The following is a 72,089-nucleotide window of genomic DNA, read 5'->3' as shown; positions in this document are numbered from 1 at the left end:
AAATAAATATAAATAAATATACAGTAAATACAATAGACTGCCATAAGATGTTATGTATAGAGAGTGGGAGATGACTGTCAAGGATAGGGGATTAATAGTTGTAGTCTGCACCGTCTGGCGTGCAATATGGAATAAAACAATGTAAATTTAATTAATAAATTATAAATTGATCCTGGGACTATGATTACAGAGAATATGGAAATAAACACTGATGGATTTTAGTATTTCAGGGTAAGTGGGGGGAGGGGGGGGGAGATATGTACATATATAAATGTGTGAGGGGGAGATGCACATGCACATATATAAAAAAAAAAAAAAAAAAGGGGGGGTAAAAAAAAAAAAAAAAAGGGGGGGGGTAAAAAGAGGGGGAAAAAAAAAAGGGGGGGTAAAAAAATATCTATATCTCCCTATATCTCCAGCCCATTGTTAAACAATTACCGTCCTATATCAGAGATGGTTCACACTTGTTGGAACTACTTACATCTTACAAGTGGGAACCATCTTACCTCTGGTTATCTCTGGACGTCACATCACTTTACACTTCAATCCCACACTCTTTTGGTTTACTTGCGCTAGAATTTTTTCTCGCACAAGATCCCTTTATCAACCCCAGACAAGCTGCATTCATCTTGGAGGCAACCAATTTTTGCCTCACCCATAACTATTTCGATTTCAATGGCGACTTCTACCTACAAACTAAGGGAACTGCGATGGGAGCGAATTTCGCTCCCTCCTACGCCAACCTGGCGATGGGTTATTGGGAAAAGAATTTCATTATACAAAACAACCCCCACTGTGCCAATATTGTATTTTTTGGCCGCTACATTGATGACATAATCATCATTTGGGATGGCCCTGTCAACCTAGTTTCCCTTTTTGTCCAACATTGCAATTCCAATCCATACGGCTTGTCTTTCACTCACGTTGTCGATCCTACTAATCTGGCCTTCTTAGATTTAGATCTGGGTCATTTAGACAACATGATTATCGCAAAAAACTACATCAAACCTACCGCTGGCAACTCCTATTTGCACTATAGGAGCTGCCACTATCCAAAATGGACACAAAACATACCCAAAGGTCAGTTCTGCCGCCTACGACAGAACTGCACCCTAGACAGCGACTATGACACCATGAGTATACAACTTAAAAAGAAGTTCGCCGACAAGGACTATCCTAAAGATTTAGTTGATCAAGCATGCAACTATTACGCTAAAGGCAAACCTGCCAAAAAAGATAAAGAGATAACAGATCATTCCACTAGGTTTATCACTACCTTCAATTTTCAGTACAAAAAAATGGAAAATATACTAAAGAAACACTGGTCCATTTTGCTACAGGATCCACTTCTGAAAACCTCCCTTCCGCTTATACCCAGAATCACGTACCGAAAGGCTCCGAGTCTCAAAAATAGGATTGCCCCAAGTAAATTGCCCATCGACAAGCCCATTTCCAACCCCACCACCCTCATACCACTAGTCGGCATGTATCAGTGTAAGAAAGCCCGCTGCAAGACTTGTATGTTTGTGGAACATGGCAAAAAATCTTTTCTATCTAAAGGCAGAATTTATACATTGGAACAATTCTATAACTGCTTGTCTAATTTTGTAGTGTATGGCCTCACGTGCCCTTGTGGGTTAATCTATGTTGGGCGAACTATCTGCCCACTCAGGCAGCGGTTCGGCCAGCATCGACGACTCATTGAGGGTGGTAAGGACAAACACAGTGTCCCTCGGCACTTTGCCGAGTGTCACAACAAATCTACCACCGGTCTGTCTGTTTGGGTTATTGAACAAATCCCTAAACACATGTCAGAAGCTGAACGGTTCAAAAAGCTTTGCGCCAGAGAGACTTTCTGGATATACTGCTTAGATGTACTCTCCCCTGGCGGCCTCAATGAAGGAATAGAGATATCCACAGTCCTATAACAACCTTTCCTCTTACCACTTTACAGCTACCATGAAATTTTGTCTCAGTTGTAGTTTTTTTTTTTTTTTCCCTTTTTTTTACCCCCCCTTTTTTTTTTACCCCCTTTTTTACCCCCCCCTTTTTTCCCCTCTTTTTACCCCCTTTTTTTTTTTACCCCCCTTTTTTTTTTTTTTTTTTATATGTGCATGTGCATCTCCCCCTCACACATTTAAAAAATATGTACATATCTCCCCTCCCCCCCTCCCCCCACGTACCCTGAAATACTAAAATCCATCAGTGTTTATTTCCATATTCTCTGTAATCATAGTCCCAGGATCAATTTATAATTTATTAATTAAATTTACATTGTTTTATTCCATATTGCACGCCAGACGGTGCAGACTACAGCTATTAATCCCCTATCCTTGACAGTCATCTCCCACTCTCTATACATAACATCTTATGGCAGTCTATTGTATTTACTGTATATTTATTTATATTTATTTGATCTATTTTATTGCACTGTACCTTATGATTTATTTCCTCATGATGTTTTAAATGCTTGTTCCTGAATTTATCTTACCTTATCTGGTTTTATTCACAATGTTTTGTCTTAATTGGAGCCCTGTTGTAAAATTATATACATATATTCTCCCTTTTATTTTTTCTGCACTATGTCATTGTAAGGTCCTTTTGTTTTTATCCCCCCTGCCATCTAATGCCGCCCATTACCTATTTTTTATGCAAATCACGGACTTTCCGGCCCCGCCCCCCCCCCCCTCTTTTCAGCTTATATAAGCCCACTGTGTCCTCCTCTCCCTATGCTTGACAAAGGAATGCGGCCATTCATCCACCAATGGCAAGCCTATTCTGAAACGCGTCGCATGCGTGTGACGTCATCACCGGGCGCCACGATGTACTTGCTCTCCAAGCCTCGTTTGAGATCTTCGGCTCGGCCGGCCTTTTCCCTTCCTAGAGGCTTCACACCATTCTATCAGTGAGCAGCAGCACGGCTGAACGGATGCTCTGGCGTCCTACACATCTCTCCCTTCCTTCCCTGGAACCCCTATCTGTGCTTCTGGGACATAACCTGGCTCCCAACCCAGCAGGATTTGTGTTGGACTGTTCGCTGCAAGAGACTGAACCTGGCTGCAAGAACTAATCCTCTTTGGACCTGGCATGCCCTGCAGGAACCGCTGTGACCTGTAGTTCCACCGCATCTCTCCAGCCCAGCCAACCGACCCTAATGCAACTTCTCCAACTTCCATGTGAGTGGATATTGTTGTTTTAATAAAATGTATTTATGATTTATACTCAGAGGCGCCCCTCTCCTTGTTGTTATTCGGAAAGGGGTACCACTTGTACGTGGACAATTATTACACGAGCGTGCCACTCATGTGCTATACAGAGCTTCAGGACAGACTGGATCCTTCCTTAAATTCCAGGAAGAGATAGTCAGAGCCCTTCTGTATCCAGACGGTGCTCCACCTCACCATCCCCAACCAAATGCAGTAAGCCGGCTGCATGAGAGGCATTTTCTTTATGCCTTCCCAAGTACCCCTACCCAGCGAACCCCCCAAAAAAGATGTCGTGTCTGCAGCAAGCGCGGATTTAGGCGTGACACCCGGTATTATTGTCCCCTCTGTCCTGGCAATCCTGGTCTTTGCATTGGTGAATGTTTTGAACGCTACCATACACTAGTGGAGTATTAGCGTAGGGTACAGCACTGCACAGACAAGGACACACTTTCACAGGGTCTCCCAAGATGCTGTCGCATTTTGAGAGACCCAAACCTGGTACCAGTTAAAAAAGTTAAAGTTACAAAAAAAAGTAAAAAAAAAGAAAAAAACACAAAAAATATATAAAATAAAAAAAACAAAAATAGTTGTTGTTTTATTGTTCTCTCTCTATTCTCTCTCTATTGTTCTGCATTCTATACTGCAATGTTTTATTGTTATGTTTTTATCATGTTTGCTTTATAGGTATGCAATTTTTTTATACTTTGTTTTTTTATTGTTAACCACTTTTTTGTTTTCAGGTACGCCATTCAGCTGCAGAGTACATAAAGCCGTGACTCCAGAGCTGTCGGAGGTGATTTCACCACCACAGTTACATACTTCAGCATATATGCCGAAGCGTGGGGGCAGCAGTGGGTGGAGGAGCGATTTGCTCCTGCCTTTTGCGGGAGGATGCCCCCATGCTTCGGCATATATATATTTTAGGTAGGCACAGGTTGCGTTAAATGTTTTATTTTTTACTATGTTTTTTTTGTATTTGCTTTGCAGGTATGGTAAGTATTACTGTTATACTGTAATGTTACTTTGTTTTTTTGTTAACCATCATTTGCTTAGCAGGTACGCCATTCAGTTGCAGCACGGATTTATTTATCTTGACAGCAACAGCATTTGCTCCCACGATACATAAAGCCGTGACTCCAGCGCTGTCGGAGGTGATTTCACCACCACAGTTACATACTTCAGCATATATGCCGAAGCGTGGGGGCAGCAGAGGACGGAGGAGCGATTTGCTCCTAACTTTTGCGGGAGGATGCCCCCATGCTTCGGCATATATATACGGTGCATGTATGCCCATCATTAGAAGTGGGTGGATGAAGGGAGGTATTCTAATGGTGGGCATACCCACCGATCAATATCTTTTTTTCGTTCAGCCCACAGGCTGCATGAAAAAAAAGTTTACAATGTATGCCCAACAAGGACCAGCAACGTAGTGGTATGTTGCTGGACTTTGAGTGGTTATACCAGAATGATGCCTGCAGGTTTAGATATCATCTTGGTATCATTCTTTTCAGCCAGCGGTCGGCTTTCATGTAAAAGCAATCCTAGCGGCTAATTAGCCTCTAGACTGCTTTTACAAGCAGTGGGAGGGAATGCCCCCCCCCCACCGTCTTCCATGTTTTTCTCTGGCTCTCCTGTCCCAACAGGGAACCTGAGAATGCAGCCGGTGATTCAGCCAGATGACCATAGAGCTAATCAGAGACCAGAATGGCTCCAAACATCTCTATGGCCTAAGAAACCGGAAGCTACGAGCATTTCATGACTTAGATGTCGCCGGATGTAAACAGCGCCATTGGGAAATTGGGAAAGCATTTTATCACACCGATCTTGGTGTGGTCAGATGCTTTGAGGGCAGAGGAGAGATCTAGGGTCTAATAGACCCCAATTTTTTCAAAAAAGAGTACCTGTCACTACCTATTGCTATCATAGGGGATATTTACATTCCCTGAGATAACAATAAAAATGATTAAAAAAAAAATAAAAATGAAAGGAACAGTTTAAAAATAAGATAAAAAAGCAAAAAAATAATAAAGAAAAAAAAAAAAAAAAAAAAAGCACCCCTGTCCCCCCCTGCTCTCGTACAAAGGCGAACGCAAGCGTCGGTCTGGCGTCAAATGTAAACAGCAATTGCACCATGCATGTGAGGTATGACCGCGAAGGTCAGATCGAGGGCAGTAATTTTAGCAGTAGACCTCCTCTGTAAATCTAAAGTGGTAACCTGTAAAGGCTTTTTTTTTTTTTTAACAACAAGGTTGGTCTTTATTGAAAAAATGGATCGCAATACATTACAAGGCATGAAATATTGCAGTGGATACAACAATGAAAAAAACAATACATTGGCAGTGCACGGTATATAGCATAGAGAATGGAAGACCTCAGGCCAAACCACCACTAGATCTTAGGCAGTATCTATTTATCCCGCATCCAATAACGCAAGAGGGAGGGGGGGGGGGGGGCCCAAAAGCACAAAGCCTAGACATCCTTAATGTATAGGGAACAGATAGGCAGGTATACCAACAGGATAGTACAATTTACAAAGGATCAGACCATGGCTTCCAGACCTTCTCAAATTTCTGGGGACAACCTCTATTCATATATGTTAACTTATACATTGGTAAAACGGCATTAACTGAGTTCATCCATGACCCCACAGTAGGTGGGAGGGGGGAGGTCCACTTTAGCAGTATCTCTTTTTTTGCATAAAAGAGTAATAAGGAAAGCAGGAGCTTAGTATACCTAGGTCTTTGGTCATCATCCTGTATGCCCAGTAGGGCCAACTCTGCCGTCCTGGGCAGCTGCAGCTGGAGACGTATATCCAGAAATTCAAAAATAGCAGACCAATATCGGGAGAGTCTAGGACATGTCCAAAACATATGCATATAGGTGCTGTCCATGGAATGGCATCTCGGGCAATTTGGGGATCTCTGTGGGTAAATTCTTTGCAGTCTCTGAGGCGTGAAATAAATCCTATGTAGGAATTTGGTTTGAGTCAATTTGTCTCTGGATGATATCACTAGTTGGTAACTATTCTCAAAACATTCCTCCCAAGTCTCCCTATCTAGGGATGGGATACCAGCCTTCCATTTATCCCACAAAACATCCAGTTTTTTAGAGTCTGTTCGCAGCAGCGTCAAGTATAATACCGAGAGGGGTTTATCAAGGGTTTCCTGTGCTAATAGGCCTTCCACCGCATCCGCCTCAAGGATAAGCGGTGTCGGGAACTGAGCACGGAAAGCATGTCTCAATTGATAGTAGCGAAACAGCATCCTCATAGGAAGGTCATGCCTCCTCACCAAGTCTTGAAAAGAAAGCAGGACCCCGGAGGAGACAATATCCCTCAGCACCCTAACCCCATAGCGGGCCCATAATTGTGGGTCAGGAATTGTCCTGAAATGCAGGAGGCCTGGATTGCCCCATAGTGGACAGTAGGGAAACCATCTATCTGGAGCTAAAAAGCGTTTCCTAGCCACCCCCCATACTCGTAAAGTGACCTTAGTGGGACCTAAAAGGGCAGGATTAGAGGAGGCACCCCGATACACCAAATTACCAAGCTCCTTGAGGGAGCCCACCACAGCCGCCTCCAGGCAAACCGCAGCATTGGCCTTAGATTGTTCAAACCACCATCTGACCGTTACCAACATGGCCGCCCAATAGTACACTAGGAAATTAGGTAGGGCCAAGCCTCCACAACTAACAGGGAATTGAAGGGTCGATCTAGCTATCCGAGGGGAGGATCCTCTCCATAGGAAGGACCCTATGCAGCCGTCTATCTCCCTAAAGAAGGACTGAGGTATCCATATAGGGCAGTTTCGAAAGAAATAATTGAGCTTGGGTAGATAAATCATCTTTAAAACGTTTATGCGCCCTAGCAAGTTAAGGGGAAGATTGGCCCACTTGGCACAGTGGTCTCTTAGGCGTGCGAGTATAGGTTGGAGATTAAGCCTTTGATAGGAATGAAGGTCGCGCGTTATTTTGATGCCTAAGTATGTAAATTCCTCCACCCACTTCAATACAGGTTGTGCCCTTGAGTCCCTGGCTTGCGCGTCCAGGGAGAAGAGTACAGACTTCGACCAATTGATACGGATCCCTGAAAAGCGCCCAAACTCATCGAAAATTTCAAGGGCCGCCTGCAGTGAAGAATTGGCATCTTGTAAATATAGGAGGGCGTCATCAGCATAAAGGGATATCTTCTCCTCCAGAGGGCCAACCCGGAGTCCCCCAATTCGGTGAGACTCACGAACCAGTGTCGCCAGTGGCTTAAGAGCTAGGGCAAACAAACTGGGGGACAATGGGCAACCTTGCCTGGTTCCCCTCCGGAGGAGAAAGGCATCCGAAAGAGAGTCATTTACCCTGATTCTAGCCCTAGGAGCCCTATACAACAAGCTTAGCCAGTGAAGAAATTTGGGGCCCATCCCAAATTTTCTCAACACCTCCCATAAATACTCCCACTCAACGGAGTCAAAAGCCTTCTCCGCATCGAGAGAGGCTATGACTCTTGTGCCTGCATTATCATGAGTGGCAGCTAAATTTAGGAATAGACGGCGTATGTTGATATCGGTATCCTTCCCCGGCATACACCCAGTTTGATCTACGTAAACAAGGTCCTCTATCACTTTTCCAATCCTCCTGGCCAGAATTTTGGCCAGTAGTTTGGCATCAGCGTTAATAAGAGAAATAGGCCGGTATGAGGCACATTCTTCAGGGTCCTTGCCGGGTTTGGGCACGAACACCACAACCGCCTCAGAGAATGAGTCAGGTAGAGCGTCTAAAGTAAGAGATTGCTGCATCAATGAAGTAAATCTAGGCGCTAGGAATTCTTGATATACAGAGTAGAATTCAATAGGAATTCCATCTGGCCCTGGGGCCTTCCCCTGTTGCATGGATCCGAGGGCTTCTTGGACCTCCTCCAAGGAAATATCCTGCTCTAATTCAGCGCTTTTTTCTGGTGCTAGAGAAGGAAGGGTCACTTGGTCCAAATATTGGGTCAATTGTGGGTGATCAAAGGCTGCTCTAGAGGAATACAGAGTCTTGTAGAATTCCAGAAGTCTCGCATTGATATCTGCTGGAGCTGTCAAAAGTCTGCCACTTAAATCTTTCAGTCTACCAATGCGAGTAGTGGTATGCTGTCCCCTGGCAAGCCAGGCCAACAACCTACCATTTTTATCTCCATATTCGAATACTCGTTGTGCGCTGTCTAACATAGATTTCTTGGTAATCTCAACCCTACAAAGAGACAGCTCCCTCAGAACATCCTGCCAATGAACATAATGAGACTGATCGGGAGAACGCACATACTCTGCCTCCTTCAACCTGGACTGTTCTTCTAATAGCCTCAGAGACTGCACAGGCCGTCTTTTTTTAGCAGATATGCGAACCATATATTCACCCCTCAGCCAAGCCTTAAAAGCATCCCACTGCACCATGGGTCCAGCGAATTCAGCGTTGTTTATCCAAAATCCACATAATGCCTTTGGAAGTTCTTCCTGGATCTCCAGTTCCGCAATCCAGAACTTAGATAGTCTCCATATCCGCTCACCCATCACTGGAGCAAGTCGGATAGTTACTGACACAGGGGCATGATCTGAGATACCTTGTGAGAGGATCTCTGCAGAGACCACCCTCCGCAGAAGTTCGGGGGAGGCAAAAGCCAGGTCAATGCGAGACATAGTTCGGTGCGTAGTGGAGAGGCAGGTGAACACCCTATCAGAGGGATGAAAATGTCTCCAGAGGTCTGTCATGTGGAAGGTAGATGCCCAACGGGCAAGGTCCTGTTGCTGGGGGCCAGTAGTATGCATCCTGTCTAATTCACTATTTAGAGTCATATTGAAGTCTCCTACAAATAAGACATTGTCAACACTGTACACCGTGGCTTGTTGCATCAGGGTATGAAGTAGACCTATGTCTGCCGGGGGGGGAAGATAAACTCCCACAATAACAATAGGGATCTCTTCAATCAGGGAGTGTAGGATAATATATCTACCTCCGGGGTCAAGGTGAACGTTTAGCAATTGGAATTGTAGGGTTCTGTGAACTAGCACACTAACTCCCCTGGCATAGTTTGAATATGGCGCATGATAGTGAGTGCCAACCCATGCCCTCTTTAAGCTAAGGGTGCGGGAACCAACAAGATGCGTCTCCTGCAAGATCACCACCTGTAGGTGGAGGTTATGTAAGTAGTTAAGCACTAGGGATCTTTTCACAGCAGAGTTTAGTCCCCGCACATTCCATGATACCACTAAGCAACCCGCCATAACACAGGTATAAGTAAAATAAAAAGAACAATAATAATACTGGAAAAAGCCCTCTCCAGTAAGGAAGCCCGGCTCCAGCGCCCCAGAGGGTAGAAAGGACCCCACTCGAGTTCACCGGAGACGCGCCCCCCAACATCATACAGAGCACCCCTGCATAAAAATTGTGTTTGTGCTGGATATTTTACATACCACAGTAGACCAACCAAAACCTGAAAATAAAGAAGAGTTAGAGCCACCAAACAACTCTTATTCTCCCAAAACAACCCCCCCCCCCCACCCCTCACCCCGCACCCCCCGGAACATTGAGGAGCACATGAGTCCCATAACCCCATAAACAGGTAACTGGTAACTTAGGTTGAGGTCGTGCAACCAGAGCAGAACATCACAACACCCTTCGAACCAGAGGAATAGGTGTGTGAGTGCGAGTTCTTGTCCCAGAGCTAGTGGAGTGATACTTAAAGGAGAACAATAGTAGAATCGTTCCGTTCTTTGCCTGACCAAGCAGGGGCACCTTCTTCATTGTCTGTTGCAATAGCATAAAAGAAGTGGAGCGTAAAAAAATAATAAAAGTAAAATGGAAAAAATATAATCAATAAGCAGCCCAGCAGAGGCACAAACGAGTGACTGCGACAGTGGACAGGCATCCCGCAGCACAGCAGTAAGGCAGATGGTGTCGATGCAGATACTGCTAGGCCATAAACTGAAATGCAAGCATGCAGTCTTATCAGGCAACACTTCCCTCTGTTAGAAATCCTTCACAGAACAGTCATGCATATAATCCAGGTAAGAAAATATGAGGAGGGTTAGTTCATCAAACCCCAAGGATAGCGATAGACAATAGGACAGATCAGGCTTCCGAAGTAAGAAAATTCAAGTTATATCAGGCAGACTTACGGTGGAAGGGTCTCCAGCCACACCGATGCATCTTTAGGAGAGGTGAAAAAACGGACCGTCTCCCCGTCAACCACCCGTAGCTTAGCAGGGAATAATATGCTGTATTTCATCCCTCTCCTTCTCAGTGCCGCCTTGATTGTATCAAAAGAACGGCGCTGCCGCTGAGTTTCTATGGTGTAGTCCGGAAACAGCAAGAGTCTGACATTTTTGTAAGGGAGCTCACCTGCGGCTCTGGAGGCCCTGAGTAGCTCATCCCTGTCCTGAAAGTTTAGCAACCGGAGAATGAAAGTACGCGGGGGTGAACCCTCAGGCCCCGGTCGGGGTGGTACACGATGGGCCCTCTCCACCACAAAGTATGGGGAGAGCTGAGCAGCTGGTAATAAGGATCGCAACAGTTCCTCTGCAAACAGGGCCGGGGAGCGCCCCTCCGCTCCTTCTGGAAGACCCACAATCCTAAGATTGTTCCTCCTGCTGCGGTTTTCTGTGTCTTCCGCACGATACTCTAGGGCTCTCACCTTCGTCTGAAGAGTGCGGATGGAGGCATCGTGATCCGCGATCGTGTCTTCTGCTTCCCCTATCCGCCGCTCAGTCTCCGAGACCCGCGATCGGATCTTATCCAAGTCCTGTCGTATTATGCCCACATTCAGCTGAACCTCCTCTATCTTAGAGGCTAGGGTAGTCTGGCAGGAGGCGACGGCTGATTGGCAGGAGTTTATAGCCTCCATGAGGTCTAACAGTCCCGTCGGAGTAACAGCAGGGTCTGCCTCGTGTTCTGTCTGCGACGCCATGTTGCTATGGCGCGCAGGGGAACTTGTAGAGCGGGATGCCAGGCTCTCCTCCTCTGGAATATTCGGGGGGAAATTCAATTTCTTACCCCTCTTTTGATAGCCTGGAGTCCTGGAAGGCATCCAGATAGCCCGGGGATGATCTAGCCAGCGTAATGAAGCAGTACGGATAGAATTAGCGGATCACACTCCAGGAGAGCTCAGAGTATACGTCTGCTCAGTCCGCCATCTTGGCCACGCCCCTCGTAAAGGCTTTTAAAGGCTTTTAAAAATGTATTTAGTTTGTCGCCACTGCACGTTTGTGCTCAATTTTAAAGCATGTCATGTTTGGTATCCATGTACTCGGCCTAAGATCATCTTTTTTATTTCATCAAACATTTGGGCAATATAGTGTGTTTTAGTGCATTAAAATTTTAAAAAGTGTGTTTTTTCCCAAAAAAATGCGTTTGAAAAATCGCTGCGCAAATACTGTGTGAAAAAAAAAAATGAAACACCCTCCATTTTAATCTGTAGGGCATTTGCTTTAAAAAAATATATAATGTTTGGGGGTTCAAAGTAATTTTCTTGCAAAAAAAATAATTTTTTCATGTAAACAAAAAGTGTCAGAAAGGGCTTTGTCTTCAAGTGGTTAGAAGAGTGGGCGATGTGTGACATAAGCTTCTAAATGTTGTGCATAAAATGCCAGGACAGTTCAAAACCCCCCAAATGACCCCATTTTGGAAAGTAGACACCCCAAGCTATTTTCTGAGAGGCATGTCGAGTCCATGGAATATTTTATATTGTGACACAAGTTGCGGGAAAAAGACAAATTGTTTTTTTTTTTTTTTTTGCACAAAGTTGTCACTAAATGATATATTGCTCAAACATGCCATGGGAATATGTGAAATGACACCCCAAAATACATTCTATTGCTTCTCCTAAATATGGGGATACCACATGTGTGAGACTTTTTGGGAGCCTAGCCGCGTACGGGACCCCGAAAACCAAGCACCGCCTTCAGGCTTTCTAAGGGCGTAAATTTTTGATTTCACTCTTCACTGCCTATCACAGTTTCGGAGGCCATGGAATGCCCAGATGGCACAAACCCCCCCCCAAATGACCCCATTTTGGAAAATAGACACCCAAAGCTATTTGCTGAGAGGTATAGTGAGTATTTTGCAGACCTCACTTTTTGTCACAAACTTTTGAAAATTGAAAAAAGAAAAAAAAAATATGTTTTTCTTGACTTTCTTCATTTTCAAAAACAAATGAGAGCTGCAAAATACTCACCATGCCTCTCAGCAAATAGCTTGGGGTGTCTACTTTCCAAAATGGGGTCATTTTGGGGGGGTTTGTGCTATCTTGGCATTTTATGGCCTTCGAAACTGTGATGGGTAGTGAGGAGTGAAATCAAAAATTTACGCCCTTAGAAATCCTGAAGGCGGTGATTGGATTTCGGGGCCCCGTATGAAGCTTGGCTCCCAAAAAGTGCCACTCATGTGGTATCCCCGTACTCAGGAGAAGCAGCAGAATGTATTTTGGGGTGTAATTCCACATATGCCCATGGCATGTTTGAGCAATATATCATTTAGTGACAACTTTGTGCAAAAAAAAAAAAAAAAAAATTGTCACTTTCCCGCAACTTGTGTCAAAATATAAAATATTCCATGGACTCAACATGCCTCTCAGCAAATAGCTTGGGGTGTCTACTTTCCAAAATGGGGTCATTTTGGGGGGTTTTGTGCCATCTTGGCATTTTATGGCCTTCAAAACTGTGATAGGTAGTGAGGAGTAAAATCAAAAATTTATGCCCTTAGAAATCCTGAAGGCGGTGCTTGGTTTTCGGGGCCCCGTACGCGGCTAGGCTCCCAAAAAGTCCCACACATGTGGTATCCCCGTACTCAGGAGAAGCAGCTGAATGTATTTTGGGGTGCAATTCCACATATGCCCATGGCCTGTGTGAGCAATATATCATTTAGTGACAACTTTTTGTAAATTTTATTTTTTTTTTGTCATTATTCAATCACTTGGGACAAAAAAAAAAATATTCAATGGGTTCAAAATGCCTCTCAGCAATTTCCTTGGGGTGTCTACTTTCCAAAATGGGGTCATTTGGGGGGGGTTTTGTACTGCCCTGCCATTTTAGCACCTCAAGAAATGACATAGGCAGTCATAAACTAAAAGCTGTGTAAATTCCAGAAAATGTACCCTAGTTTGTAGACGCTATAACTTTTGCGCAAACCAATAAATATACGCTTATTGACATTTTTTTTTACCAAAGACATGTGGCCGAATACATTTTGGCTTAAATGTATGACTAAAATTGAGTTTATTGGATTTTTTTATAACAAAAAGTAGAAAATATCATTTTTTTCAAAATTTTCGGTCTTTTTCCGTTTATAGCGCAGAAAATAAAAACGGCAGAGGTGATCAAATACCATCAATAGAAAGCTCTATTTTTGGGAAGAAAAGGACGCAAATTTCGTTTGGGTACAGCATTGCATGACCGCGCAATTAGCAGTTAAAGCGACGCAGTGCCAAATTGTAAAAAGTGCTCTGGTCAGATAGGGGGTAAATCCTTCCGGGGCTGAAGTGGTTAAACGCCGATAAATACGGTATAGCCAAATATCACGCTCGAGCTCATCTCTTCACCACACACAGTCACAAAGGCAAGAATATTCTTGTTGAGCAGTGTATTAGTGCTTGGACGAACACACTTAGACGGAATTTTAATGGTTCAAAGATGGCCAGGAAAAATGTTTGGCCCTCACGCACGTTCACTTCATCAAATCTGGCCCTCTTTAAAAAAGTTTGGACACCCCTGCCCTAACCATAGTCATGTCAAAACAAACTTGTAAAGTGTTAGCTTTTTTTATTTGGTACATTTTTACTGTTTGCTCCTCTGGCCTTATCATCTTCTGTTTGCACTTATATCTGTATATTACAATTTTTTATTTTTACGAATAGACTGTTAGATCAATATGTCCAGAACCTGTTTTTTTTTTACTATTGAAGCCCTCTTTTGGGGGTTATCACAAATGCATAGTTCCCAACTGTCCCTGATTTTGAGGGACTGTCCCTGACTTGGAGCAAAGTCCCTCTGTCCCTCTTTTCTCCTCATTTGTCCCTCATTTTTGTCTGATCTATATAGTTGTATATAAAATGCACTTTTTAATCTTGCAAAAAAGTTTCTCAGTGCTAAACCTTTCATCCAATTTCTAAATGACATTTTTACATTTGAAAAGCCAGTATAAAGGAATAGTAGTAGTAAAAAAAAAAATAACACTTGTGGGTTAAATTTTTTTTTTTTGCACAATTCTCCTTTAAGTGGGGCGTGGCAGGGGGGTGTCCTATGCCTACATACTTTTGCTACTAGGTGTCCCTCGTTCCCATCTCAAAAAGTTGGGAGGTATGCAAATGACCCTCTTTAAACAGGATATTGCACTAAACCTGTAGGTAAATACGAGAACCAGAGCCCTCACTAAGTGGATGAGTGGGTTTGATAATAAAGTTGGCAGTGCTTCCGCCCAGGACAGGGCCTCTGTGAACAGAGGGAGTTTCCTTCCTGGGAAAATAACTAGTAAGCTATTCAAAGTAATTGAGTGAATTGGAACTACTGCAGCCAGCATATAACATTAACCATAAGTATAAAGATACACACCTGTATGCCAATAATACAAGCTTTACATAATAAAGTAATTAAGAGAAATAATTTTGTGCTATGGAAAAGAGTATGAAATGGACGTGTATCGCTGTGTATCGCACTCAGTGCTAGCAATACAATGAATAAACAGATGCACCAGGTGAGTGTATGAATAAAGTTCTAGAGTGCATATAACTAAAAAATGCACAGTGCTAACAATGCAGAAAATAAAATAAATACAATAAGTATGCCGGGTGAACATGTGAAAAAAATGCTCTATAAAGTAAAGTGCCAAGTGCCTATGGCAATCACTAATGCAATCAGTTAGTAATGGATAAATAGTTCATAAGTTCATAAGTAAACTGCTATCTGTGTTCTGGTACTAGTGCATTCCAGAAAAAGCATGCGATGTACAGGTGTCTCCACTCATGCTCCCCCTCCAGGTCCGCACTCACCAGAAAGCTATCCCCGCCCAGGAGGTAAATAGCATCCACAGCCCACAAAACTGTGACTGGAACCCCAGTCCCGACATCATAAATCTTTCCTCCTCAGTTCGGTCCTCTTTATCAGCAGGCTCGTACATTAAGTAAATGGAAAGCGACAAACCCCGTAGTGTAATTACATCTAGTAATTTTTATTTAAAAAGGTTTGAAATTCACCTGGTAAAGGGTAATAACATGCGTGTAATAGGAAATGTCCGGCACGCGATGCGTTCCACTGACCGGAACCATGCACAAGACACGTGGACTCAAACTCTCTCCTCACTTCTTCTTTCTGGGGTTTCCAACCCAACAGCCCAGAGACAGGAAATACTATACATAATTATTCTGTGATTAAAAAAACAGCTATTTACAAATACAGATAGTAGAGGGCAGCAGACCTCTACTCTGTTTATGTGTCTACTTTGCTGCTATGCAGGTAAAACTGCTAAAAAGACAACTATAATAGCTTTCTGTTGCAATTTCTATAAATCCCAGCATGGTGTAGATGTAGAGCTAAAGGAGAAGCTGCAATCTATCTTTATGCACAGTAATTCTTTTGTGCCTACACACTGATCAAAGCCTCAACCTTTAGCTCTATGTCTACTATAAGGCTGGGTTCACAAAGTATTTATTGGAAGTTTTACATAAGCACAACCAATAGTACCAGAGTACTGTTTTCATCAATACAAATAAGCACACCATAAAAGATGAGTAACAGAGTGACACCAACAATCCCAATCACAAAATAAAAAAGTTAACAATCAGTCTTGTGGGGCAATGATCTTTTTCCTAGTGAACCAACCAGATAGGTACATACATATTAGAGACCACCCATCTATCAATAAGCCTTACTGAAAGAGCTCAGAACTAACGTATTCCTGGGTAGTCAAGCACACAGAAAAAAAGAAAAGCAACAAAGAAGAGAAAGGGGAAAGAAAGGAAGAGAGTAATAATGAGGAGAAGGTCTGATCCGGAGTCCAAATAGGTAAACCATACCACAAACCCAAAAGAAACAAATTAAAGCGGAGTTCTGCCGAAATTTTTTTTTTTAAAGTCAGCAGCTATAAATACTGCAGCTGCTGACTTTTATAATAAGGACACTTACCTGTCCAGGGCACCCGCGATGTCCTCACCCGAAGCCGACTCGTCCCTCGGATTCCCAGGTGGAGGCGCCAGCATCTTCAGTAAGGGAATCAGAAAGTGAAGCCTTGCAGCTTCACAGCCTGGTTCCCTACTGCGTATGCACGTCCTGACTGGTCCCTGCTGTCTTCTGGGACCTGGGTGTCTCCCAAAAGACAATGGGGGGGGGACGGAGGAGGGACCGGACATGGAGTAGAACGCCGCAGATTCTGGTATCTGGTAAATATCTGTATTAGGTATCTGCTCCCCCTCCCCCTGAAAGGTGCCAAATGTGACACTGGAGGGGGGACCGGATAAGCGGAAGTTCCATTTTTGGGTGGAATTCCACTTTAATGTACAAGTGAGACATGCATTAAAGCAGCCCACAGCTCCCAAGTCTGTTCAAATTTTTTGACCGTGTCCTTCAAAATGCTAACAATATTTTCATATAACATAATTCAGGTGACATTTTGCCTAGCCTGCGCCAAGGATACAGTAGGCTGCTTCCAGAATTTAGCAAGAGTCATCTTAGCCCCCAGTAAAATGAAAAATATCAGACGTTGCAAACAGATATACCAGATACTGAGGCGTTAATAAGCGCTATGTAGGGAGTCTGGGGGACAGACTGTCCTCTCACCTTACGAATCAGCAGAAAGAGGCCGTTCCAAAAACCACGTATCCTACGACATTTCTACCAGATATGGCACGTTGTCTCCAGCATTTGGCAGCCTCTGAACCATAGTGGGGACAAAGATGGGTAACCATGTTGGGACCAGGTACCAGCAAGTGAGCATCTTCAAATTTGCTTCTACTGTGGCTACATTCAGGATACCATTTGTGCCCTACCTCCAATTCTCTTTCTTCTGGCAAATCTGCATAGCCACTGAGTGAGAAAGGGTAGGTGCCAAAATGGGGGGCCTATGTAGGGAGTCTGGGGGACAGACTGTCCTCTCACCTTGCGAATCAGCGGAAAGACGCCGTTCCAAAAACTACGTATCCTACGACATTTCTACCAGATATGGCACGTTGTCTCCAGCATTAGCAGCCTCTGAAGCATAATGGGGACACAGATGGGTAACCATGTTGGGACTAGGTACCAGCGTGTGAGCATCTTCAAATTTGCTTCTACTGTGGCTACATTCAGGATACCATTTGTGCCCTACCTCCAATTCTCTTTATTCTGCCAAATCTGCATAGCCACCGAGTGAGAAAGGGTAGGTGCCAAAATGGGGGGCCGTTGCTTAGGAGAGCTCCACAGAAGATAGTCCAATGTATAGCATGGAGTGTTCATCCATTTTATGTATACCCAGTCTGGTTTGGTGTATCAAAAGTATACCACCAAGAGTTGTCAAATGAGCAGCCTGATAGTAACGGAAAAAAGATCAGGCAATCCTAGCTCTCCCTGAGTTTTATGGTAAAATAGAATTCTCCTCAAAAAACAGTGCCCTTTATTGCCCAGATATAGCATATCACTTTTGCTTTAAAAGGAGCCCGCACAGCTCTGAGAACAGGGATAGGCAGAGACCTAAAGAAATAGAGTATTCCAGGCAATAACATAATTTTGACTGTATGAACTCTACCCAATCATGATACATTATGTAAGGACCACTGTTGGAGGTTTGCCTCCAGTTTATAAAATGGGGAGGGGGGTTAATTAAATTTGTCTGCTGTATCCCCAATTAGGGAATAAGGGTAGGGCTCCAAATAAAAGGGAAAGGGTCCTTAAAGCGATCAACCAAGGCCAGGGGAACCGAGACATTCAATGCCTTATACTTGGTCATATTAACTTCCAACCCCGACACCTTGCCAAAGTCTCAAAGCAGATGGAGAACCTTGGGCATCGAGATCAGTGGAGTGGTTAAGAACAGCAGCGAATCATCCGCAAACAGCACACATTTATGTTCCTGCTGTCCGAAACGCACCCCCCCGGAACCCCCCCTTTTGTATTACATATTTGCCCAGTGATGGAGGCACATGATTTCACCAGACTTTGGCCTCATTTAAAGTCCCATCCATGTTTTTACATGTTTTTCTCTTTTATACCCGAATATCTGTGTCGGTCCGGATGGCAACTGCCAAAGTTTTGATTATGATTGCAAAAATTAAGGGAGAAAGAGGGCACTCCTGTTGCTTACCTTGCGCTATAGAAAAGGGGGTAGAGAGTTTGCCTTGCAGACGCACCTGAGCTTGCGGCGAGGAGTACAAGGCCTGCAAAATTTTACTCCTTCCTCTTCCCCCCTCTTCCCTTCTCCCTCCTTATATAGTTTAACTGTGACCAGTTCTACGTCTGATCCCAGCTTCTTATGAGGCAATGGAATGTTCTATTTTGGACTTGTGTTTGTTGAGAATATACTGTTTATCTCGCATAGCTGGTTTGTATATTGTGTATTCCATATAATGTTGTGTCATGTCATACAATTCATTACCATTATTATTGATACCATGGAATCTGCATTTCAAGTAAAATAAAATATTGGAAAAAAAATGGGGCCAAAACCCCCAGACTTTAGATATGTAGGGCCAATATCGAAAGCCTTTTGCAAATCTATGGATAGCAAAAATCTTTCCTGAGGGGGGCCCCCATCCCATCCGAACCAAAGCAGAGAGACCACATCAATAGCCCGACAAATCTGATTGGGGCCTTGCCGTCCAGAGATAAAGCCCACTTGGTCCTTATGAATATAAGAGGGTATAAAGAAGGCTAAATGGTTGGCTAGAATTTTAGTCAAGAGCTTGAGATCGTTCTTAATTAGGGATATGGGTCTGTAATTGCCTACCTCACCAGGATCTTTGCCAGGCTTAAGGATCACTGTAATATACGCCAAATTTAAGGCCAAGTCCAGGGATCCCCCTGCCCGCAGAGAACAAAAAAATGAGTGTAGCGCCTACCCCCATTTTCCGGGAGCATGATGGTGACTACCGGGGGTAGGGCTGACTGACATACCTTCTCAGGGTGCAGGTTTGTGGGCATGGTAGGTGATAAAAAAGAAAGAACATTGGGCGCCAGTCACTCTTATGCTTAAACAAAAGAGACGTTTATTTCTCAGAACAGGAAAAATGTGGGAGAGAGGGGAATTGGGCACATGGCACCCTTAATAATGGTAAGCAACAGGCAGATTGGCAGACTCCTTAGACAAAAATAGCTAAAGTAAGGTAGACAGCAGTACAGGAATAAGAGCCTTTGAGCTGAACCAGCACATCTTTGTAGGACAGGCTGTCTCCTCAAGTAACTGAACTTTACTCATGCACCTGATTTCCTTGGATGCGTTCTCTCTTGAAGTCCTCCCAGCCACTTCATAGCCTCTTGCTCGTGAAGGGTCCTCTCTCTGGTGCTTCCTTAGATCTCCATCCCTCTCAGAATCGTTCCGGATCTTTGGCAGGCTTTCCTCATCAGGAACTTGAACACCCGGATAGGCCTCAGACAGGCCTAGCAGCCGGAAGCCACCTGGATAGGCTTCAGGCTTCAGGCCTAGCAGCCAGGAACTTTACACACATCCACCCAGGCCAAAGCCCTGGGCAGGAACACTGACTGGGTGGGAACACTGACTTGGTCACCTGACTTTGTTACAATAAATAGCTTTTTCCAGCATGCAACGCAGAAAATATGATTGGCTGAGAAAAGTATGTTTATCCAGAACTTACAGATACTGTAGCTCATCATACTAATGTCAAAGGCAACAGTGCCACCTACTGACAAAAGGGAGAAAGCACCACTTAGAACAAAAGTCAATTCACCATTAAACACTACAAATTAGCCAGGCTGACTACCACCAAGCACAATTAAAAATTTACCTGCAGTCCTTCTCTAGGGACGAGGGCACTACACAAGTTATGTAGGGGGATAAAGTAGTGGCAAACTTCTTGTAATAGACAGCAGAGAAGCCATCTGGCCCCGGGGCAGAACCTGTCTTAGCTTGTTTGATAACCCCCATAACGTCACCCTCCAAAATAGGAGCCTCCAACTGCACGCAATGGGCCATAGTCAGCCTAGGCAAGGAGGGGTCCTGCAAAAAAGAGTCCACTTCCCTTGCAGCGTCTGGGGAGTCAGAACGATAGAGCTGAGAGTAGAAAGCCTGAAATTCTTCCATGATTTTTTGGGGATTTTGGGTATATCCTCTCTTTGCGGAGCACAGCTTAGGTAAAGCAAAGGAGCTAACCCTAGGAGTAAGCTTGGCAGCCAACATAGGGCCATTGGTAATAAAAATGGGAACTACTCCAACGCAAACTCTTCTCGGCCCTAGTGGTCAGGGCTAGGTTTAGCGCCAAGCTAGTGGACTCAATCTTGAATAGTGTCTCACGGTTAGGTTTAAGTTTATGTGCCTTACAAAGGGATTGAAACCTCAGAATCTAGTTTCTCCAGATCTATCCGGTGCTCCCTCTTAATCTAGGTCAATATTTGGATAATTCCCCCCCCCTTTGATGGCATTATGGGCCTCAGTGTCATTGCGTTGAAAGTATTCACACAAAGTGCGGTCAATTTCGGTGCACCTAATCGGTCACTAAGCAGAGATTCATTCAGCAGCCACCGAAAAGGGCCCACCTGACCCTGAGGCAGAGGGAGAGAGCCAGACAGACCATGGAGTGGTCAGACCGGGCTGACTCCCTAATGTGCGACTTGTGTATACGAGGATCCCCCCCTGTTAGAGATAAAAATTTGATAAATTCTGGCATTTGTGGCGTGCGGACCAGAGTAATGTCTCTACCCGTGGGGTGAGTTTCTCTCCAAATGTCAACCAGACCAAGGGTATGAAGAATTTTAGTGAATTGTAAGCTCATCTTAGGGGGCCGCTTAAGCTGGCTGGTAGCCGGCCTAGATTTGTCTAACCCCAAGTCCAAAGCAAGACTGGAGTCCCCCCAAAGATCACCACCCCCTCAACATGTGGCACAAGCTCCTTAAACATTGAGGGAAAAAAATGAGAGCGGACCTTGGTTTGGGGCATAATACAAAATAAAAGAAAACGCTGTCCCTCAATAGTACCTTTTAGAAAGAGATAGCGTCATCGGGATCCTGAATTTCCTGAATGGGGACAAGCGCGATACGTTTTGAGAAGAAAATAGCAACACATTTGCTTTTGTCCTGAGCGTTAGCTAAATAAAATTTGGGAAATTTATTATGGACAAAAGAAGTATTGTATATGCAAGGAAAATACGTTTCCTGAAGTAGGATGTCAGCCTTTTGTGAATGGTAATGTTGTAAAATTTTTCGACGTTTCACAGGGGAGTTCAGTCCCTGGGTATTGAGAAGAAATCTGCAAAACCAAGGAAATAACAGGGGCCATGACTGTAGATCAGCGCAGAGGTGCGCCAACACCACGGATGGGAGAAAAGGTACCCCGAGGACCAAGAGCACCGACAGGGAACAGAAGAGCAGACTCCAGAACGGACCTAAGAGTAAAAGAAAAGAACAAAAAAAACAAGAGAAAAAGAAAGGTACAGAAACAGGCAGGGAGTGAGCATTGACCAGCCCACACCCACTGTTCGCAAGCAAAATTACGGAGTCCCACATAAAGGTTGAACACGTCCTGAGCCAACGTGCAAAATCGTAGCACATCGGGTCAGGCAGGGAAGCAGGCCTCCCCAAGCTGGCCTTACCACCACCAATGTTAACTAGTATAATTACTATAAACAAAATTAAGAGAACTATTAAATAGCGAGCCGGTAAGCCTAAAGGACAGAGACCCCCAGAGCTGGGAAAACCCCCAAAAGCCTCGGATGACCCAGGCCAAAGGCCCCCAGGCATCTAAATCGCCCCATGGGCCTAGGAAATCCAACCACGACTCCCCCGCACCCCCAGGGACCTCAACAACAAATAGTAAAGTAAGGCAGAGAGAAAGCCAGACAGACCACTCCAAGGAATGTTAACTGTGTTAAACAAAAGAAAAAAATGACATAAGTCCCACTGTGGATCACCACAAGGCAAAAGCGCCCAGCAGATGGAGAAGTACTTCAGGGTGGAGGAGAGTTGCTTGTACATCGCGATTTAGTGACCTGTCACAGAGGGGAGATCAGGCGTGGAGGAGGGTGACGTTTGAACGAGCTAGACCCCTCACGTGACGGTTATGCTGACGGTTGAAGCAGCAGACGTTCTCCCTCTGCAAACGACGTAAAAGTGTAGGCTTTGTTCTGCATAGTGAAAGACAGCTTAAATGGGAAGGCCCACTAATACTTGACCCTCCTTCTGGAGAGCTCCAACAGTAGAGGCTTAAGGGACCACACCTTTGAATGGTATAGGGTGACAGGTCCGCAAAGATCTGAACCCTGTGGTCCTGTATAGCCAAAGAAGGGGAGTCCCAGGAACATTTCATCACAGCTTCCTTCACCTAATAATAGTGCAGCTTCACTATGATGTCCCTAGGCAAGCTTTCCAAACGGGGCAGTTGAAGAGCTCTATAAGCCCTGTCCGCTTCCAACCAAAGTTCAGGAAGGTCAGGCAACATGTCCTGCAAATACTCACAAACAGCAGCAGGAGTGTCCTTAATAGATTCAGGGAGCCCTCTGATCCGAAAGTTATAACGCCTAAAGCTGCTTCAAGTTGATCTTGCAGAGTTTGCATACAAACAGTGTTTTGGTTCGTCCGCGAGACTGTACCATCCAGTTTGTGCTCTATGGCCTCTCTCCGAGGCCCTGAAGGTCAGCTTTGATGTCAGAAGTGATTTGGGCAGCAATTCAGGTTAGACCTGAGTCCAGCAATTTAAAGAATTTGATAAAGAGAGAGCCTACATAGTCAGGTTCTGTAATAGTCAGAACAGCCAGAACAGTGGGACCTGGGCTATGGCATATCCTCCATAGTGCAGTCAATCAGTGACTCTGTTGAGGCAGGAGAGTCCCCATTATAGTGGGGGGTACTCACACGAGATTCCTGTGTGCCAGGCAGCTCCAAACTGTGTCCCATGTCCTGTAACAGAGGATTACGCTGCGCTAGAGTGTGCTAAATGTGGCACTAGGTTGTGACATGATGAAAATAATATGCATATACAAAACGCATGTGAAATGTGTAAAAGTGAATACACCTCTACAGAGAAAATAACAAATATAAACTGGATAAACAAATTGTCACATATAAATTGGGGGAATCTATATGTAAACGTATCAAAGTGCACAAGTGTCAACAAGCATATCTAAACCACATGATACTCATATACATAAATAAACATAAGTGCAAACAAATAACAAAAAGTGCTATGTGCCAAACTAAGTTCAGAGGCGCTTGGTGTCACACAGTTCATGTGAATAATAGTCCTTAGTTCAACCAGAAAAGCATATAAATTATAAAGTCCTGCACATAAATATTGAAAGTGCTTATGTGTGATATTCAATGGTGATGTATTCAAACATGCTCATAATTCTCCAAGTGCCACAGATCATGCGATGGTGCAATACGGTGACCCCCAAGGTAATGCGCTCACCTCAAAGCGTGTGACTAAGTCGCTAAACAAAGTCAAAAATGCTTTTGAGCCACCCAGGGCTCTGTGCAGATCGCAGGATCACAGGCTCCAATGCAGGATAGATAAATGGATGAGAAAAAAACTATATGTTGTGACACCGTTTAAAAACGTTTTATTCCAAAATAGATAAAAACACTCCCCCAAATGGGGTACTCACAATATCAAGGTGCGTCAGTGCACCATTCTAAATCTAGCGTCTGATCAGAGTTTGAAGTTAGGATATGGCGTCCCATCAACTGTCAGCTACCGCTGCCTATCACTCCGTCCTGGCCCCTCCCCTACGTGTGTTCGACACAGGGATCACATGTTATCATCAGGGGAATGTGATTGGATGGCAGCTCCATCATTTAAATATGGTACCCGCGCCCATTTTACCGTGGTCCACGTAGTAATGGGCTACAGGTTAAATTGAAGCAATTCATACTCCACACTATTCTAAGACAGCTTTTGGCTGACTGATCACAATTATGTCAACCAATAAATCAATATAGCATGCCTTAATCTCCAGCTCTGTTAATACAACAAGCACCGGAGATAAAGAGATAAAATTAATAGTGGTTTAATTTATATGGAGACTCAATGGATGTAATAATGTTTGTTCAGGTTGGAGGTTGATGGACGCCACACCATATCTGCCAATATTACATGCTACATAATATTCCAAACATATATATATACCAAGAAAATTGCAAATCAATATTAATCAATAAATAATTCTAAAATATTAGCAACATTATAAGTATATGAAGCTTTCATTATAAATGCTCATAATCAATCCCTATCTCCACACAACACGTTCACCGATAACATATTGTATATGGGAAAGCTAAATAAAAATAGCTCAATCTATAATAAATTAATGAAAAAATATATATAAGTAAACAAAAAGAATAAAAAAATAAAAAAATAAATAAAAATAAAATAAAATTTAAAATAAAAAAAGAATGAATATTATAATAAACATATACTTTTACTTAATAAACTGCATATATATGTATATAAAAAATGTATATGAAAAATATACAAATAGTATATAAAAAATATATAAACAATGTGTATAAAAATGGTATGAATACCATAATGGACCAACAAGATAATACTTAACAACCCATATGAGATGAGCACACATACTAATCCACCTAGGATATAAAATAAATGTGGATACCTATGTGTCCGACACATATTCCTCCACATCAGATTAATGTGAAAATACATGTGTGCGACCCACATCCATTCACAAAATTGCATCCTATATGAGTAAATCACAAATAGCCATATGCACAGAGCCATCCATCTAATTAATACAATGTGCATATGTGGCTTAAAGAATTAAATGTGATAAACCTAAAAGAAATAAATGGACATGCACAGCCCCATTTAGCCCCTGTACTACCATAATAGAAGCGTTATAAACACCCTATAAGGGTAAATGTAAAAAATGTAAATTCAGAAATAAAAAACTCTAATATCAATAACATTAATAATTACTCAGAAAACATCTCAGGTCGAACTCTTTGTTCAACCCACCAGGAGACAGTGAGCCAAGCTGGTGTATCGACCAAGATTCTCGCTTGCTTATTTCTCTGGTGTAGTTACAGCCCCTCCAATGACACTTGGGCGCCTCTATACCCCAAAACTGCTCTGATTATGGACATCTCTGAATTGTATGGATAGCTAATGCTTATCAAATCCCTTATATATATTTCTTCTTTTATTTATTTATTTATTTATTTATTTATTTATTTTGACACTTTAGTGAGTTTTTTTGAGAGACTTAAATCAGCTCAGCTGTTCATGTGCGTCCCCTCTCATTTTCACATCATCGTAGCTAATCATCAAAAATAGTAAGAACAGGGTGCCATTACTTATTATTCCCCCAACCAAAATATCATTGAAAATATTTCTCTATTATAGTAACTTTCTATTCCATTACCAATAATTAAATTTCCCCTACACCCCCCCCCCCTCCTCTGTGCACTATGTTTTTAAACCTCAATAGCTAGACTAGATTCTATTTTTTTCTGCGTAACTCCGTGATTTTTTAAACTCACTCCAACACTTCCACTTGTCCTTTATCACTTCCCTATTTTCTTCTCGATTATATAACATCCAATCCATGATGTAAGTATCCTCCACAGCATTTATTCACTCCCATATCTGGGGGCTTTCTGTTACTAGCCAATTTTTAGGAATTAGCCTTTTTGCTGCATTTAATAAATGTGAAACCAAAGAGGCCTTATACTGTTTCACCCCTCCTTCTGTGCAGTGGAAGAGCACTATCAATGGGTCCTCCGTTACCTCCGTTTTAGTAATTTCTTTAATGTAGGCTAAAATCTTTTTCCAATACTTTCTAATGATCGGGCAATTCCACCAGAGGTGGGCCATAGTGCCCACTTCCTTAAACCCCCGCCAACATTCTGCCGACTTATCTTCTTGATATTTGCTAATTCTGTCTGGTGTTGCGTACCAGCTGGTTAAACATTTATAATTCATCTCGGCTGTTTTTATGTCAACTGCTGAACTATGGGTTAGGACCAGAATTTTCCTAATAGTGCTTGTGTCTTTCTGTGTCCCCAATTCCCTTTCCCATTTTTTGATGAATGGGGGTACCTCTACTTCGTCCTCTGTTAGCAGCATTTTATAGATCTTTGATATGGTATTTTTTGTATTATCTGAAATACACAGCCTTTCCAATACAGTCAGCTCGTCTCCTGATCTTATTGGCTGAGGTAGTTTCTTCACGAAGTGTTCTAATTGCGCGTACCTCCATGCATCAATCACCCAAACTTCTGTGTTTTGTTTTAGCTCTTGAAGTGTAACTATTTTTCCTTTTTTTATTATATCTCTAAGTTGAACCTTATCTTTTTTTTATCCAATTCCCTCCTATACTCATTTTTCCTGGTGCAAAGTACTCATTTTCTTTTAATGCTATTAAAGGTGAATTATATATCTTGTTAAAGTGTTTATACGTTGTGGCTTTAAAACCACCTGTGTCAATAAGTGTGTATTTTCGTCTATCGTTCTGTAGTGGGGGGGGGGGGGGGTTATGGCATTAATACGCCCCATCCATGATAATGGTCTATTCAGAAGCTTTTTCCCCTCACTTTTTATTTCATCTAGTAGGGGTATATAGTTTATTTTGTAGATCTTCTTCAGGGAGTTTGCTAATCTTATTCCCAGGTACTTTATCTCTTTCTTCCATACAAATTGAAATTCCTTTTTCAACTTCTCCTCTTCTAGCTTACTTAGATTTATGTTTAAGATTTCGGATTTCCCCATATTAATTTTGAAGTCGCTATTTCACCATATTGTTTAAGAGTTTTAATCAGATTTGGCATTGTAATCCTGGGTTTACTTATATAAAAGAGCACATCATCCGCAAATGCGGCCAGTTTGTGCTCTTCCTCTTCTACCTTAAACCGTTAATATCTGGATTGTTTCGGATTGTTGCGAGGAGTGGTTATAGGGATAAAAAGAAGAGCAAAGGGGATAGGGGGCAGCCCTGTCTTGTCCCGTTTTTCATGTCGAAGGGGGCTGAAAGGGATCCATTGATCTTAATAGCTGCCCTTGGATGTCTATACAGCATTTTAATCCACAGTGTCATCCTTGGACCCATTCCCATTATATCTAGTGTTTGAAACATGAACCCCCCAGTCCACTCTGTCGAATGCCTTTTCGGCATCACTCGACAGAAGTAGACCTGGGGGCCCCTCCTCCTTTATCTTCTGAAGCAAAAGTAGGGTTCTCACCTCGTTGTCTCTCCCTTCCCTTCTTGCAGTGAAGCCCACTTGGTCTGGGTGTACTAATGTATTCATTAACCCTTTTGTTAGGAAATGATCCATCCGCTGGTAATATCTGTTATTTGGCACGCAGTACTGAGGTCCACCAGCATGTGTCTCCTGGGAGTTTGGAACTGTCAGGAGAGCTTTTCCCTGTTAATGTTATGTCATCTTTGGGCCGCAGTACTTGCGTCCACCAGCGGATGGATCCTGGCAGTGTGGAGCAGACAGTACCTCCTACAATCAGGTGTCACTTGAGGCCAATCACAGGCCTAGAAATACCCAGCAAGCACTCACATGTTTGCCTTGATTTCTTCATTGCCTCCTGACCTGCTAGCGATCTGATCCTGTGCCCTGAACCTGATCCTGTCTCCCTGTCCAGATCCCTATCCTGCCCCACCTGTTACCTTGCATCCCTGCCTGCAGTCTGATCCATCCATCCATCCTCTCCCTGTCCTGTGTTCTAACCCCATCTGCTGATCTCCCTGTGTATGACCTTGGCCTGGCTTACGTTTATGTCTCAGGAAACATCCCCTGTCCATCTGCTGATCTGCTGTGTATGACCCTGGCCTGGCTATTGTTTATGATCCTGGTATTTCCCATTTATTGTACTTATCTGTCTGTTGTTATTTGTGGGTCTCTGTCTGTGGTTGGTTATTGCACTGTGTCATATTGGTCATTACTTTAATAAATTATTATATTTTCACTTATTTACGTTTGGGTGTTCTCTGTCAAAGATCACACTGTTCTGGTCACACCTGTTCATGACAGTAAATCAAGGCCATCTCTGACCAGAAGTGACTGCACAGAGGAACCATTGTAGTGCTGTTACTGCTACTAAAATGCAATCAGAAACAGTTGTTCTCCTTGCCTCACTGGTGTTGGAGGATAACAACTACTGTCGTCTGGTATTGAAAGAGTGGGCCAGGGATCAGCTCCTGGAGTGTATCCATCTGGCCCATTCTCTGGTTGATCAGGGTAGATTTCTGTTTGAAAACGTTCAGCCCCTGATACAGGTGTGTGCTGAGCTAGCCTTGTCTAGCAGTCCTAAAGGAATTGATGATTTTTCTCCCCCCTTCAGTAGTGATCAGGTGGAGTCTCAGGTATGGCTGTTGGAGGATGATGCTGTATACTTTCTGGAGCATTATTCAGCTTGTCCCAAACAGGTGCTAGTGGATTGTATAGATTCGGTGCAGTCCCTGGTTAGACAGGCAGTATGTGAACCCACGTTTGTTCAACCTGTACTACAGGCATGGTCAGACTTATTATTTCCAGCCTGATGTCTCGGTGCCTGCCTTCCAGCCTGATGTCTCGGTGCCTGCCTTCCAACCTGATGTCTCGGTGCCTGCCTTCCAGCCTGATGTCTCGGTGCCTGCCTTCCAGCTTGATGTCTCGGTGCCTGCCTTCCAGCCTGATGTCTCGGTGTCAGCCCTCCAGCCTGATGTCTCGGTGCCAGCCCTCCAGCCTGATGTCTCGGTGCCTGCCCTCCAGCCTGATGTCTCGGTGTCTGCCCTCCAGCCTGATGTCTTGGTGTCTGCCCTCCAGCCTGATGTCTCGGTGTCTGCCCTCCAGCCTGATGTCTCGGTGTCTGCCCTTCAGCCTGATGTCTTGGTGCCAGCCCTCCAGCCTGATGTTTCGGTGCCAGCCCTCCAGCCTGATGTCTCGTGTCTGCCCTCCAGCCTGATGTCTCCGTGTCTGCCCTCCAGCCTGATGTCTCGGTGTCTGCCTTCCAGCCTGATGTCTCGGTGTCTGCCTTCCAGCCTGATGTCTCGATGCCAGTGTTCCAGCCTGAGGTGCCAGTGTTCCAGCCGGAAGTACCAGTGCCTGCTCTCCAGCTTGATGAGCCCGCTCTCCAGCCTGATGTGCCCGCTCTCCAGCTTGATGAGACCGCTGCCCAGCTTGATGAGCCCGCTGCCCAGCTTGATGAGCCTGCTGCCCAGCCTGATGAGCCCACTGCCCAGCCTGATGAGCCTGCTGCCCAGCCTAAAGTGCCCATGCCGGCTGCCCAGCTTGAAGTGCCCATGCCTGCTGCCCAGCTTGAAGTGCCCATGCCTGCTGCCCAGCTTGAAGTGCCCACTGCCCAGCCTGGAGTGTTCCTGTCCGCTGCCAAGCCTGATGTGCCACCGTCGGCTGCCCAGCCTGATGTGCCACCTTCTGCCCAGCCTGATGTGCCACCGTCGGCTGCCCAGCCTGATGTGCCACCGTCTGCTGCCCAGCCTGATGTGCCACCGTCTGCTGCCCAGCCTGAAGGTCCAGTACCTGCTTCCTGGTCTGATGTCTCGGTACCCGCTGTTCAGTCCGATGAGCCTGCTGCCCAGCTCGAGGACCCAGAGCCCGCTGTCTGCCCTGAGGTGCCTGATGCCCAGCCTGAAGTGCCTGTTGCCCAGCCTGACGTACCCCCATCTGTTGTTCTGCTTGATGCCATAGACTATGGACAATTACAACCAGTTGGAGCTTTCGGAGGCCGCTCCTTTGAGGGGGGGTACTGTCAGGAAATGATCCATCCGCTGGTAATATCTGTTATTTGGCACGCAGTACTGAGGTCCACCAGCAGGTGTCTCCTGGCAGTTTGGAACTGTCAGGAGAGCTTTTCCCTGTTAATGTTATGTCATCTTTGGGCCGCAGTACTGGCATCCACCAGCGGATGGATCCTGGCAGTGTGGAGCAGACAGTACCTCCTACAATCAGGTGTCACTTGAGGCCAATCACAGGCCTAGAAATACCCGGCAAGCACTCACATGTTTTCCTTGATTTCTTCATTGCCTCCTGGCCTGTTAGCGATCTGATCCTGTGCCCTGAGCCTGATCCTGTCTCCCTGTCCAGATCCCTATCCTGCCCCACCTGTTACCTTGCATCCCTGCCTGCAGTCTGATCCATCCATCCATCCTCTCCCTGTCCTGTGTTCTAACCCCATCTGCTGATCTCCCTGTGTATGACCTTGGCCTGGCTTACGTTTATGTCTCTGGAAACATCCCCTGTCCATCTGCTGATCTGCTGTGTATGACCCTGGCCTGGCTATTGTTTATGATCCTGGTATTTCCCATTTATTGTACTTATCTGTCTGTTGTTATTTGTGGGTCTCTGTCTGTGGTTGGTTATTGCACTGTGTCATATTGGAGTTGGTTGTTCTATATTACTCACTTACTTTAATAAATTATTATATTTTCACTTATTTACGTTTGGGTGTTCTCTGTCGCAGATCACCCAGTTCTGGTCACACCTGTTCATGACACCTTTCATCCGTTTGGCTAGTACCTTTGCATATACTTTGGTGTCTGCATTTAATAATGATATTGGTCTATAACTGGAGCACAAGGTCTCGTCCTTTCCCTCCTTTGGAATAACAGTGATTGTAGCAAACATCGCCTCTCTACTCAATTCAAAGTCCGTTCCCAGCCCGTTCATATACTGACATAACTTAGGCGTCAGTATATCCTTGTATTTTTTGTAGTAATATGATGTAAATCCGTCAGGGCCTGGGCTTTTACCCTGTGCTGTATCTGCTATGGCTTCGTTTATCTCCTCCTCCGTTATTGGTTTCTCGAGGGAATCTCTGGAACTCTCAGTAATCTTTGGTAACCTGGCGTTCTTTAAAAATTCACTTATCTTTCTACTTTTCTCCCCTGTCTGACCCCCATTCTGTTCCACCGAGTACAGGTCTTTATAATAGTTTTTAAATGTTTCGCCTATTTCTTTTGTCTCGTAGACCATCTCTCCCTGCTTAGTTTGAATTTTTCCTATGAAATTTAAGGATTTTTTCCTTCGGAGCATTCTAGCAAGATGTTTGCCAGACTTATTCCCCCACTGGTATCTTTCTTTAGCTGTTCTGTAAAATTTTTCCTTTGTTTCTTGTTCCATGAAACCTTTTAATTCGTCTTGCTTATTTACCACCTTATGGTACGTCGCTTGGTGAAGGCCTCTATGTTTTTTGTGTTCTTGTTCTATGTTGAATATTTCTTTCATGAGATTTCCCATTTTTTCTCTCCTTTCTTTTTTTTTCCTTGCTCCCTCTTGTATTAGAATCCCCCTTATATAGGCCTTATGGGCCTCCCACACCACCGACCCCCAGATCTCTTCTGTTTCATTTGTTAGAAAATAGTATTTTAGTTCTCTCTCTATTCTCTTTGAGATTCCTTCATCCTGTAAAAGATCTTCATTTAATCTCCACAAGGAGGGCTGTCTTGTGTTTTTAGATACTCGCATTTCCATCCCTACTGGGGCATGGTCTGACAGTGTGGTTATTTCTATCTTTGACTCTACTATCCTATCCAGGAATCCATGGTCCACCAATATGTAGTCAATCCTAGAGTACGTCTGGTGCACAGGGGAGTAAAACGTGTAGTCTCGGACTTTGGCATTCATAATCCTCCAAATATCCACCAGTTGACTCTTGTATATCTTCTGTCTTATCTTTCTTAATTGGGTGTTGTTCGTCCCCTGTGCCCCGGACGTACTGTCTACCTCTGGTTCCAAACAAACATTCAAGTCTCCCATCACCACCAGACCCCCACTCCTGAAATCCATTAGTTTCTCCAAAGTACCTGTCAGGAATTTTGTTGGGTTCTTATTAGGGGCATATATGTTCGCCAAGGTACATTCTGTTTCCCCAAGTGTTCCTTTCAAAAAGAGAAATCTCCCCTCTGGATCCTGCCACCTACCCTCAAGTTTAAACTGTACATTCTTCGCAAACCCTATCGCCACTCCCCTTGCTCTCTTTGAGATTGTATCCCCATAGTACCAATTCAGGAACTCCCTGGACCATAATTTAATATTTGATTCATGTGACAAGTGAGTCTCCTGCAGAAACACCACTTCTGCCCCGTATCCCTTTAATTCTTTTAAAATTTTGTGTCTTTTGGAAGGTGAGTTTAATCCCCTCACGTTGTATGTCAAAAATTTAAGTGTTGTAATTTTCCTCCTGTTTGCTTCTGCCTTCTCTGCTCCTCTAGCCTGTATCGGGTTATTCCTCTTCTTTTATATACTTTGCACACTATATCCCCCCTCCCCTTCCCTCCAACCGCCCCACCCCTTTCCCCCCTCTCCCCCCTCCTCCCCCCCCATAACTCCCCCCTCTCCCCTCCTCCCATTCCCCCCTCCCCCCCCTCCCCCCGACTTGGCCCCATATGGGCCCCTAGATCATTGGAGGCTCTGAAAATCAAAGCCCTCTTTCAACCTCTTTGTCCTAAGGTGGGGTTCCAAGTGTGCCCCTCCACCCCTCTCCTCAGAATGGTTTTCGCGGATGGGGTGGGCCGGCCGGTCGCCAAGAACACAATCCAGATCAACCCTCATCATCCTTCTATACACACCCCCCCTCCACCCCCCCCAAATCAAATATTACATTATTTCCATCACCCCTAAATGTTATCCTTATCCTAGGGAAATCACTAATCTTCCTTAGTCCAGCCTGGTAAATCTGGCACCTGTAAGTCAAGCTTATTACAAAATTCCTCTAATTCTTCAGGGAAACGCAGTCTGGCCGATCTCCCTCCCCTGTAGCCGATCAAGCAGGCTGGGAACCCCCAGCTATATCTAAGGTCTTGAGATCTCATCATCTCTAGTAGAGGTTTAAGTAGTCGCCCTCTTGCCAAAGTTTCTTGGGCCAAATCGGAGTACACCTGTAGCTCAGCTCCCTCATAGAGTAAAGGTGGTTTTCCTCTTAGTTTCTTCCAGATTTCCAGTTTATCTTCGTAGAATCTGAATCTAACTACTATGTCCCGTGGCCTCTCTGGTTCTGAGTTCTGGAAATATCCCACTCGGTGTACTCTCTCTATTCTTAGAGATTCTTCTACTCCTTTATCTACGAGGGGGCCTAATATTGTATTAATCATTTTCCTCAGGTCCTTTCCCTTTTTTTCTGGGGCTGAGCGAATCCTGATGTTTTGTCTTCTGCTCCTGTTCTCCTGGTCCTCTAATCTGTATAGGATTTTTTTCTGGTTTTGTTGTGTTATTTTAATTTGCTGTTTGAGGTTACCAAGCTCTTGTCTTTGATTTTCTGCTCTTTTTTCTGTCTTTTCTACTCTTTCCAGTAAATTCCCCAGATCCCCTCTCAGCATGTTTATATCTGTTTTTATTGAGTTTTCCAACCTCATGAATATCTCCATCATTTCTCCTTTTGTGGGGGGGTAGGCCTCAGCTGTTCTCCCCTCCGCTCTGCTCACTTCGAGCTCGCCCTCTGTAGAAAGATCCTCCCTGGAGTGATCTAGAGACTCTCCTGTTTTTTTATCAGCCCCCTTTTTTTTCCCAGTTTAGTTAGTCCCTGTTTCTCCGAGTCCGTACTCTTTGGGCTAGCTCCCTGTGCCATATATTGTTTTATCGTGCTGACCGCTGGTTTATTTTTCGGGGACTTAGGGGCACCCCCCCTTGTTAGTTTAGTTTTAGCTTTACTCATGTTGCCTTTATTTTTTGTACCTCTTATCCGCTTCCCCAGCCTTAGTTCCCTCTTCTCCCTCCGAATCAGAGGGAGGGGTAGGGGAGGGCGGGGGGGGATGTGCTGGGATAACTCCGCTGTGAGAGATAAAATCAGTTGTCTGGGGTCCCAACTTTTCTGTTCAACTGACGGGTATAAATACCGTTTGTTTATAAATTCTGACTGCAGGTTCTGTTGTTTCCCAGGATATATTTAGGTATGTTTAGATATATTTAGGTTGTCTCCTGTACTCCTGCCCCTCACAACCGTACCTCCTAGATTCCGCTCTTGAATAGGCTTACAGAATATAATTTAACCAAATATGCGCTCTTCCCGATTCGCATACCAGTTCATCGTTTCTATCTTAAACATAATCAACAGGGTCTTTAGGCTAGTACAATACTCTTCTTAGCTTTATGAGGTTTCACATGTTCACACACCGCTGTTTATTCCTCTGAGATAAGGTTATTGAGCAGATCCCCCCATAAAGTCTCTGTGTTATGCTATACACGAAAGTTGTTACCGTCTCATTTAATTACTCACATAGTATTATCATGTATTGCATCAGTGATATAGGACCAATATTGTCCTGAACCAACCTTTTACGGGGTACCTCTTTTTTCTGCCCTTCCGAGCCTTTGTCGTCTGCTCCTGTTGCTCCTAACGCCTGGGTTCCGTCCTGGTCTTCACCTTATCCACCATTTGGAGCTTCTTAGTCTACATGGGGTCTGCATGGGCTACGATGAGAAGAGCTAAGGACACTAGCACCAGCGACAACGGGGATATAGGCACAGTAAGGAAGGGAAGGAGGAGAGGGGGGGGGTCTATCGCCGCTTTACTCACACACCGTACCGCTCCGTCACTGCTACTCTCCAGCTGTTCTCATGTGTTTCTCTTAGTGGGCTTCACTGCGGCTGCACTTGTTTCCTCGCTCGACCGGCATGCCCTCTACGTGGATGCAGTGTCCCTCATTTCGTTTTCTTCATCGGGAGCCACCGGCAACCTCCACGGCTATCCTCGCATCAGCGTCTGCTTCCCGGCCAGCTGACACTCTCAGGCCCCTCCCTCCGTGACGGACGTTACGCTCTCACGTCCTCACGTCTCCCATCTCCTTGTTTTTGACCCCTTATGTAAATTTCTGACATGCTCTTCCATCCGGTCTTTGAGAGCTCTTATGGTACGGCCAACATAAAATAAATTGCAGGGGTATTTAATAACATACACAACCCCTACAGTATGACATGAAATGAAATTCTTAATAATCTGTGTTTGATTAGTTAGGGGGTTAATGAATTCCTTAACTTTCCTTGTGTTGGTTGGAACTCTCATGCAACTGTAACACCTACCACATCCATGGAAGCTTTTTAGATCCCAAAACATTTTTGGTTTCGGAGGGGGTGGTTCTACAACATTATGCACCAACCTATCACGTAGATTGAGTGCTCGTTTATAGACAATCCTTGGTTTTTCCGATAGACAATCCTTAAGGTGGATGTCTTGTTTCAACACATTCCAGTATTTGCGTATAATCTTTTCCACCTCTCTATTCTGTAAATTGTGATCCAATACTATGCAGATACCCATATCATCACTAGCTTCCCCGTTTGCGACTTTTTCAGTAATTTCAGGCAGAGCCTCACCTGCCATGAACATTAAAAAAAAAAAAAAACGATCGAACTTACCATAGCTTGCCCCACCACTAGCTCCTACCCCACCACTGGTCAAAATTTGGGGGTCCTACGACCTATGGTTCCAAAGATATGGGGCCCCTTGCACAGCCTGTCAGAAGCTATCTACAGAGTGGGCAGTTTAAATACAAGCTGGCACACTCTGTTTGCAGCAGACTGAGAGGATGAGCTCACAGTGCCTCTCCTCACTTCTTGTCAGAGGCACTGAGCTCAATGGACAGCTTGGAGTCTTGGACCAATGGTAAAGTACCATTGGCCCAGGCTGTCCAATAAAAATGCTGCAGTGGAAGCATGCCTCTCACTGCAGTGTCATAGAAGGGGCATGTGTCAAAAAGACAAATACTCTCTTCCAGCCCAGCCCTCTTAACCACAAGGAAAAAGCATGGGTTTATGGGTAAAATAATCTGTTGCTGCTAAAAAGATACTGTTTTAATCAAGCTAAATCATATATTATTATACTTTATGTTATAACATAATAATTTATTATTTATCTATTTACCGTGAAATTACTGGTTGGAAATTATAACTTCAAACTTCAGTAATTTGTCCATTAAGCCACCTGTTTGAGTACAGTTTTTGAAAATATAGTAAATTACCTTAAAAACATTTTATAATAATTATTTGTATATTACTTACTTATGGCAATTAACCCCTTGCCACCCAGGCCAATTCTGACATTTCTCTCCGACATATAAAATATATATATCTCTCAACTCCTGTCCTCAGGACCCACTAACAGGCCAGGTTTGCAAGATAACTGAAATACATCACAGGTGATATAATTTGCTGCTCAGTGATTGCAGTATTCTAGTCTGCATCTCCCCAAGGTAATACTTAAAATCTGGCCTGTTAGTGGGCCCTGAGGACAGGAGTTCAGAACAACTGCCCTAGAGAATAAAATGGTGGTTGTTGCAGCTTTTTAAGTCACACTGTATTTGCGCAGCAATTTATTAAAAGCCAGTGCCTCACCAGCCACCGACTTCACCGCACGTCCCTGAATATTACCCTGGGACCGGGAGATCTCGTATTGATAGAAAGGGTTCACCAACCCTGATTCACCTGCTAATTTTCTCCCATAGAAGTATCACAGAAAACACTCAGAGAAAGTGATAAAAAGTATCATAGTGTAGTACATTTAATATAAAAATGACAGATTTCGCACTTATATTTAAAGTGGTTGTAAACCCTGTTACACCACTTTTACCTACAGGTAAGCCTATAATAAAGCTTACCTGTAGGTTCCCGTGAATATCTCTTAAACTTGCACAGTTTAGGAGATATTCACTGTATCTGCCATGTGCCAACATCATCGGCACATGTGCACTGAAGAAACGGCCCACTCACGTTGGAGTGACGTCAACGTGGCTCCGGCCAATCACAGCGCCGGAGCCTACGAACCCGAACATAACTCTAGAAGACATGTCGCCGGTCACAGCGGTGTGTGGGGACTGCTTCGACAGCTTCGATCTGAGGTAAGTATTTCATAATGAGCTAGTATGCCATGCATACTAGCTCATTATGCCTTTGTCTTGCAGGTTTTTTTTTTTTTTTTTTTTAGAGTTTACAACCACTTTAATGGTGCTATAGTCAGCACCAACACAGACAGCCTTCAGTGCAATCCACAGTGAATTGCCAATTCTGTTTCCTGATGACGCAGAATTGCGAAATGCATTGAGGCTGCGCGTCTGCCATCGTTGACGTCACTTCCGGTCTGTCCTTGATTCCAACATCCGGCTATTGGAATGCACGCCGGCTTGGAGTGAGTGGTGTGGATTGCACTGAAGGCTGTTTGTGTCGGTGCTGACTATAGCACCATTAAGCATAAGTGTGAAATCTGTCATTTATAAACTGGCAGTTTTATATTAAATGTACTACATTATGATACTTTTTATCACTTTCTCCAGATGTGTACTGTGATACTTCTATGAGAGAAAATTAGCAGGGGAATCAGGGTTGGTGAACCCTTTCTATCAATACAGGATCTCCCGGTCCCAGGGTACTATTGGAGAAGCAGGTTATATATAGATGGTTGGTGAATGTGCATTTTATACACACGTCTGGTGGAGCACTTTAGTTGAGGATTAGTGCACTTTCATCATGGTGATTGGAACACTTTCAGGCTGGGTTCACACTAGTGCGAATTGGATGAGGGTTTCCACACACATAGCTCCCAACTGTCCCTGATTTCGAGGGATTGTCCCTGATTTGGAGCAATGTCCCTCTGTCCCTCATTCCTTCTCATTTGTCCCTCATTTTGGTCAGATCTATAGAGATGTATATAATTATGATATATTATCAAGCACATAGTAGCGCCTTACGTTTGCTGGCACCATATGAATACCTGAAATAAATAATAAATATGGATATACAAGTGAAACAAACTTTTTATCTCCTTATTTCTGTATTAGGATACCACCCTTACAAAGTCCCCCCATCTCTGCTGTATCCTTACTGTGGAGGAGTGCGGGGTGTAGCAAGATGGCGGCCATAAAACGTCACTTCCGTTACTAAATCTGACGAGTCGCCATATCTGACGGAACACCTGTGTACAGCTGTCCAAGCCAGACAGGCAGAGCCATATTTGATTCTTATTATAGGGAAACCTGTAACGAAAGAAGGAGTTGCCCTTAACAAACATGGAGGTAGCAGAATCATGGAAGACAAGAGACCAGGTAGCAACAGGATGTGACATCAGCCGGCACAGGAAGTGAGGGTCATAGTGTAAGCATCTCTCCCAGCAAGACTTCTTTCTGCATTCTGAAGATATGGGCTCCAACAGAGGACTGACAATCACCCTTACACATGGTAATGTGTTTATTAACACCTGGGAGCTCTCTCAGAGCTCTCACCACTCGCCTCATTTCACAGCTTACTTGTGACAGGAAGTATAGGATGCAGGATGCTAACAGAGAAGAAATGACTTATGTGTGTATTTTATTCGCTCTATTTATTAAAGAGGTCTTTTGTTTTACCTTAATAGGATGGTGTACAAGGTTGCAATTACATTTCTATATAGACAAGTGACAGAGATGTTTTCAAAGGTCTTGCTTTTGTTATATATCTGTATATTAAAGCAGCCCTTGCATAAGAGGGACCTATTAGGACCCCCCCCACCTCAGCTTAAAAAGGGGGAGGGGTTAACTTCTTAAGATGAATTTTAAGTATGGCAATTTTACCATAGCTACATTGATCCAGCTTGTGCCATACTTCTGGGATCCCCGTGGAAGCTGGAAATCACTGTAGTAGTCATTGCTACTCCAATAATTGCCACCAGGTTGTGCCTTGATGCTTCCTGAACACAAGAGGTCTCACTTGGCATGGGCAGCATTCAGGGGGTATTTACTAAGAATGGAGCAGTTGTGCATGGCAACCAACTCCTAACTTTAATTTTTAAAGCTTAAATTGGAACTTTAGTACTGCCAGATCACTTTGGGCTGGCCCCTTTAGCAGGTATAGCTATGTAAAACATTGAAAATAAGTGCCTATACTGTGTAAAATCCAGTAATACACTGTCTCACCCTGCTCTGCACATGCTCAGTTGCTCTCCATTTTTAGGCACTGCCGAGTTTGTAGAGGCCGATCTGCTGACAGCTTTAAGCCCAGGTTCACACTGCTCCGATTTGAAAGTCACGTAACTTCCAATCCGACTTTGCCCTGCAACTTCAGTCCGACTTAATGTGACTTTTCACACTCATTGACATATCATAGTCGGACCAAAGTTGTGCAGGAACCTTTTCTAAAGTTGGAGCAACTTGTGTCAGATCAGTAAACCCCCCCCTATCGTTTTCAGTAAAGGAAGCTGCCATATTTGCCTCTGTTTAAGCTACAGCTGCCATGATGCTGCTGCACATGTGATCAGTTATGACACCAGCCATTGGATGGTTTGACAGTGTGGTTGAGAGCACAATCAGTGTGCCGGAAATTAAACTGTTTTACGGATGGGTTTACTTCTGCTTTAAGACTGCTCACATAGGGAAACATTTAATTTGATATGTCATGCGACTTGTGCTCTTACAAATGGGATCCCATGCCACACCAGTGTGAATCAGGCCTAAAGCAGAATTCAACACTCCTATCCTTTACAGCCAAGGAAGCTGCTTCTGCTTGATCTGCAACTGCCATGGCGCCACACATGTGACCAGTTATGACACTAAACGTTTGATGGTTTGACAGTTTGATTAACCACTTCAGCTCCGGAAGGATTTACCTCTTTTCTGAGCAAGCCCTTTTTTGCGATACGGCACTGCGTCGCTTTAACTGACAATTGCGTGGTCGTGCGACGTTGTACACAAACAAAATTGATGTCCTTTTTTTCCCCCACAAATAGAGATTTCTTTTGGTGGTATTTGATCACCTCTGCGTTTTTTTTTTTTTTTTTTTTTTTTTGCGTTATAAAGAAAAAAAGAGCAACAATTTTGAAAAAAAAGCAATAGTTTTTACTTTTTGCTGTAACAAATATCCCAAAAAAATATATAAAAACTAATTTCTTTCTCAGTTTAGCCCAATATGTATTCTTCTACATATTTTTGGTAAAAGAAAATCGCAATAAGCGTATATTGATTGGTTTGTGCAAAAGTTATCGCGTCTACAAAATAGGGGATAGATTTATGGCATTTTTATAATTTTTTTTTTTTTTTATTAGTAATGGTGGCGATCTGCATTTTTTATTGTGACTGCGACATTGCGGCGGACAGATCGGACACTTTTGACACTATTTTTGGACCATTGACATTAATACAGCGATCAGTGCTATAAAAATGCACTGATTACTGTGTAAATGTCAGGGAAGGGTTTAAACACTAGGGGGCGATCAAGGGGTTAACGGTGTTCCCTCAGTGTGTTTTAACTGTAGGGGGGGATGGGCTCACTAGAACATGACAGAGATCATTGCTCCCGATCACTGGGAGCAGTAGATCCCCGTCATGTTGCTAGGCAGATCGGGGGAAATGCCTTGTTTACATCTCCCCGTTATGCCTCTCCGTGCCACGATCGTGGGCCACCGGCAGACATTGAGTCCGCGGGCACGCTCCGACGGCGGGAGCGTGCCCACTAGCAGCCGATGACAGAGTGACGTAGGGGTACATGGTTTTGCGCACCTGTGCAATTCTGCAGGCGTGAGCCAGTCGGCAAGTGTTTAAGAAAACAAGCAAATGTGACAGTAAGCAATCCCGGCATTCCAGGAATAAAACTGTTTTTTTTTAAACCGGTAAATCGATGGGTTTAGTTCCGCTTTATGATTTACTGCTGTTCAGGGGCTCTGGGCTTCAGCAAAATGGCAGCCTTCAGCCAGAAGAAACAGGAACAATGCTGGTGGCAATTTATAGCACACACTAATTTTGGTAGCATAATTATTAACATGGAATGTATGTTCCTTGCTAAAGAACATTATTATTTATCAAGTTGTTATGGGTAAAGTTACGCTTTGACGGAACAAGCTGAAGATGGAAGCTGTTTGGTTACCATGAACGACTGCTATAGATTCGGTCTGTTCCAGTTTTAGTAAATTCCTACCTTTGCATCTTCTCAATGAATGCAAAAAGTTTTCTGATTGAATGAGGTGGAGTTATGATAGCCAATTGGTCCAATCAGAGAACACTTTGTATTTGGTGAAAATGCAAAGCGTTCTCTAAATGATGCCCGTGCCGAGTGAGATGCCTACTGTGTTTAGTAAGCAGCAGGGCAGCCACTCAGCATGGGATCCAGAAGCTAGTGGAGATTGCTGTATTAGTGATGTCCACTACAGTCATTTCCAGCTTCCACGGGGATACCACAAGTATGGCACCTACATACTTACATTGGTCGGACCAATGTGACTAGGTAAAAATCGCCTTACCTAGAATTCAGCTTTCAGTAGGACCCTCAGTAGTTAGGCCCCTTTTCAGTCAGTTTTGACGGCGGACCTGAACGGGCGCACCATGTTAGCCTATGGAGCGACGGATGTCAGCGGAGACATGTCCGCTGACATCCGACCCCGTCCAATCCGCTAAAAGCAGACGGATGGCCCTACGTCCAGATCCAGCACTATTGGATCGGGTGAGATCTGACGAAAACGGACATGCTGTCCGTTTTCATCCGATCCCTCCATAGGCAGCAGCGGCGCCTGACAAGCCCCTCCCCGTTCAGTGAGCAGAGAGGGACCTGTCATCCGCCGGCTCAGCGGAGATCAACGGACTGATCTCCCACTGAGCCGGCGGACCGAGCCGGGCTCCGTGAAAACGGAGTCCGCCTCGTGTGAATGAGGCCTTACTCTTCATTACCACGTCATTTTTGCTGTGATAATTTGACTAACAATTGCACAGTTATCTAACACTATACTCAAATAAATTTTATATAATGTTTTTTCAGCCCTCAATGAGGGCTTGCAAGCTGGGCTGCCTGAGAGTGAGGGGGGGGGTTGTCGGGATCTGTTCTCCCAGTGATCGCCCTGGTGGAAGAGAGCATGGAGGAAGAAGAGAGCCACGGGGTCACCGAGCGGTATAGCACGCTGTTACAGCTTACATGAAATTGCCTCCGCTCTGCTCGCCGTCACACACAGCCCCGCCTCCTCCTAACCCCGCGTCTGTGATAGACAGAATGCGGGTCCAATGCTGGGATGTGTTCTGTCTATCACAGTCGCTGGGTTAGGAGGAGGCGGGGCTGTGTGTGACGGTGAGCAGAGTGGAGGCAATTTCATTTAAGCTGTTACAGCGTGCTATTTGCACTCTGTGATCCTGTGGTTCTCCTCTTCCTCCGCCCTGGCTAGGCTGCAATGTTGGGCACGGTGAGTCTGCAATTTTGGGCGCGGTGAGTCTGCAATTTTGGGCGCGGTGAGGCTGCAATGGTGGGCACAGGTCAAAGTTGTTGTTGTTGTTAATATTTATTTTTGTAACTTAATTCTGCATAAAACATTTGTCATTTCATGAGATAATTTATGAGGGCATGATTAGGGGCAGAATTAGGGGTGGGGCAAGGTAGAGGTTGGGCGGGGCAACTGGTGGTGAGTAACCCTTGAGGCCTGGCTAGTAGCTCAGGACTTGCAATTTTGAGCTCTGTTTTTATAACAGGTAACCCTTTCATTGGTGGTATTTAACCACTTCGCATCCAGGCCAATTCTGACAATTCGCTCCTACATGTCAAAAATCATAATTTCTTTGCTATAAAATTACATAGAACCCCCAAACATATATGTTTTTTTAGCAGAGACCCTAGAGAATACAATGGTGGTCATTGCAACTTTTTATCTTGCACGGTATTTGCGCAGCAATTTTTCAAACGCGTTTTTTAAAAAAAAAAAAACAGTTTCATGCTTTAACAAAAAACAAAACAGCAAAGTTAGCCAAATGTTTTTGCATTGTGTGAAAGATGAAGTTACGCCGAGTAAATAGATACCTAACATGTCACGCTTCAAAATTGCACACACTCGTGGAATGGCGCCAAACTTTGGTACTTAAAAATCCCCATAGGCGACGCTTTAAAATTTTTTACTGTTTACATGTTTTGAGTTACAGAGGAGGTCTAGGGCCAAAATTATTGCTCTCGCTCTAACGTTCGCGGCGATACCTCACATGTGTGGTTTGAACACCGTTTTCATATGTGGGCGGGACTTACGGATGCGTTCGCTTCTGCGTGCGAGCTCACGGGGACAGCAGCGCTTTAAAAATTTTTTTTTTTTATTGTTAATTTTACTTAAAATTTTTTATTTTGACACTTTTTAAAATTTTTTTTTTATTTGATCACTTTTATTCCTATTACAAGGAATGTAAACATCCCTTGTAATAGGAATATGACATGATCGGTCTTCTTTACAGTGAGATATGGGGTCAATAAGACCCCACATCTCACCTCCTAGGCTGGGAAGCCTAAAATCAAAAAAAAAAAAAAAAAAAAAAAAAAGATCACCGCTTCCCAGCCGAAGTGGCGCCGTTTTTTTGAATGCAGAGGCCGGGCGTGACGTCATAACATCGCGCCCGGCCTCCGAACGATCATAGAGACTCCGGTGACCATCTGGTCCGCCGGAAATCTCTATGATCTACATCCGGCGCCGGCGGATCCGCTCTCCGACTCACCGATCGCTGAGGTGAGTCGATAGAAGCACCGGAGGACGGCGGGAGGGGGGACGCGTCCCCTCTCTCCGCCCGTAAGAACGATCAAGCGGCGGAACAGCCGCTATGATCGTTCTTATGGTGTACGGAATCGCCGGCTGAAAATGCCGGTATCTGAATGATGTCGGTAGCCTCAGGCATCATTCAGATATAACCCCCGAAAGTCGAGGCCATCCTATGATGGCCTCCGGATGTCAAGAGGAGCTTCACCCAAAAGGGGACTTTCCACTCCTCCCCCACTCTTTAGGAAATGGCACTTTTTTTATGGGAGGTTTGACAGATATCTACTCCCACTTCCACTTGTGTTGCTTAGGCGATCTGAGCAGAAGTTCTCCTCTCCTGCCCTCACTCCCTGCATTCTTCTGGGACACGTCACAGGTCCCAGAAGACTGCGGGACCATTCACAAAGTGCAGTGAGGCTCAAGCATGCGCAGTGGACAGCCGGCTGTGAAGCCGCAAGTTGAATAATGCCTTTGCTATAGGTGTAGGCCATTTATGTACCACTAGCCTGACTGGAAAACTTGTAGGACATTGCTAAGAGATGCCTAGCTGTTACTGCTCACCTTCACCATCACAGGAGCTATCTCTCAAACGCTAAGCTCAGAACTACTGCATCAGGGGAGAGAGAGAGCATGTGAGGGGGGTTTGAATTGGAGAAAGAGCTCATTGCATTGAGATAGTGAAGGTAAACCGTAACGGCTAGGCTTCTCTCAGCAATGTCTTAGAAGCATTCTATTCAGGCTTCATGGAGTATGCAAATTGCCTACAGCTATAGCAAGGGCATTATTCTACTTGGTAAAGCTACACAGCATGTTTTTATTTACAGACGTCCCTTTATATGCATAGGCAGTTTTTAGTAAAGGTGAATCGTACCATTAAACTGGATGATCAGTTGGGCTTTAGGGCCCACTCCCCGTGATTTTTGTTTTCAAGTATGCCCCTTCTGCAGTATTTAAACGAACAGAGATTGCCAAGCTCAACCCATCTTTTCCACACTTTATTCAGGATAAAAGAACACTGTTTTCAGAGTATATGGCACGTTAATCAATTTTAATTTTTCATTTTAATTTTAAAGCAAGGGAAAAAATTAGGGTTTTTTACCGGGGAGTACAAGTACTGATACTTTCGGTCAAGTACTCGGCAGTACCGATACCTTTGCAGTGCGATTTGAGCCCATACAAAATGAATAGGCTAAAATCGCACTGCAAAGAATTGCATGCAATTTGAATAAGAATGCGATGCAATTCCTATCCGAATCGCATGCTTTTCCTGCACCGCTCTTGTGTGAACCCAGGCTGAAGTCACTATGACAAGCCTGGGTTCACACAGGAGCGGTGGGGGAAACCGCATGTGAGTCGTACAGGAATCACACCACATTCCTGTGCAAATTGCATGCAATTCTTTGCAGTGTGATTTGAGCCCATTCATTTTGTATGAGCTTAAATCGCATAGCAAAGGTATCGGTTTCAGGTATCGGAGAATCTGCATGAGTAGTCATGCAAATGTTCATTATCGGTACCGGTATTGGTACAACCCTAGAAAAAAGAATGTATCTACTGGTAGTGGTAGTTGTATTAAGCCTGCTCTCCAACCAGTGAACCCCCCCCCCCACTCAAATAATACTTTTAGCTAATCACTGCAATGGTGCAATTATGTCAGGGTGGTGACATGACTGGTAGGCAGGAGGCCTGGACCACTGCGCTTCCTCACTAGCAGAAGAGAGAAGAGACTCAGGCGAAGAGCGCAGTGGAGTCCAACACAAGTGGCTTTCTGTACTTTTTAAAATAATTGTGAATGGCGGGCAGAGGGGTAGAAAAGTAGGGTTGGGACTGTCAGTTTAAAGCAACTATATACAGTTGTGCTCATAAGTTTACATACCCTGGCAGAATTTATGATTTCTTGACCATTTTTCAGAGAATATGAATAACACAAAAACTTTTCTTTCACTCGTGGTTAGTGTTTGGCTGAAGCCATTTATTATCAAGCAACTGTGTTTACTCTTTTTAAATCATAATGACAACATAAACTGCCCAAATGACCCTGATCAAAAGTTTACATACCCTGGTAATTTTGGCCTGATAACATACACACACGTTGACAAAAAGGGGTTTGAATGGCTATTAAAGGTAACCATCCTCACATGTGATCTGTTTGCTTGTAATTAGTGTGTGTGTATAAAATGTCAATGAGTTTCTGGACTCCTGACAGACCCTTGCATCTTTCATCCAGTTCTGCACTGACGTTTCTGGATTTTGAGTCATGGGGAAAGCAAAAGAATTGTCAAAGGATCTGCGGGAAAAGGTAGTTGAACTGTATAAAACAGGAAAGGGATATAAAAATATATCCAAGGAATTGAGAATGCCAGTCAGCAATGTTCAAACTCTAATCAAGAAGTGGAAAATGAGGGGTTCTGTTGAAACCAAACCACGGTCAGGTAGACCAACTAAAATTTCAGCCACAACTGCCAGGAAAATTGTTCAGGATGAAAAGAATAACCTACAAATGACTTCAGGTGAAATACAGGACTCTCTGAAAACCTGTGGTGTGGCTGTTTCAAGATGCACAATAAGGAGGCACTTGAAGAAAGATGGGCTGCATGGTCGAGTCGCCAGAAGAAAGCCATTACTATGCAAATGCCACAAAGTATCCCACTTACAGTACGCCAAACAGCACAGAGACAAGCCTCAAACCTTCTCGCACAAAGTAATTTGGAGTGATGAGACCAAAATTGAAGCTTTTGGCTACAACCATAAGCACTATATTTGGAGAGGAGTCAACAAGGCCTATGATGAAAGGTACACCATTCCTACTGTGAAACACGGAGGTGGATCACTGATCTTTTGGGGATGTGTGAGCTACAAAGGGCACAGGAAATTTGGTCGAAATTGATGGCAAGATGAATGCAGTATGTTATCAAAAAATACTGGAGGAACATTTGCATTCATCAGCCAGGAAGCTGTGCATGGGTCATACTTGGACATTCCAAGATGACAATGATCCAAAACACAAGGCCAAGTCGACCTGTCATTGGCTACAGCAGAATAAAGTGAAGGTTCTGGAGTAGCCATCTCAGTCTCCGGACCTCAAAATCATTGAGCCACTCTTGGGGGGGATCTCAAACCTGCAGTTCATGCAAGACAGCCCAAGAATTTACAGGAACTGGAGGCTTTTTGCCAAGAAGAATGGGCAGCTTTACCATCTGAGAAGATAAAGAGCCTCATCCACAAATACCACAAAAGACATTAAACTGTCATAAAGGGGGCAATGCACTGTATTAAGAACTGGGGTATGTAAACTTTTGATCAGGGTAATTTGGCTAGTTTCTGTTGTCATTAAAGAGTAAACACAGTTGATTGATAATAAATGGCTTCAGCCAAACACTAAAAATGAGCGAAAGAAATGTTTTTGTGTCATCATTCATATTCTCTGAAAAATGGCCAAGGAATCATAAATTCTGCCAGGGTATGTAAACTTATGAGCACATCTGTATATTCCAGGTGCATACAAAGAAAAGATGATCAAAGGCTTCCAGTTTTTTTTCATTACTATGCAGCCACATCCCCTGGCAGCATGCTGCAGAGAAGGACCCTTGCTCTCTGTGTGGTCTCATTGCAAGGGTCCAATGTGCCCTCTGCTGAGTCACAGCTAAAGCTCTTCAATTAGCAGAAAGCATGAGCTATGTGGAATGAATCAATTGTGATAAGGAATATTTCATATAGTTTTCATCTCAGACCCAGTTGAAGCTGAGTCTGAAAGTAATAGTGTAATAGTGATAGCAAATGTTTGTGTTATAGGAAGTGAGAAGCACAAACTGCAGGTGGTGACCCAAGAAGAACACGACGATGATCCAACTCTTCAAGACTTGGCATTGATTGTGGAGAAAGTCACTGGTGTACCCCTTGCCTCACAGAGACTCATTTACAAAGGTAACATTGTATATTTGTTTTTCAGGTACTAACGTGTAGCTTAGTAAACAATTAACAGTGGCAAACCTATAGGGGTTGCTTGGAATAAAATCAAACCTAGACCTGGTGCTGGATGGAATCTGTGCAGACCCAAACATCTACCAGCCAGGGGTTTTGGAGGCTCCACATTGCTTTGTATGTAAGTGTACATCACTTAAATTAGGTTTGTCAGAAACAATACTATGCACATGAATGATACATAAGATATCTGAATACGGATTAAATCACATCATCACATGACAACTGACTCTCTTTCAAGTTTTTATATAACTGCCCATATATGTTACAATCTGCATGTAGTATCTCTACCATCTTATTTAGATTTACCAAAATCTAAAAAATTGGACAAATTTGATCTAAGGCTGTTCCTCTTCCAGAGAAGTTGCTCTGATTAACCTCTCTGGAACCAGCTTGTTGGAAAATTTTCCTATGATCAGTGCTACAGCATTGATCAGTGTATTCTGATAGTGGAGAAGTCCTCGCTGTCTGTGAATATAATAGCACAGCTGGGAGGATTCCTCCATCCGCCCCACTTGTGTGGATGGGAGAATCTATTCAGTTGATCCATGGATGGTCAGCCTAAGGCTGTGACTACATTGGTGATTAAGTCTCTCTGCTACTAAGAAACTCAACTACTTTTTGGCAGTTGCCTCATGTGCAGCACCCTGAAATGACTGTGCTGCTAATGAGATGACTGCCAGTGAGTAGGTAAATCTCTCCGTAGCATATAGATTGAATTTCTAGCCCTGGCATATATATGTATTTTTTTTTCAGTTTTATATTTAATTTTATGCTTTTGACTGCTACTACCCCTTACCCTCAAAGTTAATGATCTATTCATGACATCCAACAAGATGAGTGTTCTCTTTTTGGGAGTATTTAGATTACAAAGTAGGAACAAAATGTTACCATAATTTAGTACTACAAGTACACTACACAGTAAAAGATAACACACCGTTATGGCTATGTGCAGTGTCAAGCTTCTCTGATGTTTTATTGTGTTTTTTTTTATCTAGGAAAATCCCTTAAAGAGATGGAACAGACTTTACAAGCCCTAGGTGTACAGAATGGTTGTAAAATAATGCTGATTGGGAAGAAGGTAATATTTGAACAGATTCCTTTTTAAATGGCAAAATTTATATATATATTTTCAGATTTTAAAAAGTCATCACTGTACACATAAATATGGTGATAAAATGTATGGAGATAATGTTAGTGTGCTATTGTAAACACTGAAGGTTCTGTTTTTAGCAGGTGTTCACTTTTCTATTGTACAGGACGCCAAGGATATGTCCTGGTTGGCAGGTATATTTCCCCACTGTTTCGGTTGTGGTCCCTTCACAGGGGATGAATTGTGTGCAATTTGAATACTCAGGGGTTCTCCCTCATGCAGGGTGAGGGGTTCCAGGGTAGTCTGCTTGGAGAGAACTGATTTACAGGGCTCTCGGGATTGGTAAGTTCTCATCTGAGACCCAGAATTAAGATGTTCAGAGAAACTTTTGTATGGGGAAAAAACTCCATACCCTGATTACAGGGACTTTGGTCCTGAAGAGATTAAGCCGCCTGCAAGAGAGGAATAAAGAGGAACGGGAACCTGTGAACAGCAGTCTGTGAGGTGTTGAGAGAGCAGGACACAAACTTGTGAGAATTGTGGACTGGTTTTCTTGCTGAGATACTGCTGCTGAGCTCCAGTGGCCCCTGTTTGGACCCAAAAGTAGATGGGAACCTTAATCCCTGGTGTGGGACTTGTTTATACTGGAAGTGAGCTGAGTTTTTATTTTGTGTGTCTGAAGTGTGGACTACTTTGGTTTTGCACTTATACACTAAAAAAAGCTGTTTTTTGTTTTCTTTTAAAAAAATGTCTGGCTGGTGATCCAGGGCTCCCCCATATCACACTCTGTTTTTTTATATACTATACATCTCTTCATTTATCTACTACTGCTTTTTTTTTATCTCCCTTATTTCCCATTTGCTGCAATTAATCTTTTTCACTGTGTATAACATTTGTTATGTTACATGATTACCAGACCACTGTTCCTAAGTTTTACTGGCAGTCTACTGACTGGAATGGTATCAGCGGTTTGGAGAAAAGCCAATGTAGCACCAATATTTAAAAAGGGCCCAAAATGCATCCCTGGGCATTACAGACCAGTTAGCCTAACATCAATAGTATGCAAGCTCTTGGAGGGGATGATAAGGAACTATATACAAGATCTTGGTAATGAAAACTGTATCATTAGCAGTAATCAGCATGGATTCATGAAGAATCGTTCTTGCCAAACCAATCTATTAACCTTCTATAAGGAAGTAAGTTGCCATCTAGATAAAGGAAGGTCCGTAGATGAGGTGTATCTGGATTTTGCAAAAGCATTTGACACAGTTCCCCATAAACATTTACTGTACAAAATAAGGTCCACTGGCTACAAGGGCGAGTTCAGAGGGTGGTGATAAATGGGGAATACTCTGAATGGTCAGGGGTGGGTAGTGGGGTCCCCCAGGGTTCTGTGCTGGGACCAATCCTATTTAATTTATTCATAAATGACCTGGAGGATGAGGTAAACAGTTCAATCTCTGTATTTGTGGACAATACTAAGCTAAGCAGGGCAATAACTTCTCTGCAGGTTGTGGAAACCTTGCAAGAAGATCTGAACAAATTAATGGGGTGGGCAACTACATGGCAAATGAGGTTTAATGTAGAAAAATGTAAAATAATGCATTTGGATGTCAAAAATATGAAGGCAATTTACTCACTAGGGGGTGAACCTCTGGGGGAATCCTAGGATGGAAAAGGACCTGGGGGTCCTAGTAGATGATAGGCTCAGCAATGGCATGCAATGCCAAGCTGCTGTTAGCAAAGCAAACAGAATATTGGAATGCATTAAAAAAGGGATTAACTCCAGAGATAAAGTGATCATTCTCCCACTCTAAAAGTCTCTAATCCAGGTGCGGCCGGATCATGCTGTCCAGTTCTGGGCACCAGTCCTCAGGAAGGATGTACTGGAAATGGAGCGAGTACAAAGAAGGGCAACAAAACTAATAAAGGGTCTGGAGGATATTAGTTATGAAGAAAGGTTGTGAGCACTGAACTTGTTCTTTCTGGAGAAGAGATGCTTGAGAGGGGATATGATTTCAATTTACAAATAACGTATTGGTGACCCCACAATAGGGATACAACTTTTTTGTGGAAGGGAGATTAACAAGACACGTGGCCACTCATTAAAATTAGAAGAAAAGAGGTTTAACCATAAACTACAAAACTGGTTCTTTACTGTAAGAGCGGCCAGGATGTGGAATTCCCTTCCACAGGCGGTGGTCTCAGTGGGGGGCATCGATAGTTTAAAAAAACTATTAGATAAGCACCTGACCAACCGAAACATACAGGGATATACAATGTAATACTACTTATAATCGCACACATAGGTTGGACTTGTGTCTCTTTTCAACCTTAACTACTATGTAACTATGATGTTACTGTCATACATATTATACCTTTTTAATTTAACAGAACTGCCCAGAAGAGGAGTCAGAATTAAAGAAGCTGAAAGATTTGGAAAAATCAGTTGAACAAATAGCAAGTAAATTGGAAGATGTTAACAAAGAGCTCTCGGGAATACAGAAGGTACAATCTGTGCATTTGTTGGTTTATATTAATTTCAATGTTGTTAGTCCTGTGAAGCTGATCTTTTATTACAGCCTTCATACTCTGCCCTGTATAGAGTTAAAGCAGAACTTTACTTATAACAACTTGATAAAAAAAATATATTATTTAGAATGGAATATACATTCCACAATAATTATGCAACCAAAATTGGTGTGTGCTGTAAATTTGTCTCCAGGATTGCTCCTGTTTCTTCTTGCTGGAGGCTGCCATTTTGTTGAAGCCCAGAGCAGTCACTTCCTTATTGAGAACTTTCCCCTTCTCCTTGGTCTCAAAAAAACTATATGCCACATTCTGTAATTAAAATGTGTGCATTTCCAGCCTTGATTGCATGTCTTGGCTCTGCTAAAGAGGAAGGCTGCAGTAGCTGACGGTGCTCAAGTTCACAGCTGACAATTCCTAAGGCAGGGACAAAGGAGACAATATCAGGGAGATAAGACAAGACACTATCCTTGTAAGTTTAACTCTTTGGTGTTGACTTACTAAAACTGGAGAGTCAAAATCTGGTGCAGCTCTGCATAGAAATCAATCAGCTTCCAGGATATTTTGTCAAAGCTTAATTGAAAAAGCTGAAGTTAGAAGCTGATTGGCTACCATGCTCAGCTGCCTCAGATTTTGCACACTCCAGTATTAGTAAATCGAATCCTTTCTCCCTGGCAACAGAGTTTGTCCTGTCACCTCTCCTGCTTTTCTTTTCTCCCTCCCTAATCTGTGTTCCCTCAGCACAGTCTGTGATATTTATGTTGCTTCCTTCCCCTTAATAGAAGCAGTTTGGCACTGATTATTGGCATGGTGCCAAGAATACAGGACGACTGAGGCTGCGCAGAGCATAATGAGACAGTGACTTTCTATTTTAAAAATTTGACATGGCTATATCTGCAAAAGGGGCCAAACTGAAGTGATCTATCCGGACTTCATTTTGACTTCATAAGGCCAGTTAAGTTCCTCCACCCCAAACGCGCATATCCGTGTCTTTATGGGCCTTGCTTTGTGCACTGGTCCAAATCATTTGGTGGAGGGGGGATTATGATGTGGGGTTGTTTTTCAGGGGTTGGGGCTGGCCCCTTAGTTCCAGTGAAAGAAACTCTTAAGGTGTCAGCATACCAAGACATTTTGGACAATTTCATGCTTCCAACATTGTGGAAACAATTTGGGGATGGCCCATTCCTGTTCCAACATGACTGAGCACCAGTGCACAAAGCAAGGTCCATAAGGACATGGATGAGCAAGTTTGGGGTGGGGGAACTTGACTGGCCTGCACAAAGTCCTGTCCTCAACCCAATAAAACACCTTTAGGATGAATTAGAGCGGAGACTGCAAGCCAGACCTTCTCATCCGCGATTAGTTCACCACGGTGTCTGCTGGACCGTCGCTGAGGACATCTATGACGAAACGCGTACGACGGCGCCACGCACGCTACGTCACTTCCGGGTACTCGAGCTGGTGGAATGCAGTTGGAGCGCAGCGGACCGCTGCTGACCCCATCTCGGGTTCATTTTTACTTTCATTTTTAGATCCTGTGTTACAGCCTGCTTACCGCTGTCTAGAAGCTGGCTGCATACTTTTATGACTTTTGGAATGTGTTTTTTTTTTGTTGATTTTATCCGCTTTTTGCAATAAACCAACATACCTCTACTTTACTACACTATGGGAGTTTATTTTTTTTCTCCCTTGAGGAGTTTAAGAAGGATAACGCCCAATCCACCTGGAGTCAGAGGATTTCCTTGGAAACAGTCACAGCAGACACCGTGGTGAACTAATCGCATTGATTATATCTACATACCTATTGCCCCTGTTGGGTTGATTGGACCCGGTGAGTGGGGACCCTTGAGGGGGAGCACAAAAGTCACCTGAAGATTTTGCGAGCACTCAAGTCACCTATAGGCTTCTGCTATATACCTGAGCATTATCAGACTTACACTTTATATGAACTGTTATCTATTCATCTACATAAGGACTGATCCCTTATCATGTATACGGGCGTATGTATGCCTTTTTAAGTATGGTATAACTCTTTCGGACTGTGCTATATGCCCATAATCTGGTTATTATACCTGTGACCTTCTGATACATTTTTCTTGGATGAGTTCCACTTGTTATATTATATTTTATGGTTTATTTTTCATTTTTGATAGCTGGATGCAATATTATCAGGATATCACTTATATTTGTTGCACCGTGTGTATCACTTATCACGTATTCGTGGTGTTAGGATGTACATGCCACTGATTTATTTTACAGGTTTGCACACACACAGATGTATGTTCTTTATCATCACACCTATATACACTTTACAGGAACTACCTATATAGGAGGTATTGCCATTTTAACTTAGGCTGGGGTCTCAGGAGATCTATGCCAGTGAGGCTTTGATACTTATGGTGCAGGCCTCTCACCCCCCTCCATATACTTGTGGGCCCTTGGCTAGTAGGTAGCGCTATACACCCCATATTTTTACCTGTTAGTAGTAGGTAAATGCCCCATGTGTTCACTCTACCCTTTTAGAATAATGGGTTTAGACCAGGCACATACTGCATTTTAGTGTTCCAGGGTGCATGGTTGTCCCCATGTAAGTCAGCCAGATCTCTGTCCTCTCTTGGGCATACTAATTTGTCTGATATATTGGGATGTGGTGTCATTCACTGTTTTCAATGGCATATGTTTTAGTTCTCTATCTGTAGTCTGAGAACTGCATTTTCCTGTGAAGTAACTACATATCCCACAAACCCTGGGTCTTCCAGTGTAGTGCTAGTGCAGGTAACAGCTGCACAGTAATTAGACCTGACAGATACAAGCAGGAAGAGTATTCAGACACACAGAAATATCACAATGCAGCCAGAAGATTTTTTTTTTAATTTATTATATTGGCACTCCCATATTTGTGATGCAACACACCTAAATGCAGCTAAGCACATTTACAAACCACAACTATCTGCAAGAAATATTTCAGCTTTTTCAAGTGCAGATTACTGGTGTTTAGCTGCTATCCGATTAAACATTTGTGTGAATGTAGCCTAAATGATTCTTAGGATACCTATCCATATTTATTGGTTATAACCCCACAAACAAACACAGTAAACCTGCTATATTTCTTCAGTAAACCTGTTATGAGCAAAATGTTGACTCCTGAAATTTCCAGTTGCCTGGCTGTTGTGATGACCCACTGGATTCATTACTTTATATTAAAAGTTTGTAGATTAAGTCAGAAGTCCTCATCTGAACTCGTCTTCTCCTGGGTTAGTATCTCATAACACAAGTTAAATGATCAGCATGGCAGCCAGGGTGCAAGCATTTTCAGGAGTAGTCTGCAGTTGCCGTCTCTATATTTCCCTTATTACACAGTTACATTTAAATGAAGGAACCTTTGTACTTCGCATTAGCCAATGTTTACTTTCTAAGGTTGTACGCTTATTTCATCTTTTTAAAACATTTTACTATACAGGGGTTTCTTAGTAAGAATCTTCAAGAGGAAGCACTTGGTAAACTTGATAAAAGAATAAAGACAACCGTTGAACAATTTATGAAAGTACTGGAACAGGTTGATTCTGTGGTGAGTAAAGATATTACTAAGATGTACTTTAATGGTGGGAAGACTATGATGAGGGCTCTATATACTGGTGGAACAGATTGATTCTATGGGAAATATAGACATTCCTAATATGTATGGTGACTAAAGATATCACAAATATGTTTGGTGATGGGAACATCTATATACTGGAAGGGATTGATTCTCTGGTGAATATCATTGATATGTATGGTGAATATATCCATCACTAATAAGTGGAAGAATGTAATAGGGGCTCTGTAGCTCACTAATGCTTTTTTTTTTTTAGTTTGTCCATCTACCTTTAGGCTTTTGTTAGGATTGGCAGTAGAATGAAATGCACATGTTCACTGACTTTAAAGGATAAGTTCACCTTTGTACAAAAATCACGGGATACAGAGCACCCTAGTAATCACTATGTGGGGTATATAGGCACCTTCAGGTGATGGACACTGGTATACCCAATACAGGAAGTTCACTGCCTATATAACCCCTCCTCCTACCAGGAGTACCTCAGTTTTTTTCGCCAGTGTTTAAAGTGTTCGTCACAAGTAAAGATGTGCTCTGAGGAGCTCCACTGGAGGGATCCTTGATTTAAACAGCTTCCATAGACCGGATCCATCCAAAGTGCCACTGAGGCCAAAGTGGATGGTACCCGGGCCTCTTATATGAAGCACGAGGTTTTGCCTCTCCTTGCAGGGCTGGACCCCGGGGCCCAGAGCTTTTTGGTCTTGCTTGCATTACCTAAAGATTTTCCTGGCGGGGTGCTAATACAGGTCCAAGGGAGTGGAACCCTGATAAAAAGGGACCCGGTCCTTGAAGGTTTGCTAACACAGCCCGCCGTGATGGGTGAAGTTTGGATCTGTCTGTCACAGCAGTATCCTGCGGCGAGGATAAGGTAACTGAAGAAGTCTAGAAACTGTAAAAAGTCCATCTATGTTTTTTCTTCCATGAGTAAAATGTTGTCATGCCTTAAAGTCTCCACTAGAGGGAGTAAATGCACATACCTTGATATGTTGCTTCTCAGTCAGCTCAGTGTCCAGCTAAAACAGCATGTGTGTGATCTCAGCAGCCAGCCCCTTGTCCTACCTTCTTACGGGTCTGCACTGCCGGACCCGAATGCCATCCGCGCATGCGTGTGGACTGCTGTTAATTTTAAACAAGGGGGGTGGGTTAATGAGTGAGGGGGCGTGGCTTAGGCGCGGCGCCATGTGCGGGATGTAGCGTCCATGAGGAGCACATGGCGCAGGCGCTGGGGCGCGAGCAAGGCTCGCAACTGAGACATTTAAAACAATTTGTTTCTCAAGCAGGAGATCTCTACCTTGAATGCAACTGGAAAGATGGTGGTCTGACACACAGGACACAGGAGCGCTTGAGGCACGTAAGGAAAAGATGCATACAGGCATTTCCAGTACAGGAAATACATTTTACTCAGCACCAAGCTGAACTTTATAGCGGCATTTGTATTGCTCAGCATATAGTGCATTTACTTAGTGCCTCTGCTTTTGTGCTTAGCACTATGGCTTCCAAAAAAGACATCAGAAAGAAGGTACCAAAAATTCCACCCCCCAGGCGCTGGGAACTCCAGTCATGCCTCCACACTGTCATCCTCTCCTGAAATACCAGATGGGGCAAGCCAGGGTGAGTCATTGGAACCAATTGTTGATGCAGCTGCTTCTCCCATCTCAGCCCCTGTATACGTGACTGAAGATGCATTTTCCTCTGCCCTGCTGGGCCTAGAAGGAAGATTAGCGGCTTTAATCGCAGCCTCCAATTCCTGTTAAGATCCTCTTTTTCTTTTGCAGGTGCGGTTACTCAGCCTGCAGTTGCTGCAATCGGCATTTGTCAATCCCTAAAGGACCAGTTTAGACAGGCCCTTAAAGAGGTTCCTGTACAACAAGCCTGGGATTTGGCCGAACTACCAATCGCTTTATGTTTTGCCATAGACGCCATTAAAGATTCTATTCACCAGGCGTCCCGCCTTGCGTTTGTGCTAGTACACATGCGTAGGCTCCTGTGGTTAAAAAATTGGTCAGCCAAAGCACGCATGCAAGAAGCTCCTGACTGGGTTTCTTTTTTATGGGAATCGGCTATTTGGGGATGATTTGGACAAATACATCCAAATGATTTCTAGTGGGAAAAGTACTCTTTTGCCTGTCAAAAGAAAGAATAAACGCCCTTCATTTAAGCGGTCTCTTTCTCCTGCACCAGGGGCATCTGCCTCTAGGCAGTGGCGACGGCCTCCGCTGTCAGACTCTAGAGGAAAGCCTCAGGGTCAGGCCCAGGCACAAAAGAAGTCCTGGGGGCGGAAACCTGCAAAAGAGAATTCTAAAGCCTCATTATGAAGGGGCGCCCCCCCTCGCCAGAGTGGGGGGGAAGACTTCTGCAACACTCAGAAGTCTGGCAAGAGGAAATTCAGAACAGATGGGTCATCTCCACGGTGCCTCTAGGGTACAAACCAGAATTTCGGGAGTTTCAACTGTCTCGTTTTCTGAGGTCTAACCTTCCCAAAGATCCAGGGAAAAGGCAATCTCTGTTTTGGGCACTAGACCGATTACTGGCTCAGGGGGTGATCATACAAATCCCCACAGAAGAGCAAGGTTTGGGGTTTTATTCAAACCTCCTTACGGTACCAAAACCGAATGGAGATGTCAGACCCATTCTAGATCTAAAAAATCTAAATCAGTTCCTGAAGATCCGCTCCTTTCGCATGGAGTCGATCAGGTCAGTGGTTTCTATCCTACAAGGAGGAGAACTTCTGGTGTCTATCGACATCAGGGATGCATATCTGCATGTCCCTATATTTCCCGCTCACCAAAGGTTTCTTCAGTTCGAGATAGAACTGCAGCATTTTCAGTTTGTAGCCTTGCCCTTCAAAAGTTCTGGCCCCACCTCTAGCCAGGTTAAGGGCACAGGGCATAACAGTCTTAGTGTACCTAGACAATCTATTGCTAATAGACAAGTCGATGGGGCTCATTTGGAGCAGAGCGTGCGCATTGCAACCAGTTACCTGGAAAGTCTAGGTTGGATTCTCAACCTAGAGAAGTCTTCCTTAAAACCGCTAAAAAGGCTGGAGTACTTGGGTCTCAGAGACACAACTCAGAAAAAGGTGTTCTTGCCTTGGGCAATGATCAACTCCATAAGGGAGCTGGTGCAGATGGTCAGGTTGAAAGGAGATCCATCCATTCGCCTTTGCATGAGGTTGTTAGCAAAGATAGTGGCTTCATTCGGTTCCCTATCCCCAGTTCCATTCGAGACTGTTGCAAAACAGTATCCTGTCTGCTTGGAACAAAACGATTCAAGCTTTAGACTTGCCAATGCGGCTGTCCCTAAGGGTGTCCCAAAGCCTCAGTTGGTAGTTGCTAACCCAGAATATGCTGAAAGGAAAATCCTTCAGACCAGTTATCTGGAAGGTGGTAACGACAGATGCCAGCCTTTCAGGCTGGGGAGTAGTGCTAGAAAAGACAACTGCCCAAGGACAGAGGTCAAGGACAGAAAGGACCTTGCCCATCAACATCCTAGAGATCCGGGCAGCAGGTCTGGCTCTAAAGGCCTGGACATTTAGGTTACGGGGTTGTCCTGTCAGAATCAGGATCTTGGGCAGAAAGGAATGTCCCGTGCCTATCAGCAGTTTTCATTCCGGGAGTAGAGCATTGGCAGGCGGACTTCTTGAGCCGCCAGCAGTTGCTCCCGGGGTAATGGTCTCTTCACCCCGACATTTTTTTGGGCTGTTTGCCAGAAATGGGGGACTACGGGCGTAGATCTTCTGGCGTCCAGGTTCAACACGAAGTTGGTCAACTTTGTGTCCAGGTTGAGGGATCCACTCGCATGCGGAACAGATGCATTGGTGATCCCGTGGGATCAGTTCTCACTAATTTATGCATTTCCTCCTTTTCAGTTGCTGCCACGACTTCTTTACAGGATCGAGCTGGAAAGAAAGCCGGTAATTCTGGTGGCCCCAGTGCGGCCCAGAAGGTCCTGGTATGCAGAAATCATAAAGATGGAGGTGGAGGATCCATGGTCCCTTCCACTACGGCCAGACCTATTCTCACAGGGGCCGATATTCTATCCTACCTTATGAACTCTAAATTTAACAGCTTGGCTATTGAAACCCACATTCTGAATAAACGTGGGCTTCCCAGGTCAGTTATCTCTACCTTGATTAATGCAAGGAAGCCAGCTTCCAGAATTATACATTATAGAGTCTGGAGGGCTTATGTTTCCTGGTGTGAATCCAAGGGTTGGCACCCTCGGAGGTATATCATAGGCAGAATTATTGCCTTTCTACAATTAGGGGTAGAGATGAAGTTGGCCTTGAGTACTATTAAGGGCCAGGTCTAAGGTTTATCGGTCTTATTACAAAGACCGCTTGCTTCACATTCTTTAGTCTGGGTTTTATGCAAGGGGTGATGCGGCTTAATCCGCCAGTTAGATCCCCTTTGAGCCCTTGGGACTTTAACTTAGTTTTGTCAGTGTTACAAAAACAGCCATTTGAACCAATACAGCATATTCCCTTAGTCCTTCTGACAAGGAAGTTAGTGTTCTTGGTTGCTATCTCCTCAGGAAGGAGGGTTTCGGAATTGGCTGCTCTTTTTTGTAAAGAGCCATACTTGATTATTCACGAGGACAGAGTGGTGTTGCACCCTCGTCCAGGTTTTCTGCCAAAAGTGGTCTCAAGTTTCCACCTGAACCAAGATATTGTCCTGCCATCATTTTTTCCAAAACCATGTTCCAGGGAAGAGAATTCACTACATTGTCTTGATGTGCTGAGAGCGGTCAAAGTCTATTTAAAGATGACTGCTCAGATCCGGAAGACTGATGTCTTATTTATACTGACAGAAGGTCCTAAGAAGGGACAGGCTGCGTCGAAATCCACTGTCGCTAAGTGGATTCAGCAAGTTATAATTCAGACTTATGATTTAAGGGGTAAAATTCCACCTTTTCAAGTCAAAGCGCACTCTACCAGGACGGTTAGTGCTTCTTGGGCAGTGCGTCACCAGGCCTCCATGGCTCAGATCTGTAAGGCTGCAACTTGGTCTTCAGTACATACATTCACCAAGTTCTATCAGGTGGATGTAAGAAGGCCTGAGGATTTCGCCTTTGGACATAGTGTGCTGCAGGCAGCAGTATAGGTCCTCAAATTTGGGGGTGCCCTACGGGTTGTCCCTACCCCCCCCAAATAGCATTGCTATGATTGCTATGGGACATCCCACATAGTGATTACTATGGTGCTCTGTGTCCCGTGATGTACGATAAAGAAAATAGGATTTTTATAACAGCTTACCTATAAAATCCTTTTCTTGGAGTACATCACGGGACACAGAAGTCCCTCCCCTCTTTCTGGGGTTTAGGTATATTGCTTTTGCTACAAAAACTGAGGTACTCCTGGTAGGAGGGGGGGTTATACAGGGAGTAAACTTCCTGTATTGGGTATACCAGTGTCCATCACCCGAAGGTGCCTATATACCCCACATAGTGATTACTATGGTGCTCTGTGTCCCATGATGTCCTTCAAAGACATGTCTGTTATAAAAATCCTATTTTTTGCAGGTAAAAAATGTGCATTTATTATTTTTAGTATTAGGAACCTGTAAAGCATTGCACCAGCGAGCAGGAGATTTTCTGGGGTGGGGGGGTCAGCTGGCGGTTACTGCAGCACTGGGAACATGTTACACGTTCCATCCTAAAATTGGGTGGAACATGTAACATGTTCTCAAAGGTGAACTTATCCTTTAAAGCTGGTGTCTGGTGGATCATAGACACAAGGTGGTGGAGGGTGTACTAAAGTTGAACTTCAGAGAATTCTGCAGATCAGTTATAGGTTAATATAGTTGGCCAAACCTATTGCTAAGTAAACTTAGAAATAATATATGTAGCTCTGAAAATTAGGGGCCACATTTAGAGGTTCCAAATGCCTCAGGGCCCATTCAGACAGCATTTTAGTAATGCGCATTACCACAACACACGTACCTTGGTGCATTTCAGTGTCCTTCATTTTTCATAGCACTCCAACGCACCAAACCAACACACCTCCATACCTACATTAAAGTGGAGGGCCACCCTGAAAAAAAAAAATTAACCAAAAATCCTAAAAAAAAATGTAAAAAAAAAAATTAAAAAAAAAAAAAAATTTAATTTACCTAAACCCTTGTTGCTAGGCAGTCTTCCTAATCTGCCTCTTCCTTTTCCGCGGTGTGTTCTGCTCCTCGGTGAGTGGCCCCGTTGTCTTCTGGGAACTGTGTGTGTTCCCAGAACACCACGGGGCCATTCACAGAGCGCAGCGCAGTAGGAAACTGGTAGTGAAGCCGCAAGGCTCCACTGCCTGTTTCCCTTACCTAGGATGGCGGTGCCGGGACCTGAGAGCCGAGGGACGGGTCGGCCTCGGCGGCCAACATCGCGGGCACCCAGGACAGGTAAGTACTTATTTAAAGTCAGCAGCTACAGTGTTTGTAGCTGCTGACTTTTAATTTTTTTTTTTTTTTTTTTTTTTTTTTTATGGCCGGAATCCTGCTTTAAACATAAGGCAATGTACTACCTTGTGTTGTGGTGTGCTTTGATGTTATAAATGGTTAAAGCCCTGTTTTAGGTGCATTATGGTGCATTGATAGCCCATTTAAATGGGCCCTTAATGTTTGCTCACCACTGCTTAAAGGAGGAATCGTGTATCTTTGTAAGCAAGGACTGTGACACAAAGTTATTAGTCCTAAATTAAATACGGTTTTTATTAAATGGTAAGAAATAATTAATAACCTCCATTTTTTTTATACCAGGTAATGCCAGACAATTTTAATGACTGTAGAATGAAGAGGAAGGCATTAGTGAAAAAAGTGCAGGTAAGAGACAGTAGTAGCATGGCATATTCACTGTTTCCCGTCTGCAGCTCATTGATAGGCAAACAGTTTTTTGTACCGTATATACTCGAGTATAAGCCGAGTTTTTCAGCACATTTTTTTGTGCTGAAAGTGCACCCCTCGGCTTATACTCGAGTCGAGCACTTTTCTGGTGCAAAGAATTACATTTTCCGAACTGATTTTGGGGCCCCGTATCTCGGGACCACTTGGTGCTACAACATATCCAAAGCTGGTGTTCCTAGCACCAAGTGGCCCAGAGATATGGGGCCCCAAAGTCTGTTCGGAAAATGTCATTCTCTGCTGCAGAAAAGTGCTTGACTACATTTTCCGAACCGACTTTGGGGCCCGAATCTCAGGGCCACTTGGTGCTAGGAACCCCAAATTTGGTCTGCAAACCCAGTGGAACTAGCGCTACAACATATCCCAAATTCAGTTTGGAAAATGTCATTCTCTGCTGCACAAGTGCTTGACATTTTCTGAACCGACTTTGGGGCCCCGTATCTCGGGGCCACTTGGTACTAGGAACCCTAACTTTGGATATGTTGTAGTACTGTTTTCACTGGGTTTGCAGACCAAATTTGGGGTTTCTAGCAGCAAGGGGCCCCAAAATCAGTCAACTGTGTCCATCTGCAGCAATGTCATTTCGGGACCCTTTGGGTCCAGAGACTAAATTTTGGCTGCAGCTAGGGGGCATCTAGGAACCCTTAACTACCGAGTTTGAAGTTTGAGGGACCTATGGCTGCAAATGGGCGCAGTGAGGCTGCAAATGGGCATTGTTGACCCTCTTTTCCACTTACAGTAGCTGCGCATTTCTCACCATAGGCTTATACTCGAGTCAATAAGTTTTCCCAGTTTTTTGTGGTAAAATTAGGTGCCTCGGCTTATATTCGGGTCGGCTTATACTCGAGTATATACGGTATATTGGTATATGTTTTCAGTATATTGGTTGTAAAGGATTCACTAATATCAAAACCAAGCCACATATTCCCACAGCTTCTTTTGTATACCTGTTGTAAGTGCTTTAGAGGAGTTTTCAATTTTAATGAAATAGAAGGACCCTTATGGAGGCATCTGAGCGGCGGCAAGGTCCCCAGACCACATTTTTCACATGGCATGTGACCAGCGATGTCCCACTGAGCCTTGCTTTGACTTATGATTGAAATGTATGCATATTGTATTCTAAAAAGTGTAATATCAAACCATGGCTCACTGCATCGACTGTAATAGGGTTAGGACACACTACAACTCCTCCATGTGTGCTTCAGAAAAAAAAAAAAATTTAAACCATTATAAATAAAAGTGACTGTTCTAAGCATCGCTAGTAGTTTTAGGCCTCATTCACACTTGTATATGGAATCAACTAATATTCCCTGTGGGAGACTTAGTAGGGTTTCCTGTGAGTGGGAAGCCCCATTCAATGTAATGAAAGGCTGATGGTGCCCGCAACCATTCACAATCATTTGCATGTAATTAAACATGCAGCAAATGTCTGTGGATGATCAGCTCTGGATGCAAACAGTCTGTGTCCATAGCCAGTCATCTACAGTTAATTGTTGCTACTCGTGGGAAACCCCACTGAGTCTCTGACAGGAAATTATGGCTGGCCCTATAGGCAGATGTGAATGATGCCTCATAGTTTTATGCCAATTCATGTTACATAGTTACATAGTAGCGAGGTTGAAAAAAGACACAAGTTCATGAAGTCCAATCTATGTGTGTGATTTTATGTCCGTATTACATTGTATATCCCTGTATGTTGTGGTCATTCAGGTGCTTATCTAATAGTTTTTTGAAATTTTCAATGCTCCCGCTGAGACCACCGCCTGTGGAAGGGAATTCCACATCCTTACCGCTCTTTCGGTAAAGAACCTCCTACGCAGTTTATGGTTAAGCCGCTTGTCTTCTAATTTTAGTGGATGGCCGCGTGTCTTGTTAAATTCCCTTATGCGGAAAAGTTTTATCTCTATTGTGGGATCACCAGTACGGTATTTGTACATTGAAATCATATCCCCTCTCAAGCGTCTCTTCTCCAGAGAGAACAAGTTCAGTGCTTGTAACCTTTCCTCATAACTAATGTCCTCCAGACCCTTTATTAGTTTTGTTGCCCTTCTCTGGACTCGCTCCATTTCCAGTACATCCTTTCTGAGGACTGGTCCTCAGAACTGGACAGCGTACTCCCAGGTGCGTCCGGACCAGAGTCTTGTAGAGTTTTATCTCTGGAGTTAATACCCTTTTTAATGCATGCCAATATTCTGTTTGCTTTGCTTGCAGCAGCTTGGCATTGCATGCCATTGCTGAGCCCATCATCTACTAGGACCCCCAGGTCCTTTCCCATCCTAGATTCCCCCAGAGGTTTTACCCCCAGGGAGTAGATTGGATTCATATTTTTGCCACCCAAATGCAATTATTTTACATTTTTCCACATTAAACCTAATTTGCCATGTAGCTGCCCACCCCATTAATTTGTTCAGATCTTCTTGCAAGGTTTCCACATACTGCGGGGAAGTTATTGTCCTGCTTGGCTTAGTATCGTCCGCAATACAGAGATTAAACTGTTTATCCCATCCTCCAGGTTGTTTATGAACAAATTAAATAGGATTGGTCCCAGGACAGAACCCTGGGGGACCTCACTTTCCGACCCTGCCCATTCTGAGTACTCCCCATTTACCACTACCCTCTGAACTCGCCCCTGTAGCCAGTTTTCAATCCATGTACTCACCCTATGGTCCATGCCAACTGACCTTACTTTGTACAGTAAATGTTTATGGGGAGCTATATCAAATGCTTTTGCAAAATCCAGATATATCACGTCTACGGGCCTTCCTTTATCTAGATTTGGCAAGAATGATTCTTCATGAATCCATGCTGATTACTGCTAATGATATCGTTGTCATTACTAAAATCTTGTATATAGTACCTTATCTTCCCCTCCAAGAGCTTGCATAGAACTGATGTTAGGCTAACTGGTCTGTAAATCCCAGGGATGTATCTCGGCCCTTTTTAAATATTAGTGCTACATTGGCTTTTCTCCAATCATCTGGTACCATTTCAGTCAGTAGACTATTCGTAAAAAATTAGGAACAATGGTCTGACAATTACTTGACTGAGTTCCTTAAGGACCCTCGGGTACAAGCCATTTGGTCCCGGTGACTTATTAATGTTAAGTTCTTCAAGTCTATGCCTAATTCTGTCCTCCATTAGCCATGAGGGTGCTTCCTGTGACGTGTCATGAGGATCAACATTGCAGTTTTGGTTACTGAAGCACCGCTTTACTTTACTTAATATCTCGATGTATTCTTGTGATCTGTGGTTTTTAACCAGTGTTTTATTTATATATTTTCTCAATAAACTATTTTTGATATAAACACTTGCTGTTACTGTGCCTACAAAGTCCAAAGTCCCTTATCTTTTTTCTTTTGCCATTATAGTTGTAGGACGCGGCACTTTTGTATTCAATATGTATCCACAGTACCACTCTGTGTCATGATACATTTCTGTTGCTATATCTTACTGAAGCCCCCCGATTCCCTCGTGAAGGCTGAGGAGAAGAACAAATTCAATACCTTCACCATCTCTCCATCCTTCGTAACCCGATTCCCTTCATCGTTCTTTATTGGACCAATGTTATCTGACCTGAAAGGGTTCTTACTATATATGGATTTTTCTTACTCTTCTCCACTATGTGCCTTCCATGTTCTATCTTAGCCGCACTGATTAGACCCTTACATTTCTTGTTGCCTTCTTTGTAAGGTTGGAATGCTGATGATGATGATCATCCCTCAGCCTTGTATTTTTTTGAAGGCCTTCTTTGCTTTTATATGCATTTTTACGTTGGAGTTAAGTAACTCAGGACTTTTATTAGCTCTTTTAAATGTATTTCCCATTGGGATGTACTGGCTAATGCACTTATTTAAACTGCTCTTAAAGCATACCCATTTCTCCTCTCTATTCTTTGCTCCTAAGATTTTAACCCAATTTGTATCTTCTAGCAAGGCTTGTAGTTTAGGGAATTTGGCTCTTTTGAAATTCAGTGTCTTTGTATTCCCCTTATGTTTCCCATTGGTGTGATTTATACTGAAACAAATTGACCTGTGATCGCTGTTTCCTAAATTGCCCCACATTTCCACATCCGTGATCAGGTCTGTATTGTTGGTAATCAGTAGGTCTAGTAACGCTTTGTTTCTAGTTGGTGCGTTTACCATCTGACCCATGAATTTGTCCTGCAAGACATTTTGGAACTGATGAGCCTTCGATGAATGCACAGTTCCTTCCACCTAGTCTATGTCTGAAAAATTAAAATCCCCCATTATGATGACTCTCACCTTTGCTGAACAATTTGGCCAAATGTAAATTTGTAGAAAAGTATGAAAAAGGGTCCAAATAATAGAAAAGGTATTAAAGTGTATGTAAACCCTAAATCTCTGTTTTTAGTATTTTTGGTAACATGCCTCACTATATACAGTTTCCTTAGGCAAATTATCAGATCTTATAAGCAACCCAATGGCCAAATAAAGGAGCTGACAACACTGCTCCAATTGTGAAACCATGGCTTTGCATTGTCAGCATGCAGCAGGAAGTGCTGTTAGGCCAGCCATAGATGGAGCAATTTTCTTTCCTGCAAACACAAGAAAATCACTTGATTTTCCCCCATCAACACAGACAGTGTTGGCAGGGGAATCCCTCCTGCTGAGCCATTGTGTTCTCCAGATGGGGGAGTCTGTCCCCGCCGGGAGAACATTGATTATTTCTAGCGACTATAACAGCCACTTGCAATAATTGCATGTAAAATCCGGCAGGTGGGTTGTACCCAAGTTGATCGATCAATCAACTTGGTACATTCAACCTGCCCATACATGGTTCGAATCTCGGTTGGTTCAGCAGGAGTCGGCTGAGATTCGAATCATGTATGGGCAGGCTGAATGTACCCAAGTTGATTCAAACCATCTATGGCCGGCTTTACTTGCATAATCTCCAGGTAGGAAATTTACAACTTTGCAGCAGATTCACAAAAGATAATTTGCATAAAAAAACTCTATACATCGAAATATGAAGCCAAACATATTGAAGAATACATTTTAGAGTTTATATACACCGAAATATAATACTTTAATTTTTGCGACATTAATTGCATATAATATATAAAGATAAGTAGCAAGTACTTCTTTTAAATCTGAAAAAATTTAAAATGTATTACCTGTGTATAAAAACATCATGCATGTACTATCAAATCTATTATTATTTAGAACAATATTATATATCTATCCCCGTAATCAAATTGAAGTATATTTCTTGTCCTTGTTTTACCAAGGGATTCCTTGCTCAATGTGACACAATGGAAGGAAACATCAGTCAAGAAATTGACAAGCTGCACTCTAAGAATTTGGCTCTGGCAAAGTAGAGGTTCATATACAACATGTGGTGATGGGGTAAAATGGTTGCTCTATGAGCAAGTATATATACAAATTGATTTTTGCTCTCTGTTTGGAAGATATATATGTAATGTATATAGAGATATTTTGTTAATATTAACTGCTGTGTTTTGCCTATGTGAGCTCTGCTGCTATTTTTGGTGTGTGAAAACTCAAGAAAATGGGTAAAACTGTCACGTACTGCATACTGATAAAACAACATCACCGTGGCACTAATAGTATGTTTTTTAAAAAATGCCTATTTTATTTGTAATAAAGACTTCTAGGCTTTGTTATAGGTAAGTTATAATTGTGCAGCCTTAATTATTTTATGGGACTTTCTGCTTGGGCCCATCTTACATGTCTGTACTTAGAAGATCTCCGGCCAACTCGTAACGTGAACCAAATATCTATACCAATGTTTTGAAATTTATGCTTGTGGGTTCTGCTGAGGTACATTTGTAAAAATTCCTGCATGTTGCAGTTTAGACATGCTTAGGCCTTGTTCATCTCTGAACTTTCCATTCTTTTATTTTATTTGGGAAAGCACACCAAAAAATATAACACATAGGTGGTAGGTGACAGTGGGACTGAAATTTTGCTAAGAGCATCTCTGGTAGTCACAATAATGGAGCAGCAAACAGTATATCATCACTTTAGCAGAAACAGATCCTATGGGGCCTAGCTATTTAAGGGCTGGTTCACACTAGAACGTTGTGCAGGAAAGGCACATCCAGTGCACGTTTCCTGCATTGCACATGAATGCGTTGCCCTTGCGATATGTGTGCAGATTCCATCAATCGCTAATGGCACCCCAAACAAATCTCGCAAACGCAGCATGTTTGTGGACACCAAGCCACAGGGTCCTTTGATGACGCCCTGTGGGAGGGCGAAATGCATTGCCGTGACAGACTTCCGGTTCTGACGTCATTTCCGGTCTTGTGGGAACGCTGTTAATGGTGTTTGCTGCATCTTCTGATTGTTTCAATGCCTGTTTTTAGCTTACTTTTGTAAGTATAACCTTTTATGCGCAATAAATTTTCAATCTTAGCATACTTCACTATTGGTCCCCCCCTTTTTTTCTTCCGTTTTGGGTACCTGTTTTTCGTATGGCTGAGTATTAAAGTTGAAGGATCGTTTATCATCTCATCAGTGAACCTGCCATCCTGCAACATTCTTTGGATATCGTTATAAGCTTTTACTGACTCCCAGACTGAAAAGCTGGGTGTCATTGTGATTTGGTGAGTGGGGACACCTATGGGGGTGTCTTGGTACACCTAAAAAATTTTCTGCAACATTTTCTCTGCACTTACCGCACACCAGATGTGAAGCATTCCCTGCATTTTTACACACTATTTGTGAAGCACCTTCTTAGTTTTGTATGAACTTTTTTCTTTTGTTATTATTTATTATGGGTTTTTCTTTGTGAGCGCTGTATCTATATATTTTACCACGTGGTATACAACAGTACCATGTATTTTGATATGGTGCTGTCTGGAAAAGTAGTTCTTATTTTTTTCACATTCTGGTATGTTTTGGCAGCCCATTGAAATGATTGGGCTGTCAAAACCGGAACGCACAAGGACTGTAAGGGAATGGTGCGTTCTAGTGTGAACCGGCCCTCAAGCTTATTACTGCTTTGAAAAAAATGCACATTTATAAACTACAATGCTATACTTTAAATCTGTTTAGTGCTTTGCTTGCTTCGGGACTTTGATGCAAGCAAAGTCCTGTTCAAATAACTAAATAAATAAATGAGAAAAAGAAGAAAATCATATGACTGGCCTCTGCACCAATTCCAAGAGTGTTCTCTGCAGCATTATGCTTATAACATTCTGTGGGACACCGCAGGGTCCACACCAATGCCTGCAGCATTTTATGAATGGCCCAGGTTGAATGCATGGTTTTAACACCTAGGTGCACAAATGTGCAAGGCTACTTCCTTTTGTCCTTTTCCTCTTGAAACTGCCTTTCATCCAGGCATAACTACAGTGTCCCAGACCACTCCATTACCTGGGTGGGGTTCACACTCTTGGGAACAATAGAAAGAAATCACCACTCCGGGTGAGTGCATGGACAAACAACACCACCATACATTGACAGGTGCTGCCTGGTTCTTGATCACAGCAATGCAGAGACAAAGAAGAAGAGTTGGCTGCACTCCAACATAGTATTGGATAAAACAATGTTTATTGAAGTCTTGCAAATATAAAACACACAGACCTCACAGCTCCATTACACAGGACAAAGCAGTTTTTATGTTTCACATAAAATGTGCTTATGAGTAAGCATAATCTGTGTGAAATGCGTTAACTGCCTTGTCCTGTGTAATGGAGCTGTGATGTCTGTATGTTTTACAGTATATTTGGAAGAATTCGATAAACATTGTTTTATCCACTACTATGTTGTGCAGCCAACTCTTCTCTTTATCTCTGGGTTCACACTCTAGCACTGTAACAATGCGTGCGTTGAGAGGCTGAGGTGCCATTCATTCTTAATGGCACCCCGGTGCATTATGGCAATGGACGTGCCTTGCAGCACATCAACAATCACAATATTCCCTGCGCACACATTAATAGAAATAGCTGTAATAAGGCTGGGTGCTGGAATGACCACCGGCTGGAAACCACAGACAATCTGAATAGAGAAATGTCAGCACACCAAAGATTCCTCCCTTGCCTGACGAAGGGGCCCTGTGTGGCTCCGAAGTGTTGCCGGATGTGTACCGTGTGACCATGTAACTAAAGCTTTGGACCCTTCTGAGGAATCCTTGGTGTGCTGATGACATTCTCCATTCAGATTGCAGCACATCACAACATACTACTGTGCATTGTGGGGTCTCTGCATTCTCTAAAAAAGTACATGCACCTTTTTGGTATGTGGGGCAGCACATTCGAATTTTTGGTCTACCCTAACACAAGTAATGCTTTCAACCTGCTTGTTTTACTGCATCGCAAAAGTGCAAACCCAGCATTAAAGCGTATCTCCACCTTTTGTTGAAAACTACTATTATCTCTTTGAGTTATATGCATTGCAAAGATTTTGGCAAACTTCATTGCAGAATCCCTACCTCCTGCAGAAATTTCAGTTTACGTGATTTACACTCAGTTCTTTCTTGAGTCAGTCAATCTACCTGTTATGATCACCTGATTGGTTTGATCAGTGACGTAATAAGAGAAGAAACCAGTCATCTTGAGCAGTAACTTCCATTTGTAGATGACTTCTGTAGACAAACGGCACACAGAATGCCCATACTGCTGTCCTAGCTACAAGAAAGGGATTGTTGGAAGTTATTGTACACTATATTTCCCTACCTTTAGCCTTATATAATTTTTGTAATAACTCAATTACTTTAAGGCACTCTGAGCCTCTTATTTTATCATGTATAGGGGGGGAAAAGGACAAAAATGTTTAGTCCTAGTGGTATGTCTCATTTCACCGTTGTATCGGCTACAGTCATTGATAGCAGATGAAGCATAAATAGAATTTCACTATGCATGGTTGCCCTAATCTAAGGCTGTACAAATCCTTGAAGAGGGTTGTTGATCACTTCAAGCCCAAATCTGGGCACAGTCAGTTTACAGAAGGTAAATTAGTTGAACTCTGTCTCCTCTTACGCCACTTTCCATGATGTATACTTTTTTTCTTCAACAGCAATTTTTTTGTTTACATGCAGGAGGAAGTACAGCTCCTGTCAATAGCCAAAAGGAGAGGGACGCATAGATGCGACCACAGTGCTGGGGTCTGAGAACTGCATTGCCTACAGCCATAGCAGCCAGGAAGTATAGCAGGAGCTGTACTTCCAATCCCATGTGAAAAAGAAAATTTACAGTTTACGAAAGTGTACATTATGGCAGATGGTTGAGGAAATTGAGTGTTTAACTACTTGAACTCTGTTTATTTTTCCTGGAGTTGGGCTTGATGAAATCATGACAGCATCATTTTAAAATTGTCTGGTTTCTAGGGTGCACGCTATAGCTTTTGTGCCTACTTCTGCCTAATCTTTTGCCTTGTAAACATATAAGCAGAGCATCGTCTCCTTTTCTAAAACAAAATTCCCTGAATCAGCATGTATAAAAAGTGAAGTCTATATTGGCCATGGAAACCAATCAACTCTGAGTTGTGCAGAATTAAAAGTGAATAAAAAAAATCTGCCTGCTGGAAGTATTATAGATTCCTTTCTCTAGTGTCTGCAAAAAATGTGTAGTTCTCTTCTTCACACTTACTGTATATGCTTTGAAATTCACAACAGTTTTGTTAATGTTGGCAGAATGTTTTACTGAAATATGTTTGTGAACATTTTCATAAATGTGTTTTAATTAAAATCATGCTGGCAGCTAATTCTTTTATATGTAATTTATTCAATGCAATGTGTGTGTTAGCTGCCTGGTAGCCAAATAGAAATTAAATTACTTTTTGTCCATCAGTGCAAATGTGCTGTATTATTGCGAGTGGTCCTTTATTTATTTATTTATTATTTATTTATTTTTTTTTTTTTACAGAAAGCTGACAGAAAGCAGGAACCTAGGTTGGGTAGATGATTGGATAGGTGGATGAGTGCAGAGCACAGGTTCTCAACTTCTAGCATTTTCAGGGGGCACCTCCTGAGGAATTTGAATTTTGGTAGCTGTGCCCAAAAATAGCAGGCAGGGGGCAAATAACTAGTTACCAGTTAATCCTGTAATCTTCATGCAGCTAATTGTTTCCCCATTATACCATGGTTTGCTCTACACTATGGGGCTGATTTACAATGCAGAGCTGAACCACATTTTATACTCTTCAGTTTTAGCAAATCTCCCACTGTGTCTCTCTGTGGGGGCAGCCATCTTAGTGGAGGTACGGTTTTAATTCCTTATGTCGGAGCCTCCACCAAGAATGGTAAGCAGCACAGTAGTGATATCAGCAAAT

General features: G+C 43.4%; 1 protein-coding gene across 1 annotated transcript; it reads left to right on the top strand.

Moving 5' to 3' along the window:
• Window positions 1–38,323: 38,323 nt before the first annotated feature.
• Window positions 38,324–71,607, top strand: BAG1 (BAG cochaperone 1). Its single transcript, XM_073630818.1, has 7 exons — window positions 38,324–38,479; window positions 47,550–47,681; window positions 48,737–48,819; window positions 51,226–51,339; window positions 54,821–54,928; window positions 61,693–61,755; window positions 67,082–71,607. The coding sequence occupies exons 1-7, from the start codon at window positions 38,440–38,442 to the stop codon at window positions 67,169–67,171; spliced, it is 630 nt and encodes a 209-aa protein (XP_073486919.1). The 5' UTR covers window positions 38,324–38,439; the 3' UTR covers window positions 67,172–71,607.
• The last annotated feature ends 482 nt before the right edge of the window (window positions 71,608–72,089 follow it).

Source organism: Aquarana catesbeiana, linkage group LG05 (genome assembly GCF_042186555.1).
Source record: "Aquarana catesbeiana isolate 2022-GZ linkage group LG05, ASM4218655v1, whole genome shotgun sequence".
Classification (NCBI taxonomy): Eukaryota; Metazoa; Chordata; class Amphibia; order Anura; family Ranidae; genus Aquarana; species Aquarana catesbeiana.
Note: the sequence above shows the minus strand (reverse complement) of the source record. Positions and strands in the feature narration are given on the sequence as shown.

Excerpts from the sequence above, each read along its gene's own strand:
- BAG1 (XM_073630818.1), top strand. The coding sequence starts at position 38,440 with ATGGGCTCCAACAGAGGACTGACAATCACCCTTACACATG. Across the intron at positions 38,480-47,549 it reads GACAATCACCCTTACACATG|GAAGTGAGAAGCACAAACTG; the intron begins GTAATGTGTTTA and ends TTTGTGTTATAG. Across the intron at positions 61,756-67,081 it reads CATTAGTGAAAAAAGTGCAG|GGATTCCTTGCTCAATGTGA; the intron begins GTAAGAGACAGT and ends TGTTTTACCAAG.